The sequence below is a fragment of the Photinus pyralis genome, unplaced genomic scaffold, assembly GCF_008802855.1.
Source record: "Photinus pyralis isolate 1611_PpyrPB1 unplaced genomic scaffold, Ppyr1.3 Ppyr1.4_LG9, whole genome shotgun sequence".
In the NCBI taxonomy this organism is placed as follows: Eukaryota; Metazoa; Arthropoda; class Insecta; order Coleoptera; family Lampyridae; genus Photinus; species Photinus pyralis.
Window position 1 is genome coordinate 20,157,070 of NW_022170878.1, and position 68,906 is coordinate 20,225,975.

The 68,906-nt window shown below is 36.8% G+C and overlaps 10 protein-coding genes and 3 long non-coding RNA genes across 16 annotated transcripts in view; 8 read left to right on the forward strand and 5 right to left on the reverse strand.

The window, feature by feature from the left end:
• The first annotated feature begins 8,652 nt into the window (after nucleotides 1–8,652).
• Nucleotides 8,653–14,574, forward strand: LOC116180891 (60 kDa lysophospholipase-like). The gene is made up of 8 exons (XM_031501070.1): nucleotides 8,653–8,907; nucleotides 12,774–12,891; nucleotides 12,939–13,050; nucleotides 13,416–13,541; nucleotides 13,600–13,810; nucleotides 13,863–13,975; nucleotides 14,032–14,331; nucleotides 14,383–14,574. Exons 1-8 carry the CDS (start codon nucleotides 8,823–8,825, stop codon nucleotides 14,425–14,427), a joined length of 1,110 nt encoding a protein of 369 aa, XP_031356930.1. The 5' UTR covers nucleotides 8,653–8,822; the 3' UTR covers nucleotides 14,428–14,574.
• A 3,535-nt stretch (nucleotides 14,575–18,109) lies between these two features.
• Nucleotides 18,110–29,363, reverse strand: LOC116181388. The gene is made up of 3 exons (XM_031501738.1): nucleotides 29,195–29,363; nucleotides 23,026–23,239; nucleotides 18,110–18,583 (listed from the first exon to the last, which is right to left on the reverse strand). Exons 1-3 carry the CDS (start codon nucleotides 29,270–29,272, stop codon nucleotides 18,231–18,233), a joined length of 645 nt encoding a protein of 214 aa, XP_031357598.1. The 5' UTR covers nucleotides 29,273–29,363; the 3' UTR covers nucleotides 18,110–18,230.
• On the forward strand, nucleotides 18,885–22,410 carry LOC116181387. Its single transcript, XM_031501737.1, has 6 exons — nucleotides 18,885–19,129; nucleotides 19,186–19,609; nucleotides 19,660–19,739; nucleotides 19,791–21,446; nucleotides 21,496–21,713; nucleotides 21,767–22,410. The coding sequence occupies exons 1-6, from the start codon at nucleotides 18,964–18,966 to the stop codon at nucleotides 22,343–22,345; spliced, it is 3,123 nt and encodes a 1,040-aa protein (XP_031357597.1). The 5' UTR covers nucleotides 18,885–18,963; the 3' UTR covers nucleotides 22,346–22,410.
• A 6,262-nt stretch (nucleotides 29,364–35,625) lies between the features above and the next one.
• Nucleotides 35,626–36,683, reverse strand: LOC116181227. Its single transcript, XM_031501526.1, has 4 exons — nucleotides 36,550–36,683; nucleotides 36,159–36,490; nucleotides 35,913–36,108; nucleotides 35,626–35,857 (listed from the first exon to the last, which is right to left on the reverse strand). Exons 1-4 carry the CDS (start codon nucleotides 36,654–36,656, stop codon nucleotides 35,698–35,700), a joined length of 795 nt encoding a protein of 264 aa, XP_031357386.1. The 5' UTR covers nucleotides 36,657–36,683; the 3' UTR covers nucleotides 35,626–35,697.
• A 5,940-nt stretch (nucleotides 36,684–42,623) lies between these two features.
• On the forward strand, nucleotides 42,624–43,993 carry LOC116181196 (zinc finger protein-like 1). The gene is made up of 5 exons (XM_031501488.1): nucleotides 42,624–42,833; nucleotides 42,884–42,995; nucleotides 43,047–43,240; nucleotides 43,290–43,552; nucleotides 43,602–43,993. Exons 1-5 carry the CDS (start codon nucleotides 42,732–42,734, stop codon nucleotides 43,810–43,812), a joined length of 882 nt encoding a protein of 293 aa, XP_031357348.1. The 5' UTR covers nucleotides 42,624–42,731; the 3' UTR covers nucleotides 43,813–43,993.
• A 3,845-nt stretch (nucleotides 43,994–47,838) lies between these two features.
• On the forward strand, nucleotides 47,839–50,222 carry LOC116180059. The gene is made up of 2 exons (XM_031499888.1): nucleotides 47,839–48,307; nucleotides 48,356–50,222. The coding sequence occupies exons 1-2, from the start codon at nucleotides 47,964–47,966 to the stop codon at nucleotides 50,220–50,222; spliced, it is 2,211 nt and encodes a 736-aa protein (XP_031355748.1). The 5' UTR covers nucleotides 47,839–47,963.
• A 563-nt stretch (nucleotides 50,223–50,785) lies between these two features.
• Nucleotides 50,786–51,621, forward strand: LOC116180862 (39S ribosomal protein L11, mitochondrial). Its single transcript, XM_031501027.1, has 3 exons — nucleotides 50,786–51,001; nucleotides 51,048–51,237; nucleotides 51,288–51,621. The coding sequence occupies exons 1-3, from the start codon at nucleotides 50,873–50,875 to the stop codon at nucleotides 51,551–51,553; spliced, it is 585 nt and encodes a 194-aa protein (XP_031356887.1). The 5' UTR covers nucleotides 50,786–50,872; the 3' UTR covers nucleotides 51,554–51,621.
• Nucleotides 51,607–52,694, reverse strand: LOC116180861 (ribosomal RNA processing protein 36 homolog). 3 transcript variants are annotated; one of them, XM_031501025.1, is made up of 5 exons: nucleotides 52,593–52,694; nucleotides 52,387–52,443; nucleotides 51,945–52,340; nucleotides 51,785–51,902; nucleotides 51,607–51,740 (listed from the first exon to the last, which is right to left on the reverse strand). In XM_031501025.1, the coding sequence occupies exons 2-5, from the start codon at nucleotides 52,423–52,425 to the stop codon at nucleotides 51,619–51,621; spliced, it is 675 nt and encodes a 224-aa protein (XP_031356885.1). In that variant the 5' UTR covers nucleotides 52,426–52,443; nucleotides 52,593–52,694; the 3' UTR covers nucleotides 51,607–51,618. The 3 variants fall into 3 exon arrangements, with proteins under 3 accessions (XP_031356885.1, XP_031356886.1, XP_031356884.1); XM_031501026.1 differs by lacking the exon at nucleotides 52,387–52,443 and having other exon boundaries at nucleotides 52,593–52,611; XM_031501024.1 differs by lacking the exon at nucleotides 52,593–52,694 and having other exon boundaries at nucleotides 52,387–52,527.
• A 74-nt stretch (nucleotides 52,695–52,768) lies between these two features.
• On the forward strand, nucleotides 52,769–53,742 carry LOC116180863. The gene is made up of 2 exons (XR_004147173.1): nucleotides 52,769–52,905; nucleotides 53,552–53,742. It is a non-coding gene; the product is annotated as an uncharacterized LOC116180863 (long non-coding RNA).
• Nucleotides 53,743–56,877: 3,135 nt separating this feature from the next.
• Nucleotides 56,878–57,246, reverse strand: LOC116181283. Its single transcript, XR_004147229.1, has 2 exons — nucleotides 57,116–57,246; nucleotides 56,878–57,065 (listed from the first exon to the last, which is right to left on the reverse strand). It is a non-coding gene; the product is annotated as an uncharacterized LOC116181283 (long non-coding RNA).
• LOC116181282 (D-beta-hydroxybutyrate dehydrogenase, mitochondrial) lies at nucleotides 57,065–60,326 on the forward strand. The gene is made up of 3 exons (XM_031501591.1): nucleotides 57,065–57,766; nucleotides 57,814–57,966; nucleotides 59,798–60,326. Exons 1-3 carry the CDS (start codon nucleotides 57,304–57,306, stop codon nucleotides 60,295–60,297), a joined length of 1,116 nt encoding a protein of 371 aa, XP_031357451.1. The 5' UTR covers nucleotides 57,065–57,303; the 3' UTR covers nucleotides 60,298–60,326.
• A 3,302-nt stretch (nucleotides 60,327–63,628) lies between these two features.
• On the reverse strand, nucleotides 63,629–64,083 carry LOC116181367. Its single transcript, XR_004147239.1, has 2 exons — nucleotides 63,979–64,083; nucleotides 63,629–63,933 (listed from the first exon to the last, which is right to left on the reverse strand). It is a non-coding gene; the product is annotated as an uncharacterized LOC116181367 (long non-coding RNA).
• Nucleotides 64,007–68,906, forward strand: part of LOC116181366 (cyclin-dependent kinase-like 1) — an 8,014-nt gene continuing 3,114 nt past the window's right edge. The window contains exon 1 of one of the 2 annotated variants that reach the window (XM_031501711.1): nucleotides 64,007–64,171. In XM_031501711.1, coding sequence (XP_031357571.1) covers nucleotides 64,104–64,171 — 68 coding nt within the window. In that variant the 5' untranslated portion in view covers nucleotides 64,007–64,103. Of the gene's footprint in view, nucleotides 64,172–64,216; nucleotides 64,493–68,906 lie in introns of those variants that run through there. The other variant, XM_031501712.1, reaches the window with a different exon arrangement.

Below are 68,906 nucleotides of genomic sequence, written 5' to 3' on the forward strand. Positions count from 1 at the left end.
TCTTTTCAGGTTATATAAAATTACTTCTGATACATTGAATGTATTGTTACCGGAGCAACATAATTCACATTTATAACAAATATTCGAATATAATTCACTACAATTAAATACTTGGTACGTAGACAGAAGTGACAAAGGCAGTGTTAAATTATTAATTTTTTTGGCAGAATTGGTCAAACTGTCTACTACCGTTGAATATGGCGTAATTCTTTCATCTGAACATCGGTGGGAGATATCATGGTCTTTAGTATATCGCCCTAAGAAAAAACCTAAAAATTCACACGGTGGTTAAACCTGCGATTTTGTTTCAACTGCTACAAACCTCCAACAACTGAGAAAAATGCACAAACAATCACGAAACTAAAGCACAATCTTTTGGAAACAACTTCCTCGCTGGTTTCGATGCAGCCTGCCGTTTGGCCACTTAAAACACGTTGCATTTTAACACGGAACTAGATACTTTAGGTGTCATTAGACATATCAGTGAAAATCAGTTGTAAACATATTGTAGACTTGCTCGTATTGGCAAGTTCCCAAAAGTATAATAAGCTTCTTATCCAACAAAAATATTTCTTCTCAAATCCATTTAGTTTTGCCAAAATCTGTGCACGATCATTTTTCACACAAGTCATATTGATGTGCGAATCTGACAGAATTATTCAATGATGATTTTTTGGCTAGGTATATGTACCTTTAACGACGTAGGAGATAAAAGGTGTGATTTTAATAATAACACAGAGCGTTTTGTCGCCAGAACTGAGTAGGTAAGGCCTGCCAAAATAATTCACAATTCATAAATCAAATTGCCATTTCTAAATTTACAATTGATAATTTCAATTTATTTAAAAAGTACTCGTAGTTGAATTGTGACATAAGCATCCCACGCAAAAACGCTACTTTTTTGTCCAATTCATTTTATTTGAACATAACGTGATATTTCTGATTTGGGTCAAACGGCCTTGAAGACACATTATTTATTATTCTATTGTGTTTGTGTAATTGTAAAAGTGGTAAAATAACAAACATTTAAATTGTACAGCACTTAACAGAATGCAAAATGGCATGCTAATGATTGAGGTAACATCTCATTCTGTAGTGATGTAACGAAGCACCAGTTTTCAGCTGTGAGGTTTACCATCTTTCATGACCACTTGGTACATGACGCGCGGTATCGAGGCGTGATATAAGTTTTGAGCACTTCATTGCGAGAAAGTGTAGTTTCCGGAGTTTACTAGGAGAAGGTAAAAATAATTGCTTTGATTTCTAGCGTCGTGTTGTAGCCGCCGATTTTTTATTTCTGTTATCGAGCCGTTTACTTTTAAAGGTAAGCAAGCCTTTGATATTTTCATTTCGTTAATTATAAAGGAGGTTTATTTTCCTTCGTTTCGTTTGATCGTATAGCTAGTAGGTAGATACCACTAATAATTTGGGTTCCGTCCCGCTTGATAACTTGTTACCGTCTTCGTGTGCAGTAATTCTGTTCTACATTATTCACCAGTAACAGATCGCTCATTCCCTGGAATCGCCGTTTCCTCCGTCTGATTAGCTGAGGCTTCCGAAACCGTTCCGAAATCGTCGACTTTGGTCAGAAGCAGGGTTTCCGAATCTTCTGATGGCGCACGAGTTACTGCTAAATCTTAAGAAACTGCCACAATTTACAGCTGCTCTATGAGCCACAGAAATTTTTAGCTAGGTATCGGATAAGAATATGATCAACTAGTTACCTACTAGAGGTTATAAAGCACTAGAGTACAAAATTGTCATGTAATCGGTGAAAATTTCTTTGATCGACGGGTCATTTTTCACAATACGCCTTTTCCTATGAAAAAAAATGAGGTAGGCACAACAATAAATAAAAAGCGCAGTCGCCTTTCAAACGTTTTAATGTAACGATTCGGTCAAAAATGGTGGATACGTTCCCTTGGCTAATTTATTGTCTCGATATTTTCAATAATTCAAGTCCATTGATACAGAATGGCCAAAAATGGCACGAAATAAAAAAAATATAATTTTGTTAATTCTTAAGCCTTAAGCCCATAATACTCAAACTGTTTGGTTATTCAAAAAATGGAGAAATGCGAAGATGGCGGTTTCTCTGCAGATTTTGAAACAGCATTTGGACCGTTGATACTCGATTATAATTAACCCATTTTTAGAATTATCTCGATTATCTCGTGCAGCTATTGCACCCACTATACAGTTGATTATAGTAGCAAGGAGAAAAAAAAATATGATTACAATGTTTATTAAAAGAATCGTTACCCATGATGAAATAGAAGCGTGTGCTAACTTTAGCAACTGATTCTATTTTGAAATTGTTTGTTGCCACTTTACAATGAAAGTTGAGCAACTTACCATACACAAATGGGCAAATCTTTGTTTATTGTTTTTGTTGACATTTTTCTGTTATTTGTTATAAATATTAAGATCTGCTATTTACTAACATACAATCGCGGAGATTTTATGAGAATTCTTTACCCAATTATTGGCTGTATTTACATTTTTTAGTTGTTCGGGTTCAAGTTCACTTAAAAGAGGTACCCTTTGATGAACGTTTCCTAAACGGAATGTTTGCTCCTTAGTATTTCCACCAAACCATTGTCCCTGTGAATCATTTTGTGTATTATTACGAGTTTATTTCCATCACGAGCTATTTCATTATGGTATGGTTGGGTCTTACTATAAAACAAGTTTAAAACGTGGTCACTCGCGACCCACGAAAGCGCATTTTCACCGCATAGATTCAGAAATAACTCGGAAAAAAAGTGACTAATTCAAAAAATCTTTTGTCGTTCTGATCTCCAAACTGTGGTACACCGTATAAGAAACAATAACCACAATGAAAACGCTTAAACTGGAGGACTAGTAGTGGTACAGACGGACAGATGGACAAACGGACAATGTGCGGATAATATAGCTTTCATTTTCCTTTTGGAAAATGCGCTAAAAAGGGTTTATCCCAAACTACGCATATAGTCCAGTCAAATTACGGTTTGGGCTGGATGTTGTCACTTCACTCAACGACAGCAAGCGTATCCTAAGTAAAAAAATCCGCTGAATCCGAAAATCATAGTCCCCCTGGCCGGAAACGACCGGAACATATTGTTATAAACAAAAAACGCAGAAAAAATGGGAAAATGGCGAGTTTTTTCACAATTGACTTCGAATATCTCGTTAACTATTGCTCGGAGGGAAAAAATGAATAGAAATGAACTTGTTTAGAATAAAATTTTCTATAAGATACATTTGCTCCGGAACGCTCATTTTCAACTGTTATTGTTATTTATGGAAAAAGGTAAAAAACTAATCTCGAAAATTAACACTTTGTTATTACTAAGTAAAATTCATCCGATCTTTTTGAAAATCCTTATTTAGTAACTTCTTTTGATAACAAAACAATATGACAAACGAGATCACCGTAGGTTTCATACTCATTGATTAATTAAATAAACAAGTAGAAAAAGGGATGCTTTGTCTTTCAAACTGGGGGACTACAAGAGCGTTCCCAATTTTTTTTATACATAGTGGAACCGTAAAACAATCTTTTCCAATAATTGTCCCGATCATTTTTGCAAATCAACGGACTGTGGAATTTTTTTAGTTAACTAACAAATCGAATAGCTTCCGAGATTTAACAAGAAAAGTAACTATATAATCGGCCCTTGGCACTCGGATTAATAAAAAGCATTCATTTTGGTGAAATAGAAGCATGAAAAAAGTTCACGCTGTAAAGAATCGATCGGTGCGACCCGATTTGCAAAATCATTTTTGGTTGTTTCGAAAACTGGCTTCAAAGTCAAAAGCTGATTTCTCGTGAACTATTAATCGGATTTGGACGTATTTTTTTTTAATGTACGGCTTTCCGAGAGCTTTACATTCGCATATTATAGAGTTATATTTTTTTTGTTTACATTTCGGGAGTTATTCCATTTGTTAACTAAGAAAATTCTTCGGATTTTGAAAAAAAAAATTGCACAGCCCGTCGATTTGCAGGAATCATCGGGACAATTATTGGAAAAGATTGTTTTAGGGTTATAATATGTATAAAAAAATTGAGAACACTCTTGTACTCCCCCAGTTTGAAAGACAAAGCCTCTCTTTTTCTACTTGTTTATCTAATTAATCAAGGAGTATAAAACCTACGGTGATCTTGGCAGTCAAATGTGAAAAACACGACATTTTCCCATTTTTTCTTCGTTTTTTGTTTATAACAATATGTTCCGGGCGTTTCCGGCCGAAGGGACTATGATTTTCCGATTCAGCGAATTTTTTTACATAGAATACGCTTGGTTTCGTTCAGTGAAATGACAACATCCAGTTTATACTACTTTTAGAGCTAATTTGACTGGACTAATACCTTGATATTGATACTTTGATACCTTACTTATCCTCCATATAACGTATAGGTTCCCATTTTCAGAGTTGTGGATTATGTAGCGATAATCGTCTAGATTACGTCTGTTCGATAGAAGAACAATTGGTAACATGTTGTTATGCTGCTATAGTGCGTTAATTTCGACAATGTGTCATTTCCTTGGAAGGATTACCTTACTTTTAGCACTTTTAGCATCCCCAGCGGCCCCAGCTACCGAAATTTGAAAGTTATAAGTCCGTAAAATTCTCCTTAAAAAAATATCCACAAAATCAATTTTGGATGATCTGGTTTATTTATGGTTATAATACACGTTTAAAACATAAATGCTAAATCTAAGGTCAACCTAACTTCCATCAAATTTCCCCCTAGCTATCCAAATGGAAGTGTTTTTGCAAGTTATGGTTATCTATTAAAATTACAAATTGCAAGTGGTGGTTCGTTATGAAATGAAAGTTTTGGCGATGTAGCACATTTGTCGAAAATCAAATGAGCGCATGCACTGAAGGTGTAAGACTAACTATGTTCTTTGTGAAGATATTGTAGCGAACTTTGTAGAGCGATATCAAGGCTGTATCAAGTCGCCACTAAGTTGATATAAGTATTGATAAGACCGAGAGCGTGTATTCTTTACCTAGAAATTTCGTGCTAATACGATAGAGAAGTTACATACATGTAAAACAAGCTAGTAAAGTTTTAAACGCGCGAAATATGGTTTGATGACCTTCAATTATAAGGGCGTATGACTGTTGAACCTCTACAGCACTGGCATAAACTTTAATAGGACAATTAATTTCTAATTTATCCACGGCTAGCTCAGTTATAAAAATGTGTTTTATACATCTTACTGTGGAAGTTTGGCCCGTTATCTACTCTTAAAATCCCAAATTTAAATTCAAATGATCTTACTGATGTATTGTTTCATCGTTTTTTTTACTCACGTGAACTTAGTTGATTGAATATAGTAATAAAAATAAAGGCAATCAATTTCCATTTTTCTTTACAGGTTCCTACATGCAAAACATTAGTGTGGTTCATAAAATGAGACCACATAATGAATTACTGCTATATTCTCCTGTACCTATATCATATACATACTTCTGAGTTCTGAATGCTAAACAAAATTCAATTTAAATTACATGACGTTTTTAGCCTCCCCCCCCCCCCCCCCCCCGCTACGATCATGATATTAATAAAAAGGGCTAGAAGGCACCTTAATTAAGCGTTTTCAACAAAAAGATTTGCGGAAGAATCCGAAATTTTCCACAATTTTAATTAAAAGTTCTCGCATCTTATCCATATACCGATTCTTTTGTATCGACCGCTGATTGACTTCGAACGTCTTTTTCGTGCCTGTCGGTGACTAGTATAGACCTCCTTATACACCTGAAAGGGGAAGGGACACCTTTCGCATCTTTCATAGACCGCGTCTTTCTTATCTACCGACGATTAATTTCGATTACCTTCTACGTACCAACTGGTGATTAAGTGAAATCAATTTGTAGTAGAAAATCTTCAAAAGTATGTATACTTTGTTAGTATTTCAAGCCCGAAGGCTGCTGCTCATCTGTAAATAATGTACACATGAATTATGCAAAACATCTAGAGTACTACTTGCTCTTATGGTATAATTAGAAATACATGTATAGATACATTATTTTGTTACGTTTATTAAATCGTGGAAGAATAACATAACCTCTTAAGGAATTAAGGTTGGAATGTTACGCACACAGTTACCAACTTAAAACTAATCGTGAAATTTAAGTAACACAACCTCATAGTTCGATGAAATAATGTGAACTTTGAATTAAGGATAGTGGAAAATTTAGGGCTTCTTCTGCAATTTTTTTGTTGAAAACGCTTAATTAAGGTTCCCTCGAGCAACTTTTATTAATTTCATGATCGAATCTGGGGGGCTTAATAACGTCATGTAACCTAAGTCTATTTCATGCAATTTTCACTAGATTCATTTAGGAATATTAAAATTTCTTCGAACAATAATTCTTTATATGCAAATTCCTAAAATAAAAATAGAAGAAGAAGAATAAAATGCCAATGATCCATTGTGTTGATAATAATTTTGCCCGATTTATTAACTACGTTTTGTTGAGGATAAATGCACCGATTAATTGTCTTTAAATTCCCTGCCGCATGGATTTGTATACAAAATGTTATTCATCGCACAAGAAGTTGTCCAAAGACCTCACTCAATATTAAGGAACTTGTTTTTCACCAGCCGTTACTGTTAGCGATCCGAGAAAAAAACTTCTTTTAATTTCAGTTTATTTAATTCCGTTTTTATTTCCTATTCGAAAATGTCCCTTCGCGTATATTTTACCACTCGTAAATAAAATGTGCCCGGAATTTATTGTAATTCGTTTATTCGCACACGTATAAAATGGCACGTAACTAATTTTCTCACAAATCCGAATTTGTGTCATTGTTTCTCCACGACATACCCGACATGTTTATATTAATAAATTTTAAATATGTTTTTACACGAAGTTAAATGCGATTTCTTTACTACTTACTATTCGGATATATTTTACTCGATAAATGTCGGTTCTTGAAATCGCACACATACGCAAGGATAGTTCTCACAACACAGCAAAGAAATGTCAACGGCGAGATTTTTTACACACAGCGCCCCCCAATTTGGTTCGGGCTCACGCTCGTAATTTCACTAAGAATTCAATTTCAGCGGATCTCAAGTAGTACGTGACCGCTCGAGAAAATTGGTGTAAAATCACATTTTTTAAGGCGACCAAAATGGTACGTTTCGACTCGTGAAATCAAACTTAGAATGCCCGCTCTCCCACTTTTCTTGCTATTTAATTCTCTCCCAGTAACAGTTTTGAAATGGGACTTATTTCTTAACGCAAAGACTTCGACTAGCGTACCTTTTTAAACGAACAGTAAATCTGCATTCCTTCACGAACTCAACTTTAAAGAGAACGGAACGGAACTCAACTCTTAGTTTTGACGAGATCGTGGCAACCAATCTTTTTGTTCATGTTCGTTATGAAGCGGTATACGTCTTTTGTTTAACAAAATACAAATTCAAAAACAAATTTTTGAAACGACAAGGCGGCCACCTGTTATAACATTGAAATCAAAGGAGCCATTCGTTATACGAGACCTGGAATTTTGTATCGCCCGTCGTTTTCAACCATTTGGGTCAACCTAGTGGATCAAACAGTGCTTCGAGTTTGAACGACCAAGAGGCACTCCTTCGTTTTTGGCATACACTTAAGGTAACCACTATGAGTAGTCGAGACGTAGGCGTCTTTCAAGTGCGCCGCGTCGTTGAAGTCATTTTCACGAGCAAAGCATTGTAGCAGGCGTTAAGGGCTGGAGTTGCGGCGGGCTGCACGCGACGAAATCCCACCTTTCGATCATTTACTCTAACCCGTTTAAAAAAATCAAAAAATAATTACACTTTTCGAGTTCATTAATATACATCGAGAATCCTCCAGCGTGGTTCATTTTAATTTTAAGATTGTAAATTGTTAGTAAAGGGGATATTTTTTATTATAAATCAAGGAAGCGCTCCTGGAAAAGTTTGGTTTAAAAAGTTTTATGACGACATAAATTTACCAACAAATGATATTATTTGTTTATATGACTTCAATGATCAGCGGACATTTCATTTCTGGTTTTGCAAGTACCCGTTACCGCGATAATCCTTTCGCGGACTCGTGACGTATTGTCCGCGTGCAACCTTCTATTACACCTGTTTTGCGCCGCGGTAACCTATGTACTTTAATGCATTTTTATTCAATTAACACGCCCAATAAAGTCATTGCTCAGTTAAGCGTATAACAAAAGGTTACCGCAGTAATATGAAATGTCTAACCATTTTTTACCCTAAACTTATTGTTAAAGAGTAGATAGATATTGCATCATTGTGTTGTGTATATTATATTTAAAGTCAGTATGGTAAAATTCCTGTGGTCCCAAAAAAAACCAAGTTAATAAATTGTGCAATTAAATGCATAAACACATTACAGGCATCCTCCTAGATACGAAAACTAATTGAAATGTGTTACCAATTTGGGTCCAAATTATTGCCTGACGCATATAAAAATGTCGACGTAAATAAATAAAAAATTTCTATTAATCGAGATGAAATTAATCGTAGAGAATCGGCAGCCAGTTCATTGGTTATTCCGTTCTATAATTTGTTATAATAACCTCTGTACCTACCATATTATGTATGACGATAACAATACACGATTAGATTGGTACCCGACTATCGGCTATATATTTAAACGAGCAATTACTACTATTGCTACTGTAGTACAGCTCTTTAATATAGACGTTAACCACTCGGAAGCGCGTTGACGTATTTGTTGTTTAATAAAATTATCATATGTACGTAAGGTTCGCGGGTATTAAGGTTAAATTCGTTTAGAATCAGTTAGTTACCTACGTGACCAGCGAGATCAAAATGCCAGGTGAATGCAAAGAAATAAAGAAGGTGTTGGTGGTTTATACCGGTGGAACAATTGGTATGCAAAAAAATCATAAAGGTGGTAAGTAGCTTCATTACTTATTTTCTTCATTATTTTTAAGATATGATACCTTTTGATGGTTTCATTTTTTAAAACGCGTTTTGATCAGAAACTATTATATTTTTTGGCAAATGAAACTATGTAAAGTATTTATAGTACAGATATGCATTACGATAAATTAAAATGAAAGTATTTTCTAACCGTAACAATTTCCTGCTGAATAGAGTTGACCTTATTATAATAGTAAGTAGGTACTTTTTGGCATAGGTACTTCCTTGATTAATAAGTAATCAGCTTTGTTTATAATGTGAGTAGTGTTTTTGTTAATAAAGTAATGATGGAAATACCCTAAAAAACTCCATCATTTGATAAATTAGGTAATCACTTTCTCAGAGGATATTCGAGCGGAAATACTGATCTTTCACGGGTTTTCATTGTTTGAAAGATCCATAGGCAGTAAAAATTATAAACTTCTCCAAAAAAGTATCAAAAATAAATCAACAAATGCATGCTAGAAAGTAGAAACTGTAATTGGCGTAGGATACATTTTACAAATTCATTTTGGCATCCCCTTGATTGATCGGTTGGTCTAAAAACCATTTAAGAATTTTTGAAACAAAACTGCCAAATAATATCGTTAGTTATTCGGAATAGCTCCTCAAAATCTTTGGCAAACAATCAATTAGTTCCTACGTTAGAGATAGTATACCCCAGGAGCGTGGCAAGGTAAAATTGCGCCTAGTGCAAAGTTTGTCGGAAGCGCCTTTTTTAATAATAATAATAACAATAATAATGTGGTCTTTGCATATTTTTATTATAAATAATACTGCACTTCTTAAATATATAAATACAGATTTTGCATACTTTTTATTTAAAAAAATGTTTGACTAAATATTTATTTAGAATTTACTTTTCTAGCTTTAACTTTAGCAAATTCACTATACTTATTTTAGAATTATTATATTACTTATTTACGATCAATCCTGCCGCAAGTGCATTTAAAATTGCAAAATAAAAACTGTAAATACTTTTGTATAATTTTTATTTTAAAAAATCTTAAGACTTTTTGGCGCCTAGGGCACTTTCCCGGTTGCCCTACTGAATGCCACGGCCCTGTAGTACCCGCTGTGATGGAAAAGATTTGGATTCCCCAAATTGTGCAGGCTCAATACCAGACACAACTGGATTTATGCTCTAAAAGCTATCTAGTTTGATAACCTCTTTTATTGATTTGGCAATAGTACCTAGTGAGTGACGGTTGTATTGCATATGAAAGAATATAGGTTATATGTATATTCCAAGATGCATGGTTACATTTAAATGGTTTATTCTGAGAGAAACTCTACCTTTCTACCATAAAATCGGTTTCTATGAGAATATATAAAAATATTGTACAAAAAGTTCGTTATAGGAGTACAGGACGAACACACTGTATAATTCACTAAGATATAATAATTATCTACTGTACATAAATAAATAGATAAATTAAATAGAATATCACTTGTGATTGCCCTAAGTCTGTAATTAAACCGGATATTTCCAGAATTCCGACAAGCACCATTTAATTTAAACACGCAATCAATCCGATTGCTTAATGTAAATAATTTTCATTCGCGTCAATGCCAAATACAATTCAATTTCAATATGTTTGCAAAAAATTTTTAAATTAAAGATGGGTGCCCAAGATATGGATAAACACGGCGTTGACTTGATAATTATAATAATCACATTTGTTGAACTCTCTTTCCCTCAATTCATCTCTCTGCAGTTTTAAGACCATGTATATGTATACACCTTGAAGAGTGTCGGGAAAGATTGTTAATTAGGGGACCCCCTTTTCTCGCATTGCTTACGCACAAAATCTGGGCATTACCCACGTAAGAAAGAAAAAAGGTATAAATTGTTGCCTTTAGATATTTTTACGTAGAGAAGTCAACAACATTTTTGGATCACCGTTTCTGAGATTTGACCCAATATTGGTATTTTTTAAATGAACCACCCTATATATCTTAACATCAATTATTTGCATTCCGAATTACATTGGTGTATCACAGCCTAAATTTGTTTGTATAATTATATGTTATATTATACCTATCATATTTTTCAAGATTTTGAAATGGCATGTTTCTACCGTCAGCCATTTTTATTGATTGCTACCGGCTGCCATGAATACAAAAACAAAAACAAGGTCTCCATGAATCCATGGCCTACTATATAAAAACCGTAAAAAATAAGATTATTAATTTTTTGTTCAGGGTATATAAAAAATACCAACTTTGGGTCAAATCTTAGAAACGGTGGTCCAAAATTGTTACGCCACTGGATTCTACAGAAAAATATCTAGAATGGGCAGTTTTTACCTTTTTTTTTATCTTACATAAGATACGATAACATCCGAAAAAGTCAAACTTCTCGATTGCACGCTTATCAAACGTAGCTAGATTGATTCTGTTTGCGGTGTTTCACAAAAAAGTGGTAGGTACAGGGTCGTGAAATCCGCAAGTCTCTATCTTTAAAAACAGCTGATACCCCGCAGTCTTAACCAAAATAGGACACACGGTACATTATAAACAAGCAAACGTGATGCAATAATGGTACACTTGTAAAATTAAGCTTGGAGCACGCTATGTTGCCATCAACAACATAAACTAATGCAAAATGTAAACCAAGTGCGAAATTCTTGACGGAACAGCTTTCTAGCTCAAACCAGATATTTAAAAAAAGTCTTATATCCTTTATATGTACACTGCCAAAATTTTTACGAAATTTTAATTTTTTTCCTTTGACATTTTTTCCCCGTTTTTTTGTGATAAATTTTATAGCATCATTCTTGAAGGTTGTCGCAGAAAAACAAAGTATTTCGAATGTAAAAAAATTTTGGGGTTGTTATTTGAAAAAAAAGTTCAATTAATGGTTAGTACAAGAAAGAATAAAGTGATTACCACATGTAATACACTTTTTTTTTACAAAAAACAAAATACACATTGAGCGGGCACACCAGCCCGTTACTAGAGGGCTTGGAATATAGTTACAGATTTACATTTCAAAATATCTAGATGAAGCTCGTTGCACGATTTTCTGTAAATTATCCTTAATTTTAATTCAAAGATAACACAATATCAAGAACGGTTTGTTATGCACAATTTACCATGATGGGCCTTTGAATTTGAAGATTTTCTAGCTGGAACTTGGAACAAATCAACTTCAAACGAGAAACTGATTTTTTTTAGCAAATTCAATTTTCATTGATTCATAACAACAATACTTTCAGTTCTACAAAAAACCACAGGAATTTGTGTTTATGGTGCAGATGTACCCTTGATCAATTGCCATTCCTTCGCCTTGTGCCCAATTTTCCCACACACATGTGGCATTTGAGTTTCCCTTTTTTCCTGCCCTCAGATTAATGGTGGGTTTATACAATCATTATTTACTTCATTAAGAAATAGCTAATAGAATCAAATGCATGGTTTCGTTGGTTAGTGACGCACAATAAACTTTTGTTTCTATTGGCTATCAATGATCTAACATTGTAACGATTATATATAAACCCACCATTAAAGTGTCCTGGTTTTCTGCACAGCTTACAAAACTTCCGGAAATGTCGCTCCGCTTGGGGCTCTACTCAAAACAGTGTGGTTGACAACCCTTTTACTTGTCTTCCAGTATTATTTATACGTGAGCGGTGCGATTGATCGTAATTACACACATTATATGTCAAAATAAATCATTTTGCAAACAAAATATGTAAATATCAAATAATTGATAGATAAATGATCAAGGAAGTCTTTAAAGAGCTATTTGCAAAATTACCTATTTTATTAAATTGGGTAATTTTTTTTTCATTAAAGAATTTGAACATCTTGATAGTTTTCTTTTTATTACAGTGTATGTGCCATCACCACACCCCTTAACGCGCCAGTTGAGAAACATCCCGGAGTTGCACAATAAAGAATACGCTGAGTTGTACTTTGGCGAACAAAGATCCGACGAGCTCATAATTCCGTAAGACTGAAAATGTACTAAATTTCCTCTCAAAACTTATTTTTCAGGTACATTTACGAGGAGCAAGTTGTAGTGTACACAGTTATCGAATATGACCCGTTGTATGATTCGAGCAACATGTCCGTCAAGGACTGGATCAGAATCGCTACCGATATTGAGGTAGGTATATCTACCCTACTTACATATTGTACACTCTTTGCATACGAGCGAATGTTATTGTTTCATCACGATCATTTTCTAGTTTCCATCTAATCAATGATCGTTTGGTAAAACTGGTAAACTTATCTGCATTTCCTCATCATCTTACAGTGATGACATACAAGTTACTGTGACCTCGATTAGTTTTGGCTTTACATGCAAAGGGTATCAATGTTATCACTATAATCCACTCGGTAACAAATTGCTTACAATGAATACCATGTACAATCAAACCCCAGTTTTTTGAATGATAATAATGATTTGCAATCGAGAAACTTTTGGACCCCTTTTATACTCACTGTAAATAAAAAATGCTCTTTTTTTAGACCTACTATTACAAATACGATGGCTTTGTAATTTTGCACGGTACGGATACATTGGCGTATACAGCCTCTGCGCTATCCTTCATGCTAAATGGCTTGCAAAAGCCAGTCGTACTAACTGGATCTCAGGTAAATATAAGCTTCACTACGTATTAGGTAATACGAAATTCAAAACTCAATTTTTCAGATTCCGATATATGAAAATAGGAGTGATGCGAAGAGTAATTTTCTAGCGTCACTTATAATCGCTGCCTGTTTCAACGTTTCTGAAGTGTGCGTGTATTTTTCGAACAAGCTCTTTCGAGGTAATCGTACGGCGAAGGTGAGCACAAATCTGCTGGACGCATTCGATTCCCCTAACATTCCGCCTTTGGCTAATATTGGAATTGATATCACAAGTGAGTTGTTGCATGTTAGTCCAAATGAGTGTTCAACTTTCGTCTCTTTTAGTGAACCGCAGTTTAACGCTTAAAAGTAATCGTGAAGAGGAATTCGTTGTTAGTAAAAATTTAAATCCTAACGTTGTTGTCTTGTCTGTCTTTCCAACGATTACTGGGGCGATGGTAAGTGTTTGGTGAACTAGAAAACATTGATGATCTGGACTTATTTTTGGTTGTAGATCAAGTCGTTTATTGGAAAAGGTGTGGACGGTGTGGTCTTGCAGAGTTACGGTGCTGGTAACGTTCCCACAAATCGAAAGGACGTGTTGGATGTGTTTAGGGAGGCAATTGAAAGTGGGGTAATCATCGTAAACATAACGCAATGCGCACAAGGGGCGGTTGCGCCGACTTACGAAACGGGGCAAGCCTTAAAGGAAATTGGTTTAATATGCGGGTACGATATGACGGTCGAAGCTGCGCTCACCAAACTTTCGTACGTTTTGGGACAAGATCAGTTACTATTAGAAGAAAAAAAGAAGGTAATTGCCGATAACCAATTATTTTCAAAACGTGTAATTAATTTATTGCAGCTTATAAGTATTAACCTCAGAGGGGAGCTCACAGATGGCCAATGACATAAGATAAATTTTGTTGTTGAAGTTATTTATTGTACTAATTACTTATTTATTTATTATCAGTGCAAGTGTGTTGTTAAATTAACAACGTGCAGGTATTATTGTAAAATGTATTGTTATAATGCAATAAAATGTGATGAACTTTTTCTTGGGAACTAGCTGAAAATGTATTTTTTGGGATTTTTGTGTCAATATTTAATATGCGTTGTTGTTTCGTCCTCAACCAGCTTGTCTCCTTTCTGTCCTATACTATTCATGCTCCAACCCTTTCATTGTTCCTACGTCCGTTTAATAAACGCTCGTCTGACCCTGGCCTTACGGCAAGATCCTGTGCGCTTCTTTAATTATTTTCGGGTGTCCCAATCATATTTTGATGAACTACTAACTAAAGGATAAATGATTCAATAACCTTCGCCAACAGGAAATACCTTCTACAGGTGACCGTGCGTTGAAGATACTAAATACTTCTTTCCAAAAGTGTTTGGAGGGCTGCTAACCCATTCTTGGAAGAGTACTGTAAATTTAAACACTATACCGTACTAGGTTGTAGTTTACTGGCGCCAGCGTGCTTGCATTGTGTCAATGCGGCTTTAATGTTTATACTATGCAATACAATACCCTCGATGCAATATGATATAAGTTATTGTATGGGGACAATCTACTGAATTCTACCGTGAATCTCTCACGCAAAAACGAATTATAAGATTATTTAACTTAAGGAATACGGTACAAAGTACAAAGGTCAACGGTCTTTGGTAACTGCAGCTTAAGACATCGACAAACTCCAACAGTGGTGGCAATGGAAGAAAATAAGGCTCGTCTCAGGTTATTAAATAAGTTTTCGTTTATACTTTATTCATACAGCGCTCCCATTCTCCCAATCTTCTCCAGGTCAAAGATCTAGGTTTACAAATTCGCGATGTTGATAAGAGTCTATTCTATAATTAGATTCGTGATATTTCAGGAAGCGTACCTACTGCAATTTTATCTACACGGCTATTTTTAGCGCATTTTTTAAGAATCAAAAAGTCAACGAAAGGAAACTGTTTCTACGAACTACCACCTTTCTTCCTTTTGCCTTAAGAATGGCTGGTTTTATCCTTCATGGAACTCTACTAAAAGGTCTCAAAGACCCCCCCCCCCCCAATTAATCATCTACCGAGAAGCTAAACATCGATAAATATAGTATGCTTCTACCTTATAACTCCATTACTTACTAAGCTGTTTCGGTTTTAAAAAATACACTTTGTCTGCACAAGAGTTGTGCACAATTCATACTTGTGGTTTTATTCCCCGCGTTACGAATATTGGTTTGTTGATGCAAAATACACTTCAACTTCGTTGCTGCCGTAACGACATAATTTAATTTCTTCCGTCGTCGAAATTCTGTCTACGTAGATATTTTTAGAGAGTAGGAGTCTTTTTTCGTATCTTAAAAACTAATCTGTATTACTTCTGCGATTAAACGATTGCTCTTCTTCATAAATTAACACGCCATTTTTTATCCGATTATTTCACAAATCGAAAATCGAATTACTTTTTCAACTAATTCTGATTTTGCAGTGAATAAAATCGCGCGGGCTACCTTTCCGCTTTCACCATCGCTACTCGTCTTTTTTTGCGCTTGGTTATTTATAATTAGGTAAAACGCAACAAACGAAATTTCTGCGACCGGCGTCCCACTTAAACCAATAGTGGATCAGCAGCTTTTGTTTTTCAATTGCGGTTAAAGCGGAACCACCGAAGCAGTAATGTTCGCTGCTGCTTTGGTAACAATCTACGCGTTCTAGATGCTAAAATTCTAAAATCAATGGTTTTCATATGGTACAGAACGGTGCAGCCCTTCCGGAAAAGATGGTACCTTGAAGCTGGGCAACACAGAAACTAAAAATTGGATCTCCTACTGTTCTACCTGGTACGATTACCTTTTATTGTATGGAAATTAACGAGCAATAAATTTAATATCTTCAACTCAAACTAGCGCCCCGCTTCCGTAGTATCAGTCATTAATAGAGCACTTAATAAAACGATTTCAAGACTAAACACCAAAACTGGTTAACATCTGCTTTCGAATTTATATTAATTGAAATTCCACTTTAACTACGGTTTGTTCCCCGGAAACGTCAGTTTACAATTGTATGCATGGTGTTTCGAAATTCGCGCACACGGACTATGCGATGGTGTTATACGACAAAACTGAATAAAAAGTTCCTCTACTAGTATACCATCCCATAGTCCGTGTGCGCAAATTTGTTTGGAAACCATTTACACCGCTTTATCTCGCAATTAAAATTTCTTAGTGGGCGACCCATACTCTAAGACGATCGATGCGTATCTCCCCCAACTTTGCTTTTCCTCTATTTCCGAGTAGAAAAAACGATACAGACCCAACCCAACGGAACGCTCGTCTGCACCCACAGACCGACAGACCTTCTATAGCTCCCGCAGCCAGAGCCGGATTAAGACTTTTTTCGCCCTGGGCAAATAAAATTCTCTCCCCCCCCCCCCCCCTTCAAGAAATGTATGTTGAATGTATATATGTCCGTCAAGTTAAAGACACATTTTAATTTTTTTTTAACTAACCGAAAATGACATTTTACCAGAAAATAAAATCTTATTTAGGCAAAAGAACAAACAACATTTAGACAAACATAAAACCATAGGTATTAAATTTCCTGAACGTTTTAAAATTTTTTTCTAATCTTTAAAGCAATAAATCTTTCTATTATAGAATTTTCGTCCAAAGAATTAAAAATGTCTGTAGAAATATATATGCTAAGTTAATCGTTTTATCATTTTTCAAACAGTTTCTCAAATAATTTTTAATTCTTTTGGGGTAGAGAACGACCATTCACCTGCCGCATTTGTTGTTAGAAGACAAAGGTATATTCGTAAAGCGATTTAGTTGAGTTTCATCTCCTGAGGAGTCGTCATGCCAACTGTAAAGTTGTATGATTCTTATTTATATTTTTTTTGATAATTAGGAAGAATTGGCCCAACAAATTTCGCCCCCATTCGCTTTTCGCCTCTGGCGATTGCCCATATCGCCTTATGGTTTATCCGGCCCTGCCGGCAGCCCATTTCAACCAACCTGGTACTTCTATTCTTATCTAATGGGTTGCTCAGCACTGCAGAATAACCGATACGCAACCCACGCAATCCTCGCGACTCACTTAGAGTATCGCAAAGCATTTTAAACGCGCTTTGTTGTTACTATATTGTTCACTTTTCGTGTGAAGCGGTACATATTATGCAATTTTATTGGGTTGTAGGTATGATCAACAAAATTTGGATTCAGAGAAGGAAATTTTAGGTCAGTCTAATATTAATTAAGGTGACATTAAAAATGAACTACAATTACAGATGACCGATACGTTTATCTCCCTCTTTCAGGGCCAATTCGAGTCATTTTTTTTGTTGGTCATAGCTTACTTTAAATCAAATACAATTTTTAAAAAATCGACAGCGGTATAGCGGGCTTCCGTTACAGAGTCTGCTAATCAAAGTCATACCTCTACATTTTATCACTTCACTTTATGTACTGTCAGAGGCCATTACACTAAACATAAGCTCATCTCGGGTTTTGTGTGGTTCAAATCAGGATGATTGCTACAAACTAAAATTATCTACATTTTGATAAAGGTATATTAATACTGCTAACAAAATGTATACTTATTTACAATAAAACAATGCTAAATAACATGTAGAAAAAACATAAACTTAATTTCCCAACAATTATCACTACAACAAATAATATATGCAAAGTAAACAAATTAGGTATGTATTATGACTAGTTACACTCGTTACGTCAAATTAATGGTATTCGCGAACTGTCTAACCAAATTAGCAAACGTCTTTTGCTCTAGTTTACACAAGCTGTACTCGTTCGAACAATTCACTCCATCTAAACCACTTCTTATCGCCGACTGCACCGGCGTACCGTCGAATAATTTACTTATCCATTCATTTGTTACTATTCCATCAATGATTTTGTCTTTACTCGACGCTAGGCCGTTGGAAACTTTATTTGACGATTCCCTTACCGTGTAGCACACCATTTTTTGCATACAAGACGTGGTGTCCAAGTCATTTTCCATTAGAGCTTGATCCATTACTGTTAGGAAGCGCCAAATTTCCGAGGGTCCACTTTTGAAACCTGCAAAAATAAAGATTGAGATTATCATTGGACGAATTTTAGTATTTACTGGTACAAGAACTTTTCTGTTTATTTGTTGTTTGTTGTTTCCGCAATTTCGTGATGGACGCGGGTGGGAAGGAAAAGCATTATATTAGTAGAATTTAGTGGGAGACCAACTTCTTGCAGGGTTCTTGGGTTACCTTAGTAGTCCTTTACTAGCGTGCTGTAAATCCATCTCAAAACTTTCTCGTATAATAATCGAAAAGGTCAGTATAAACAAATCATGTTAGAAATTTGTGAATCGGCATTTGTTCTGAACGTTACTTATAAAGTCAAATTTTACTGTCAAATGTAACAAATTAATCTATATTTGGAGCTAAATTGTACGTAAAGGAGAAATGGAGCAGTTGTATTTGTTGGAAGTGTTAATAGAACGGATCTTCTTTACTCCAACCACTATTGACGTTTCGAAACCAAGCGACATAAAAATAGGCGTCCTTTTCGCACATTTAGTTAACGTGGATATCGAATCGGAAGATATTGGAGGGTTGGATATAGTTATTGGTGAGGATAACATGTGTAGTAAAAAATTCACAGATTCCTCATAACCTTTGTTAAAGATCCTGAAAATCGAATTTGGAGTTTGGATCTGGGCAAATCGATTTTGTTTCCCTGCAAATCTAACGATTTACTTCTAACGTTAGTTCAGTCGCCATTAGAGCTTAGTCTGAAACAGAATACTGCACCTTACACAGTTGGAAGAGTGAAAGTGACTTGGCCCCGCAATTTTCTTGAAATGGTCGAGAAATCTGGATTAAATCCAAATGATGTGGAGCCTGCGTCTGTCTGCGCCATGTATGAGTTAATTGACGAAAACGAAACGCACGTTGCTAGCTTAGAAGTACTTATAAGATTATCTTCGTATGGACATAGTCTTCAAACCCAATTTCAAATAGTACCCAACAAAAGCAACGGGGAAGGACTGCCAGCTAATAAATATTTTTTTAGAAACATCAATACTGCTACAACATTTAAAGCAGAAACGTCAGTGTGTGCACCTTTTAAACTAATTATACAAATGCCATCGTTTTTAGGTATGGCGAAGAAAGCAAGCAGGAAATACCACTAGTTGCCCCAATTTGCGGCCCAGCCGATAAAACGTTTTTTAAGCAAGGTAGTAAAATCCATAGGCAAATAAGCGGTTGCAACTTGTTTTAATCGACAGATAGAATAAGACCGGAAGATATGTCAACGGAACAACTGAACAAAATTCTATGCAAGAACAAACACTGCCCGGGGGCTCAAAAATTCGCCGAGTACGGAATTGGTCCGGCAGCAACCGGTTCTGGACTCGGAACACTGCATGGCGATTGCGACGTTCCCATTTCATACGGACTGAGTCATACCTACGGCAATTTGGAAAATTATGGACCTTATGGTGTTTACACTCGTCCACATTCTTTGGACCAACCTTACATACCTAAAACTGAAAAAGAGGAGGAAGTTAAGACATGTAAGTGTGGCAATCCTCTAAGACTACGAGGTGGAGGAGGGCAGGATGATGGTTCTGATATGCCACCAAAACCAATGGCGATGTGTAAGGACCTAATGCAATCATTTGATAAAGTTTTGAGTGCATATAAAAAGGCGTTAGGGCCTTGTGGCCAGAGCATTTGTCCGTTTGCGTTTAATGTCATCGACGAGTCGTGTAAAAAGCTCTGCTTTCCGCCACCAACCGATTCGGATAGCGTAAACGGAACCACTCCACGGGTTTCAACAGAACCCAACGTATTGTCGGCTTGTGGCACCCCCAGCTGTCCTTACTCGAGGCCTCAGTCTGTCGAAGCAGATAAAACCTTTCAGGCACAGCAACTCAAAAGTGCATGCGGAAAACCTACCTGCCCATTTACAAAACAACGGTTAGGAATGACGACTGATGACGACGTAATGGACTTGCAATATATGACCGCTCGTTGCAAACCTCCACCATGCCATAGTGCGCCTGTAACCCCATCGCGTCCTTTAGATCCAATACATTGGGATTGCCCAGAACCCTTACCAAAAGGGCCTTGTAGGAACCCGCAATGCCCTTTCAAACCCAAAGAGCTACGGTACACCGCCAAAGGACCTTGTGGTAGTGAGCAATGTCCTTTTGCAATCCCGCCATTTTGCGGCGATACAAATTGCCCATTCAGTCCGCCACAACCTTGCCCCAACGCCCAACCACCTCCACCACCAACCTGTGGTGATCCAACGTGTCCTTTTGTCTCTCCACCACCTGCTCCCGCTTGTGATCCTGCCCAATGTCCGCCTTCGCCGTGCTTCACGACATGCATAATGCCTTGCTGCACAAATGCAACATGTCCAGCTAATCCACCGACTTGTGGCGATGCTTTCTGCCCGCTTAATCTTCCCGCGCGACCTTGTCCCGGCTCTTCGGCCGGCGGTCGGGCGCCAAGCGCGGGACGCCCTTTTACTCCCAGAAAACCATCACCTTGTTTTATTCCGGAGAACCAGGCGGATTTGTGCGACAATCCACAATGTCCATTTCAATCAAGCGCACCTGACAACAATTCAGTTTGTGCCAATCCCGATTGCTCTTACAACAAGAACAGTCCATCGTTTGATTCCATATGCCCAAATCCCGACTGTCCATATCGCGATGGTAACGCGGCGAAAATGCAAGCTAAAGATAGTGTATGTAGCAACCCCGAGTGTCCGTTCGGAGTTCACTCAGAGTGTGTAAATGGTGACATACCAACTGCATTTCCTTGTGAAATTGAGCTGGGTGGCGCAACGATTCCCGTTGAGCTGGATAATCACCGAAGGTCTTCACGTAAAGCTAGTTTGGGCGCAGGGGATGACGGCACGGCCATTCCACGTAATGACACGGATTTTTTAGATACTTAACGCTAGTGTTCCTTTTACAGAACGGTTTTCTAATAATACGCCCATCCCAAGTTCAGATGTAGCTAAACCTACAAGAAGAATGAGAGGAAAAAGACGAAAAGCAAATTATGTGTATAAATTGGGAGACTTATATCCCGGAGTCAATGTTGGTCATCGCGAGTGTATCATCCCCGGACGAAACGTACCTGCGAAAATGGGTTGGGCGTGGAATATCGACGTTCCGTGTGTGGGATTAAAGGTTGATATGGTGATTGATAGTACCTAAGTAGTGCAACTGTGCTTCTGTTCCAGCCTAGGAGAGGTTGGCGGCCAGGCGCCGTTGCTCGTACTATCGCTGCTAGAATTATAGCTCATCGGAAAGAAAGAGGACTGACACCGTTACCATTAGGAAGTGGCATGGGTAGAGAAGGAAGAAGAAGACCCAAATCACAATACGATTCAGACACCGACGCCTCCGTCGCCCCGAAACCAACTTTACAAATAAAAAAAAGAGACGGAACGTACATGATCACCATGAATCCCCTTAAAGATCCAAAAACGATTGAGGATAATGAAAATCCGTACATGGAATGTTCGCCCTTGCAATTTAAAATTACAAAAAACAAAGAGAAAGACGACTCGCGTTCGTGTTATTGCGAGGATGTAGAATCAACATCGTCATCTGATAGCGAGCTAGATATAGAATTTACACCGCCGGCAGGAATCATAAGACCCGAACGGCTTAAGAGGAAGAAAAACGTGGTCCACACTGATACGCAGTACAATACAGAAGATTTTGATCCGAAACCCAAAGGCGGTGCCGCAAAAGGTGGTGCTGGCGGCAAGAAAGGTGCCAAGGGTAACAAGGGTAAAAAGGGTAAAAAGAAGTGAATATTTAGAAGTTAATACTAATTATAAAGTGACATCAATCGGCTTTTTAAGTAAAGTATATATATATATATATATTACAGAAAAAAAGTTTTTCTTGTACAAATTTTTCACTCAACGCTCGTCGAGACAAAAATTTCTTGTAACTTTTTTATAGACGGGAGTAATCAGGACTTTCACCGTTTCAGAGCAAATTGTATACCTCAAACTCCTGCTACTTTTGTGTCATCATTTTTCCATAAAATGAATAAGAAATTTCAAAAGTGGTATTTGGTAAGTGCCGACCGGTGCCGACAGATGTGACCTCTTTCTTACTCACAATCACTTACTTTTTGTCTCGATATATTATAGACAAAAAACCGCGCACGCGCAGGGGGTTCGAGCCCGTTTCATATTTTAATGGCACAGTTCATTTCAAATGGACAAATTCCCTTTAAGTCACTGCGAGCCAGGCGAGCGGGCCGAGCTCACTTTCGGGTGCTGAGCCAAGCGTTAACGGACGAAACGATTTTACTTCCGAGCAATAAGAAGCAGTCGCTTGAAAAATAGAATTATACTTTATTCCCTTACTCAAATCATTTAGCGCCTACCTTCGCACGTGCATTTTATATTATTCTGAACCGTGATAAATTCGTCAAATCGTAAGTAATAAAAATTGAAATGGTCATTAGAAAGGTACTCACTTCTTCCCATGGGCATGTCAGCTGCTTCTGCCATGTTCATGTATTTATAGCTGAATAGTTTAAGAAGGGCAGGTAAAACGAAACCAGTCATAAGAGCGATCGCTGCTGTTACCACAAGTGCGGCTACATTGACATTAGCTACGGCGCCTTTTGTCGCATGTATGGCTTTCTCCACCGGTATCCTGATAAAGGGAACTGCAAATTGCATTTCAATCTGGAAAAATAAATAATTGAATAACAGAATTTTAAACATATGCATGCATTCGTTACAACTGTCATGTCCGAATCCGTTTAATACGCATCGATTAGAAAAGCATCTTTAATACGTTTGGCCGTGATTTTTAACACAATAACAGTAGAGAAAGATATTGGAATTTTGACAAAAAAAGGATCAAACTCGTCTGTACACACTAAATTTCGTTAAAAGCGCTAGTGCTAATAATTTTTATTGAGACTTATATTATTATGTAACGTTCCTGTTTTAATCCTAAAATTCGAATCGAAGTTGTAACGGGAGCTCTTTATCGTATTTATTTAATTCGATTTTTTCTTATATTTTTTCTATAGCTTGTGACCTGGATACAGTCCTGTTGAATTATTTGCATATAATACCCTGAGGAATTGAGGATACGTTTAGTCGCGAAATAAGATACAATTATAAAAGTAGTGTACAGCTGAATCACATCTTGTTTACTAATAAGAAAACTGCTAACTTTTTACTGAGGTGTAACAGAAATTAGTGATTCGTCGAACAGCGCGGGAAATTTTCAATGCGTTTTGAGTCGTCGTATAGCTCAGGTCAAAATAAAAGTGATTTGTTAGACACGAGTTGGAGCTGAAGTCAAAGACCCGTAAAAATTAGCACCCAAAAATTCGTTAGTCCAAATTGGAATAGTGTTCCATTTCGTGTACAATTTCTCCGCGCGGAAATTAAGTTTCGAGTGGCAGGTACAATATAATCACTTAACAAATAATTTGCCCACCATGAAATGTAACCCTGTTACAAAGTTGAGGCTTTTTACTTCGGTAGCGCCAACAATTTATAGTGCAAATTTGAAACAAATAACGTTAAGAGTGTTAAGAGTGTTATGATCTAATAATAAACAGTTAACTTTTAAGATTCAAAAAACGATTGTGACAGAAATTACTATTCAAAAAGCTCGGGAAGGAGCTATCAAGCAATTATTATTATCTCTTAAATCCAAAAAAATATGTGATAAACATAAACTGTATATGTATATGACAATAAAACATTGTGCAAGAACTATACAATGTAGGTATACGTATTAATTTATTATTAAATTGTGTGTGACATTCGTTTTATTGTCACTTTTATCGTTCATTTACCCAAATAGAAGACTAAACAAACATGTTGGTTTAGTTTCGAAGTAAGTTTTCATCAGTATGTAAGTTTATACTTTTAGAATTTAAATAACCGCCATTACAACCTTTACACGACTTCAACTATATATATTTCAAACATTTAAAGCAAATTCGTTGTAATGCGTTCTTTTTCAGTTTCTATGTTCAAGAGAAATTTGTTAATCAATTGGCAACCACTTGATGAGCGAAATCCTACCTACCCGTCGGTGTGGGAAAAGTATTCTTTAGGTATTGTAGGGTTATTATATTTTACCGTGGTACCCAGCCCCTAGTTATCCCTGCGTTAAGAGTCTTCTGTACCCACTGCACCCAATGTAAATTTCCATAAGAGCGCCCGCCATAAAAACTCTAGTTGTTTTTCAAAAAAAATTTTTTTAAAGAACTATTTTATAAATTTAGACCTTTATCTACAAAATGTTCGGACTATTTCGAGGACTATTTTTTTTAAAAAGTGTATAGCAACTGAATATCGATTGTTTAAAGATTAGCTGTTTTGCGCCGATTATTGGGCTAATCTGTTTCATTTTTTTACTCGCGATCAAGACGATTTATGGAAAAAGTAAACCGACAGTTCCTTCTAAACATTACCCCAAAAAATGAAATCATATTTTTTGTAAATAAAGTCTGTATCTTGGCGGGCGGTAAATCAACAATTTCAGTGTAACAAGTGGCGCCGCTGCTCAGTGTCTGCGGGAACTAACTAAGCACCAAGACAGGAGTTGACAAAGCAAAAATATCATCTTGTCTCTTGCATTGCAACTATAATCATCTATATACTATAATGTAAAAAAGTTACGCTTGGGTAAAGAAGACAGATCCTTTCAGTTTACTCGATTTGTAAGAACGGAAAATTATAGTATTTTACATTATTAGCCAGGTAAGTGAGTTTTTACTGGCGATAGAGCCAGTAAAAACTATTACCTGGCGTATAATGTACAATATTTTATTTGTTACTCATTTGTAAACAATAGTAAACGTAAATAATTAGTTCTTAAATTGATCTTGAAGAAATGTCTAAAATATCATGTGATCCATGTAACAGAGAACTTCGCATTAATTCTGGCCAATGAAATTACTAGATTACTAACTTGTAAAATTTTTACAGGTCTGCTGTCAGTTTTACAAGTCTGCTGTCAGTTTTACAAGTCAGTAGCGTTTAAACATGACGTTTACCCGTTTGCGTTTTGTCTTGTTAATCAACGTTTACAACTGAGTAACAAATAAAAGTTTTTATTTAACAATAAGTAGCATAAGTTGGCACTTCTAATTGAAAATAAGGCATTACCGGAAATACCAGCCCCTACGAGCCTGTGTGAAATCTTATATTAGTCTGGCGAAATGTAGAAATCGTAAATATAAAAAAATTAAAAGAATTCTGCATCGACTGATGGGAATCGAACCCGATGTTTCTAAAATTGTTATTGTAAATATTTAATTTGGTAATTTTACACTCTGTACAATGATTATTTACACTAACGCATAACATTTTTATAGGCATATCAATGATTTTTCACAAGGGTTAGATGTTTCTTTATTTTTAGTTGGTGTAAATGGGCGTTAAGTTCTCCGTTATGTCATTTTTAGTTCTTCTTTTCATTGTTAATTTAAATCCAAAACGAGTATGCAGAATTTGCAGACGAGTGCGGGCATTAAGAGAGAGAGACGCGTGAGAACGTTTACGCAACACGAGGTTGACGTATTTTTACGTTGCGTTTAAGTATTAATATTTAGTGGAAAAAGTGATAAATAGCGTTCCATCAATACACAACAACAATACATCAACATGCAGAAACATCAATCAGATTAGAAGAGTTTTAAATGCGGTGACCTACTTTCCCCTTGATGTAAGAAGAGAGCAGCCATTATATTGTACAGCTTTCGTTGTTAATAACGCGGATGTTTTATGAAGCAGAGGTAAATTATAGAAAAATTCGCTCAAAATGTGTATTAAATTTTTCTTCTCATAAATCTACCCAAATTAAGTTTTAGCTATACCAATATCACATTGTTTATTGACCACATAATACATAACAGTTATTTATATGGGTAAAGAGAAAAAGGTAGGTTTTATATAACGAGTTAATAACGTAAGGAACAACTACAGGTCAACGTGCCAGTAAGTAAAATCATCCAACAGTGCCATCCAAGGTGGAAGTTGATTGACATTGATCAATGGACTGCTTTGTTATGGCCTACCGGGAAAAGTGTATAATAGGGCCCCACCAGAAATCGTGATTAATAACCACATATCATACTAGGTTTGCCCTTGTTAATCTGCAAAACAACATGTTCCATTTCTAAATGCATTTCTGTAGTTTCTTTCAAAAGAGGCAGAAGAAAGTTAGTGAAATTGCTGCGTAAATAACAATTTTAATTTTTCTTAGATAAAATCCAGATGGTCTTGGAAAATATGTAAATTTCGCTTCTGGAGCATCCAGATAAAGACTATGGTCATTTCCCCACCGAAGTCGATCTTTAAGAGTGGAAACTTTAAGAGGGCTTACGACTGTTGTAACAGGTGGTCCCTTTGGGCTTTAAAGAGTTAAATTTACAAATATGCTGGTATAGCCAAGTTTCCACGTGTACCGTTTCATAAGGAAAGAGAACGGAACTAATATGGGAGAAAATAAAGCACGTTAGGATAAGAGTGAGTGTTCAACCACATAGGAGTCGCAACCTCCAGTGTTGCCGGTTATAAAAACCGTCGTGGCGGAATATGGGAGGCGGTGTTTCTGCTATACCTTCACATGCATAAAAAAGAGGGTGAACGGTTGGTTTCATCATTCGAGCTCGGCGAGTATATAGGTAAAAATTGGGTGGGAGAAACGCATACTCAGCCAAACTCTAGACGTACATCTATGCAGTTCGAACGCTGCATTAACGGATTAACTTGCTCTCATTTAAACAAATTGGTACCACGAAAGCGTTGGAGTCCAAGGTTCAAAACGTCTATTGCGGATATATTTGGAGCAGTTGTACGATTAAGAAGCAAGTCTGTGAGTGAAAACTGTGCATGTCTTGCGTTTTTAGATTGACATTAAACGGCAACGCTAAAAAGGTTAACGATAATTAATTCGTGTTTTTGTTGGCTGTCGAAACCTAAAGTTAAATTACACTAATTTTGGACGTTTCCATACTGCGGAAGATTGGTAAATTATTCCAGTGAATAAAGCAAATTTCGACTAATAAATTGTGAGAACCATGAAGCACAGTTTGTTGATAATAAATAAAATAAAAAAAATAAAGTAAATGTAACTAAGTCGCTTTATTTATATTGTTGCGTCAGATAGCGTTGAAAACGCATTATGGCCATTTATAATAATCAAAATGTGTTCTGGTCAATTTATTGAGAGTAAGAACTTAAATATCGTAATGTGGTATTTTTGAGTAAGATACAACGCGATTGTTATGGACGTTTCAAAGAGGCCATAAAGTGTTGTGAACATTTCTCGTTATTTTAGCCTAACGCCCTAACATACACTCATTTGATTCCATTTAAATTAATCCTGAAAGGGTACCGACGTCCGTCAGATTTAACTGACAGATAACTTTAGATAAAAGTAAATTTGACCACATGTTAATAATTGTATTGTTTGTCGATGAATATACAGGGTGGTGACTTGCGTAACGCATCACGAGTAAAATTCATAACATGTGATTATTAGCTCCCCAAATAATTTTAGAGCAAAAATGTATTAAAGTTTTTTGTAGAAAAAGTTTTTTTACGCCAATCAACCGTGTTAGTTTTCAATTTTTTTCATATAAAGACGAAAAATTGGAAAAATAAAACCCGCATCTTTTTCAATAATCTGCGATGCCTTGGAATTTTCTAAAACAAAAGATATTCAGTTATCAATTAGCAGCAGTTCGAAATGGATTTTATGATTGACTAAAACTGTCTTGCAGTTAATGGTGACTTATTCGAACATTTATTGTAAATTGTTATATTAGGAAACCGTTTTTAGTAATTTGGTCTTTCTTTATGATTATGTTGAATTTGCTGTTCTAAATATAATACTTTTTGATAGAATTTGATTTGTTTTATAACAGACATTCCATGACATGACGGATTTTGGCGTAGATTTTGTATTATAAAATTCCATGGCATCACAGATTATTGAAAAAGATTAGGGTTTTAGTTTTCCAATTTTCCGTCTTTATTATGCAAAAAATTGAAAACTAATACGGTTGATTGACGTAAAAAATTTTTTTCTACAAACAACCTTAATACATTTTTGCTCTAAAATAATTTGGGAAGCCAATAACGGCATGTCATGAATTTTACATTGAAATCCCTATGATGCGTGACGCAAGTTACAGTCACCACCCTGTATACCTATGTTCCAACAAATACCGAGAGCTTATCTTTAAATAAAAGAAGTTTAGGACCAGATCAGTTGGATTGGGGGTCCGTTGTGATTTTGGGAACATTTGAAAATTGTCACTCCAGTTTAAAAAGTGATAAGGATAATGAAATCCAGTTGTGAAGTTAATGCTTCCGTACTTCCATCTTTTCTCAAGGGTGGATACGGAGCCCTTCAAGTTGCTTTTCTGGAACCTGTATATTCAGATTTAAACGAAGTTTGCAACATTTTAAAATTGTTATTTTTCCCACTGTACTAAACAGACCAGTGATAATAACTATAGCATTTACTGTTATGATTACTTCAATAATAAGAATTCTATACAGAAGCGTAGGTACTTTCGAGAAGATATCCATGACACACAAGCTAATATCGAATTACATGAAATGCATCATTGGAAAATTTGGAAGTTGTCTACTTACACTAATCTCTCCGTCCGTGTCCGTGTTAAAGTTTAGTAAACGTTCCTGTCTCGTCTGGTAATTATTTCGGGGGCCCATAGATAAATAACGATCCGTAATGTTGTAAGCCGCAAGAACTGTACTGTAACTTAACACTAAAATAATGACACATAATCGCGTCAACAGATCACTCATGTTCAAACTGAAATGTTAGACTGAACTACCTACTCGTTCCTATATTCCGTAACATATCACGCTATAATTGTTTTGCCATCCCCATTTTTATTTTGTCTTATTAACACATCTCGTGGTAGAATAAGAAATCTTGATTGTCTTTATGACAACGATGCGAATCGGTGGGCAATGTGCATCATTTCGCACGAAGAAGCTGTGAAATTGCGTTACCTAACCTAATGCATACGCCTACCACAACAGTTTGACGGTAACAATAGGGAAAGTGATAACACCAAATGATACAATTATATCTAGTTACACTTTTGAATGGCCATTAGATCTTTTAATTTCTTCCTGCTCTTCATCCTTAGTTTTCTACATCAATTATCGCTAATGATAAATCTTTTTACAGGAATCTTATTTGTCGCTACACTTCCTGATACGCCATGTAAACATAACAATTATGGCAAATTGAGGAGAAATTAAAGGCGAAGAGCAAATTCACGCCGCATGCCGGTCTCAGTTTGATATCTGATTTCATCTTCATTGCCTACTCACCAAAGAATTAACCACCGGTTAAACTAATTCTATTTAGTTTGAACTTTTGTATGTTAGGTGAGTACCTACATATATTATTTAAAGTAACTGTATCTAGGATGTAAAATTTATTCGCTCTAACAGACAGGAATTAGTTTTATATTATTCTCTGCAAAAAATTTTGGCGAAACAAAAAGTTTGCAAATTAGGATACCCCTTAATTGGATTTTTTTAAAATACCTCTACATTACCTACTTTATTAATTGATGCTTCAGAAATCAATAAATATACAAGGCTATCATAAAGTAAGGGATATATTTCAGATTATTATGTATTTTTATGTTCGATATGTCGTGTATTTTGCTGGTTTACGATTACCAACCGTTCCTCCAAATTGTATGCAGCGTTATTTAGCATAATAATAGGGTACATGACAGTGGAAAAAGAATAAACAAATTTCTGTTTCATAAGATAGAGTAAGGTGCCAGGGTATCGCAAAATAACTTTATTTGGTAATGTACACCAGAAATTATTATATTTTAGTAAAAATAAAATTAAAAAATAACGACATTTGTCATGTGATATCAAACGCCAATCAGAGCGCGTGACGTCATTATCCTAATTGGCGGTTCAAGCAGCGATCCTCTGTGCGTTTATAGCGTTTGTCTACGTCTTTTAATTTAGTGCTTGTTCAATTTTATAGTGATTATATTATCCTAAAGTTTAGTTTTTTAAACCAGATAAGAATGGAAAGTAGGTATACGAGAGCTGATAGCAGCAAATCTGCCAAAAATTGATGTAATGATGTTGGAAATATTTCTCGCACCCAACAAAGATTTTTCCTCATTAGAATTTAGAAATAGTAAAACTGCCATATAAGTTTTGTAGGTTTTTAAGTTAAGCTTAGATTTTTTACAAGAAATGTAGTTACTTAAGAGAAATGTGTACAAATGCTTTGTTTTTAGGTCATCGAAGCTATCATATGAAGATGATTCAGTAAGATAGATCTCTACGTAAGCGCAACTTTTTTACATTACTAACATTTTATAGATAAAGGTCTAAATTTATAAAGTAGTACATTTTTTTTTGGAAAAACAACTTGAGTTTTTATGGCGGGCGCTCTTATGGAAATTTACATTGGGTGCAGTCGTACAGAAGACTCTTAAGCGTGATTGCAACTTATGCACAGCTATGTCAAAATTTGCCCGGAACATAAGGTTCACGCAAAGCTGCATGCAGTTTCTTTAGTTTTCGACGAAGAAACCGACCCCAACTTGCCATCCCATATGGGGGTTTTTGTGAATACAAAATAAAGCTTACATCAAAGTGGTCCTCACAAAAATAGTGTTATTTTTATTGAATACGCTGGGTCTCGACATGCAAGTTGTAGCCACTTTTTCCGTATGGCTTCTTTTTTGGGTACGGATATAAACAATTTATTTGGTGTCTAATTTAATATACTTCCAGCAGTAGTAGTAGTCTTCATATAATTGCGAAATGCAGCTAACACTTATATATCCCTTCGGATTTCAATTGCTGCTCCAGTAGAACCATGAAAAATTTCCCCGGAAAATAATACCCACAAATTATTCTCTTGGCTCTACCATTAAGCTACTTTTACACATCCTCAGAGTCCAAACCCTATTAAGTGGACTGGAGTGGTCAGTCCCTAACGCTTTCCACAACCCGGAGTACTAGTGTCGATAAAGTCTCCTTTATCACGTGTAACAAGTCATGATCGAGTCCGATTATTCGAAACTCTACTCCTGTATCGGCAAATGGCCGAATCGGAATCGAAAGTTGTTCAAAATGCCGTCTACCGCACTCCTCAGGAGTAAACGTACGTGAAAAATGTGCTACTCATGTTAATATAGTTTTCTATATTACGTTTAATGAGCAATCGTCGAGAATCCTTTTGGATTCCTCTATTCTATGAAGCATTTGAATGATACAGCATCCTTTGAACCGGATTTACTGGAATCAGACTTTATCCATGGAGTCATAGCAATCACCCGCCTGGGATACTTAGCTGCGCCACATGTCTATGTATCAGCGGTAGTTGAGCGTATTTTGATTACAAGACAGCCGTCTCGCGAGTTGTACAGTTGTTGTAAAAAAAATAGGTATAGAAAGTTGTTTAAAGGGATTTTATTCCGTCAAAATGAACGTTAATTCGAGTGGAGCTGAAGCGAAAACAACTCGTAAAATGATAATTGATTAATTGCATGTACATAGGAAAACATCAAAATGCACCTTGTAACTACCCACGCTCCGAATTCTGCTGAATTGCATCTTTACAATGTGTACGATAAACCTGTAATTGGTAAGTTATTTTCGCAACAAAACCAAACTGATATAATATTACCCCCCCCCCCCCAAGAGGACAACGTACTAAAGAAATTTAATGACGTACTTGTACTTACACAATTCCACGTCTTGTACAATTTCCTGGAAAATTTGAGCCTCTAATTTTGACACCCTATAGACTTTCTTGATATCTAATGTCCAACCTGTTCGAACATTTAAAAAGTCCCCAAAATTCCAACGTTTTTTTTAATTTTATTATCCCTCTCTTGTTTTGGGCCCTCAACAGGCATGCGCCCAATTACAGAGTGACCCGCATAATGCTATTTAGAGGTGCCTCTGCAGAAGGTCTTAAGATGGTCTATACTACTAATAATAATAGTTTATTGACCAACAGAACGCATCCATTTACAGGTCAACTTAAATATATATAGAACATACAAAGCATTGTGCATTAATAACAACTACTCCGGTATTTACCTTACGAATTAGGAAAACTGCAGGAAAACCTAATTCGGAGTAGCCGGTAGAATGCTCGGAACTGATGAAAAATTCACCTCAACCCAGGTTCGAACACCCGACCTTCGGATTTATAACCCAATGCTCTTACCACTGAGCCATAAATCCGATCTGCTATCTGTATAATCACATAAGCGCTCTCACTCCATATGACGCTCTAAACAAGTAGTCCAGGTTATATAATATTTATTGACAAAAAAAATTAGTTACCGGGCGAAACCGGGTTTTTCAGGCAGGTGAAATGAATAGAAATTGGGAAAAAATAATTAAACAACTGAATTTTTCCGCGGGTGAAATCACGGGGGTTGAAAGGGGTGGAAAGTGGTGTTTTGCAAATTGTGGCAAAACTATTAATTTTAGCCGAAATGTAAAAGTTATAGATATTAAAAAAATGAGCAACTTTTGTATCTGCACTATTTTCCTAGAAAAACCGGAAAAACTGTCTTTTTTTCGTTTTTTTATTCTTATTTTTGCGAAAAAATGTCGTAGGGGTTTGAAATTTGGAGCAAACATAGCTTGTTTTATGATAAAAAAAGAAGATAATTTTTTGGGCCTGTAAAGTTGAACCGTTTCCAAGATCTTACGATTTCTGAAAAAAACCACCTCTTTTTCGAGGAGATGAAAAATCTATTTTTTTTTCATCGTACAGAGGTGCGCGGGGTAGCAAAATTTTCGGGAAGATTTATATTTTAATAAACAAAAATAAGAAAATATTATTCCTATAGCAAAAATTCGAGAAAATAGCCAAAAACTGGAACAACAGTTAAAAGATATATCTACACGATTTTTCACATGATATATCAACATATTGGATGTTAATAAAGATTTTTTCGAAATCTGTCTTCTTGCTTCTCTTTAATGTTTGCTTAAATATTCTCTTTTGTTATCTTATGTTCAACTGTTTTAGTTAAAACATCTTTATTATTTCTTTTTTCTGCATTTTTACCGCAATAAAAGCAATTCGAAATAAAATCGGATTATCTTGCTTCCTGATTCCTGAACAATTTCTTTTTGTTCACTGACTCTTCTTCCTGCGTGTTTTATAGCTGATGCAATTGCGTTGGGCCTGTTGAAAACTTGTAAAATCTGAAATAAGAACGTTAGTTTTACCGGCCATTGACCAAAGCAAATGATTTGAGATGTAAAACCTGGAATAAACGTCGTCAGGATTTTATTCATAATTCCCATCAGCTGTAAAACAGGCAGGAAGAAGAGTTAGTGAACAAAAACAAATTGTTCAGGAAGCAAAAGAGTTCGATTTTATTTCGAATTGCTTTTATTGCGTCAAAAATGCAGAAAAAAGAAATAATAAAGATGTTTTAATTAAGGCAGTTGGGCACTGGGAAATAAAAGAACATATTTTAGCAACATTAAAGAGGGGAGAGAAGACAGATTTCAAAAACTTATTATTAGCGCGGATCCAATACGTTAATTTATTTGCAAAAAAGCTATTTACCTACTGTCAAAAACGGTATACCTACCTTAAAACTGTTCCCACAGTTTTTGACGCTTTTCTTAAAATTTTTCTATTGGAATAATATTTTTTATTTTTGATTACTCGTTACGAAAATTTTGCTACCACGCGCACCTCTGTACGATGAAAAAAAATAGATTTTTCATCCCCTTGCAAAATAGATGCCTGGTTTTTTTCAGAAATCGTGAGATCTTGGAAACGGTTCAACTTCCTCCAAATTTCAAACCCCTACTACATTTTTTCGCAGAAATAAGAATAAAAAACGAAAAAATCAGTTTTTCCGGTTTTTCTAGGAAAGTTGGAGGTTATGTGAAAATAGTGTAGATACAAAAGTTACTCATTTTTTTAATCTATAACTTTTACATTTAACATTTTCGTCTAAAATTAATAGTTTTGCCACAATTTTCAAAACACCTTTCCACCCCTATCAACCCCCGTGATTTCACCCGCGGAAAAATTCAGCTGTTTTAATTATTTTTTCCCAATTTCTATTCATTTCACCTGCCTGAAAAACCCGGTTTAGCCCGGTAACTAATTTTTTTTGAAAATAAATTATTTTAGAGCTATTTAGCCTGGAGTAAAGCTAAAAAGTCCACGCATTCATAGATCAGTATGTTTCCTCTGTATGTTGCGGTAGCGCAAGCATAAAATGTAATTCCTGTCTATTAAAGCAATGCGTTTTGCAGTTTCCTTGATGAAATTCGTGAATAGATTTTGTTGATTTCTACCATCCAAAAAGGGAGTACCACAAAAATCTAATTCCTGTGCATCAAGTCAATGTGTTTTTGAGTTTCCCGGATGAAGTTGGTGAATAAATGTACATTTTATTTTTGAAAAATGCGCTAAAAATAAACGATAAACATCCAATCCGTCCGTCCGGCCGTCTGTTTGTTTGTTCGCACGATAACTCAAAACACTTTGACATATAAACTTAATTCTGTACATAGATAACACACATTACTTAGGGAAGAAATGGTTTTTGGGTTTCGGTGGTCACAATTCTAATTGACTATTCCGTTATTGGGATGTAAGTTCACAGAAAAAGGAAAAAGAGTCTTCTGCAAAGGCATATAATTCAAAACTGGTGCACAAATTTTTGTTTCGTTCCCCGTTCTACAGAAACCGTTAATTTTAGATAAATGGATGTTACAACAAACTAACTTTAGTTTTCAGTGTAGAATCCATAGGTGGGGGAGGGGGTTCCGTTTAAAAATCATCTTTTCGTGTTTCGAAAACTGTGAAAATTGATACAAATTTTTGATCCCACACATTTTTTCGACAGTTTTTACATACTTATGTCTCATGCTTCATACAGTTGTTTTGATAACTTTTTTTTGTAAAAATACACCGGTTTAATTGCCACTAGAATAACCTAATAAATTTATTACCAAACTTTCTAATAAATTAAATAACTATACAATTTTACACAATTTGACGAGAGCAATTACTATTACTTCTGTTGAATAAGTTAATCAGTTGATGGGAATAGGTACCAACTAAAAAATTAGCACAACAGTTAGGATGGAAGTAAGCTCGATATGACTTGCAGCACGTTTTCCCTACTTATAGGGCACTTCACGTACAATGAAGCGCACTTGTCAAGATCTCCCTGTTTTCCCATATCAATTGCTTGCTTTACAGCGCTCCCATCCAACATGTACGTTACAAGTGAATTACTGAAATAAACTGCGTTAGCGCAGAGAAAAGGCACGTAGTGAAAAAATTACTAACTTAGAAATGTTTAAAAGCAGCTCATCTACGGTGCTTTGTTCTCCATTTTGCACATTTTTTTGGGCTTCGTTAACGTACGAGCAGATGATTCTTTGCATGCACGAACTGCTATCGATATGGTGCTCCTCAAGAGAGTTATCAATCCTCGCCAGTATATCCGAGATGGCCGACGAATTGCTGCTGCTGCTGTCTAGACCTAAAAAAATCAATGTATTTCCGTACAAAACTGGCATGACTGTCATTCACTTCTATATCCCGGCGCTAGCATATGGAAAAACGAAAACAACTTAGGCGCCAATAAAACGGCTCCCAACCCAAGAGCGGCCCCCAAAGCTACACCTCCAATATCAATTTTCATCGGTACCATATTATAGCCAACGCCACCAGGTGGATATCCCTGCACTCCCGATCCAGTATTACCGTAGCCTGATGGCGGTTGTAATCCTAAATTTCCAAACCGTTGATAGCGATTAATCGCGCTGCTTTCTTTCATTTCTTTGGATTCGGATATATTGGAATGCCTTGAACCTCCGGGAAGATTCGATTCGTAATACCGTTGATTATTTGGATGAAAACCTCTGCAAATAGTTTTGATAAGTTACTTAGTGATGATTTTCTGGATGAAAAGCACGCGTACCCACTGGCATCACCACTGTCACTATCACCGGAAACGTATTTCTTAGGGTTCGCGAAAACCCAAGCAACGAATGCCGCTAACGTTAACCCTTTAAGCAAGTTTCTCATCTTGTGGAGTGAAGAATTGAATGGACTGAGATTATTATCGCAACTGCAAGAACTCTATCTGGTAATGCATTTATATAAAATACTTGTCACACTTATTAAACATAAAACAATAAACAATACACACAATCGTCGAGTATGGCAAGAAGTTTCGTCATATTTAATTTTTACTTTCTTAAAATCACATTAGATTTCACTGAGCGTAATGGGATTTAATTGAGGTACGCTGCCGTCGTGGGCTTTAATTCGTCGTTACAAATTAAAAAGAAATAAAGGAGCATTTCTAAAAATCTAACAGCGATAACTTTTCAACACGAAGTTTTGGTTGAGGTACCAAAAACAATTAAAGGAAAGAGGAATTGTTTTTTTAGATACCGATATGATTTTGCCTTTAATTGGGGTTGGGATAATTTGATTAGGAATAAATAGCCATATAGTTTTCAATTAACAATTTGGCTGTATTAATTATAAATAAAATTGCAAATGCAAATATTTGTGGGTTGAATTCAAATAATGTTGTTAAAAAATGGGAAAATTGATTTAGACACGTTAATACCGAATTATGGTATTAGTACCTATACATCAGTAGGTACTTATACGGGAATAAGTATAACAAATCGTAAGGTTTTCAAAATAGATGTTGTAGGAGGAAAGTGGCGAAAAATTTAACGGTGCTGTTATCTTTCGAACTCTAAGACATATTTTGATAAAATAATCTGAAAATTGTAAAAATTTTTTGTATCTATGAAGCTTTATAGTTATCTACTTTTATATGTTTAATTTGACTGAATGGTGCTTATGTAATTCTTCTTTATGCACTTTCCCTTAACAAATAAACATGCGTAAAAAATATAAATACGACCATTGTGCTAAAATTAAGTACTCTTTCGTTTATACCATATTAGTATTTTAAGTGAATATCCATAAATGAAACTATGTTTTTGATGGCAGATTTGGCATATGGTACTCTGAGTTTGAATTTCCTGTTTGTAGAAACGATTATAGGAAGAACCGACCCTGCCCGGTAAATTCGCCACCTAAAATTCGCCTCCGAAATATTTAGATGAGATCTGTGGTTAAATAAATACAGAAGTTTTGCACGAATTGAATGGTAAACAGTTGTAATTAATGATAAAAAGAAGGATAATTTAACATGGCAAAAGACACCATGACCGTGGATAAAGCATTTAGTACCTAACGAATACTTTAAGGTGGCTGATCGCAGGCTTCTTCTTGTACCAATGTTCGTATGGCAAAATTACTGGGTTTGGAGACGGTCCTGTTCGGTTAATCATCCCTACAGATGTCATCACAGCCTCAGCCCAAAATTTCTGTGTGAGCTTGCAACATAGTCCTGCCAGCTCCTACCAACATTGGATTCTCTCGTTCGGCACCGCCATTTTGTTGTGGCGTAGGTATATGGCAGTTCAGTGGCGTAAACCATGCCCTTCTGTGATCTTTTCAACGTCCTTTTTCACAAATTCAGTAGGTATCATTGTCAGTCAAAAGCTCTTTCACTTCCTGTCCAAGAGTCTTTACTTCCTCAAGAAACTACTTTAACCTCGGTTTTAACTTGTCCTTGACTTCCGACTTTTCTTTTAGTATAGAATAAACTAAACTCGGCCTTGAAAACGACAAAGAAGCGACTTCCTTTTGAGGATTTTTCTGGCATAGGCCCACCCACATGGTTGATCCTGATACTCGGGCTAGCTATGACCTCCTTACGTTTGCGAAGCTCAAACGGTGCATCATACAGGTCTGATTTCAAGTTGCCATTGACGTCGATCCCGTTCACTTTAGAAAGGTCAGAACATCGAATTTGTTCTGATGAGCTAATCTCTCATGCCAAACTTGTAAATCATGTTCAGCAACAACGTCAATTTCAGCCGACGTCGGTGTAATCACTCTCATGTTCATGATGAACAGCCCAACCTTGTCCTGTAAATGTAGCAATTTTCACTATTCAAAACCGAACCCACTTCCGGAACAAACCACACGACACATCCTCAAGATAACCCTTTTTACACGAACAATCATTTTAATGTTGACAATGCCCTTGCCAAGCGCCTTCATTGGTTGGTCATTTCCGACTTGAACGTACCTACCTTTCTGGGAAAATCAATTAAGTTTCATGATCATGTGTTGCGCTGCAAAGGAATCTGCAATCCAAACATTGGGGGGAATCCACAGATTTGACGATATCCGATTGGCTAACAAACGCAGACTTTTCCTGACACTTCTCAGACTTGGACTTCTTGGTATTTTTACCATACCGCTTATAATGACCTAACTTACTACATTTGTAACTATTTGGGACAAACTTCTTTGACTTGTCGCCCTCCCTCCTTTCGACAGCGAATTTTTCCGGGGGTGAATTTTCCGAGGAAAATTACTTACATGTTAGAGAATTTTCTTGTTGATGGAAAAATTAAATAACCTGCGTTTAAAGATTTCGAATGTTAACGTATAGCTATGACAGTGAGTAAATAAATAACAGATATTGAAAAATGTTAGATTGCCTTTTGCCATTTTAAATTACAATTCGTTTTATGATCAATTATAACTGTTTACCATTCAATTCGTGCAAGTCTTCTTTAAGTATTTAATCAAAGAGTATATGTTATATACTCTTTGATTTAATATAGATCTCATCAGGTGATGAACCCTGTCTGGGTTATTTGCCATGGAAGTTTCGCGAGTTTTGATAGATAAACTAGAGGGACAGTCCAAGTGGGTTGATTGGTAATTCCAACTCAAAATTCAGTTGAATGTCAATGGCTGTATGGACATAGTGGAAAGTAAGGCCGGTCCTGGTCTGGATTGATCTGGCCTGGCCGGATCGGGTCTGGTGGCCAGATCGATTCCACTTCCAATGTAGGAGTACTTTTTACACTAACCTCCCGATCTTATTTTCGTAATTACAAACTTAGCCGACGACCTGTACCTAGACCTGTACTCTACACAGCAGCGACTGGAGCGCGTCTTTTTCCTTTCTCTCTTCTATATTGCACTGTTTAAAAATCGAAACGCCCCAACGAAAGGCTGGCGACTCGCTTCTCTATCGCAAAACCCACGCTTTTTCCAAACGCGACTGGCTGTCGCCGTTACACCGACTCGCGATTACTCTTTGTACATGAATTAAGCGGTACATATGAAATTTTTACGCGGTCGTACTATAACCCACACAAAATTTTATTTATCCGTTATTAATTAGCTGGTTGGATATCCGGCTGGATGGATGGATGGATAGCTGGATAGCAGCAAATGAGGGCCCGTAAAAGATCGATTGTAGAAAGAGGAGGAGTGTACGTCACCTAACTACTGAGTACATTATGTGAGGTAGGCGACATTTGGGCGTCATCCTCGAAAATGGTACTAGCGTGGTGATTTTTCCTATCTTCTTCTACAGGTTTCGTTCGATTGCTTTAGTGTCGTCGGAAAGATCTTGTAAACGCACACAACTCCTGCGTGGGGGAATTTTGTTTTTTTTTCTATGGGCGAAGTTAACCACCTTTTACAAGGCGCCCGTCTTCGAGGGGTAGTAGACTTCTAACTCCCAAAAGTTCCTTAATGCTCGAATCGCGGTCTCTCTTTCTCGTCTCTCGAGCTATGAGAAGTGCCACAAAGACTGAGTACTATTATGTAGACAATTTTTAGCGAAAGCCACCAAAATGCCAATTGCGGATGAACGGGACGTCTTAAGTGGGTACCGACAGAGGGAATGTGGTAGCCTCCAACAAGATCTTATTGATGGTGGAGTCAAAACTGGCTTCTAGAATGCTGATCTGGTACACACCCTTCGATGTCACACGTGGACCTTGATAATTTTTTAACTCCTTTCCACAAGTATCGGATAGCAATGTGCTCGGGGCGGATAAAATCGCTTCAACATAGAATAACTTGACCAAAGTGTATTAAGTACCTAAATCAGAGTAGCGAGCTACTGGATACAGGATATGCTTTTGTTTAATTTATAATTACTGACTTATTAATAGAGGCATTGAATAAGTAATATTTATTAAATGATAGAGTGCGAACACTAAAGATTCTCCAGGAAGGATGTAAACCAAAAACATGTTTACAGAGCTTAGACCAGAAAATTGAGGCCTTTCAAGTATAAAATGCCATGTAATGGGTATGTTGAAAGTGAAGTAATTATACTTATAATTAATTATGTTTCGCGTGGTATTCATCAGATACCGAGATATAACATTTAATAAAGGAATTTCACTTTTATTTTTCAATGGTAGGTAGGAAGATGAAGAAGTTTATATCTTCCGAAAATTAGTTAAGCAAAGTGTTTTTCCATTGTTCAACGATAAGGAGTTTGCGTGCAAAACATATCAATTTTTAGAAATTATCCAGTAGAGGAGAAAGATTCCCCTTTTCACTTGATGATAGAAATCGAATAGGTATATGGAAATTATATTATTTACATAAAAGTCAGGAAAATGGCGAGGTAATATTGAACTACGAGATCCCTTTGGGGCCGAGTAGGTACTTTGATTTCCGAATCACGTAGTGTCATTTTACCTACTGACGAGTTTTGTATTAAATTTTACCCGAAATCGTGTTTTAATATAAAATTTCAATTTTCATATAGAACTTTTGATTAATGCCAATCTGTCAATGATGACAGGAGTCATAATAGACATTTAGCATTGTGACAGGTGGAGCAGGAAAAGTGACAGGTGCGGCCGGTAAAGTGACAGGCGGCAGGGAAAGTAGACTGGCCTCCGTCAAGGAAACTAACATTTTCCTGACATAGAGTAGGCATGAAAATGAAGGTTTCATGACGATTTTGGGTAAAATAAAATATCAAATAACGGAAACGATTCGATAAAGTTCAGGCTATGGTTTCTCGAATGCATTTAAGTCGTAGACATAGGGCATTAATATCATCAGGTGCTAAGATTCTCTGGGGGGAATCATGGCGAGGTAGCCATGCTTGGATATGAGGGATCCGAGAGTTCTTTAATCGATGCTAGTTGCGTCAATGATATTGCGCTCAGATAAAGCGCGAAATTTGAATGTCCCATCAAGAAAAGCATCCATACATTACCTGAATTACATTTCAAAATAAATACATACTGTCAATTTCAGCTTTGAATATAAAATATAGGATATTCAAAGATTTCAGGTAATACATCGTCTGCTTTATTTATGATACAAACGTTATAGGTTACAATTTAAACAATATAAACAATTCCATATAAGATTCGAATCGTAACTGAAAAATCTCTCACAACGAATATCCTAATGATAAATTGAATTATAATTTACCTTACAGTCTTACGCGCATATAAATACGATAGAAACATTGTTCAGAGAAACGTAAACGTAAGTCAATGTATAGAATGCACGTACCTTTATCTCAACTCAAACAGTAGGTGTAGGTAGGTGTACTGTGACGTCACAGGAAGATGCAGATAAACGGCTTCGGGTTTCACAATTAATACGGAAAGGTAGACGAACGACAAAGGCAGGATTATTTCGAAAAAACCTCAAAAACAAAAACTTTCCATGTAATGGCGGTCCATGAAGTGGAAGTAGGGTAACGTAAATACCTCTTCTAATCTGCTAGATTGACGTTGAAGTGCTGATTCTAAACGTACATTTATTGTTGATCTGTATGGAAAAGCACTTGTGGAACCTTATTAGCACCTTTTCCACCAAATATTAATTAATTTGACTCTACACAAAATATACACGTCAAGTCAAGCTTGTGTGTTGCGTAACTCGCGCCATTCTCTTGAATACGAATCGTGCACTCGTCTCATTTCCCCCCGAAACGGAAACATTAAAAATAAAATCTTCAAACGGAACATTTTTTGGGCACAAGTTTAATTTTTCATGCAAAAATGCGCATTATTTAGTTACGCCCTGTATAGGGTATACACCCCGTATCTGAACAGTTACATTAGAAAAATCCTAGAGGGCACGCGTTCCGTTCCGAAAGTGTCAATTATCAAAACCAAACAAACGTCAAAGCTGTCAAAGTACAATACGTGGCCGCCTTAAAAGGTACAACAAAATTAAGCGAAATTACTGTATTTTTAATATTTGTTATGGTAAAAAATGGGTTTGTGTAAATGTCCTAAAAGACGCGTTACAAATCAGTTCTGTTTCGAACATCACGTTAATGTTTGCGAGCATTGTATGGTTACAAATCACCCTAAAGTAAGTTCTTGGTTAATACCCTCACTTATCTAATAAAACCTTATTTACAGTGCATAGTTCAGTCATATATACAATGGTTAAAAGATAGCGATTATAATCCAATCTGTGAATTATGTACCAAACAGCTAAATGCAGAGGACTGTGTTCGTCTAACTTGCTATCGTAAGGGTACCGCCCAGTAACTTTATGCTTATTGAATGTTGACTGTTATAGACATATTCCATTGGTCTTGCTTAGATAGCTACTCAAGGCAATTACCTCCAACAACAGCACCTGCGGGGTACACATGCCCGTCTTGTAGATGTGCTTTATTTCCACCGCCTAATCTCGTTAGCCCGGTAGCAGATGTGTTAAAAGAGAAATTAGCGGGAGTAAACTGGGCTCGTGCCGGTCTCGGTCTGCCATTGGTAATTTTACTTGTGCAAAATAATTTCATCTTGAAAGTATGATTTATAGTTATCCGAAGACAGAGAGATTAAGCCCAATGCCACATCACAGTTAGTGGTAGCACCTGGTCCGAGCATTTCACCAGCTCCATCACATTCTGTGGTACACGTAGAAGATCAAGGGGCATTCAGTCGAGGTCCTAGCGACACATTTCAAGCACCTGCCAGAAGAATATTTCAGGACAACCGAGAAACGCACGGTGGGGTATTGGACCATGATGACGATAAGTATAAGAGACGACCTGCAGGAGAGTTGGTTCGTAGATGGTGGAAGTAAGTCCATGTTTCGTGTTAACAATTAATATATTGGTTGCATTTACAGAAATGCACTAGGTATTCCTTCGCGAAATCGTAATAGTGGATCGATCTACAAGAGATACTGCATGTTAGCAATAGTATTGGTGTTAGGCGTAGTTGGAATACTGCTGATTTTAAGTCGTTTAGGAAGATACAATACTGAAGACGATCCAAGTTTGGATCCCCTTCACAATCCCCAAATTCGTGTGCAGCAGGTGAACCAACGTTCTATGTAATATTGTGTTAGCATAGAGTATTACTATTATTAGTGAGATAGTTTTGCTTAAATCTGCTTTTGGTTTGTTGTAATTTTATTCTCAAAGTAGGGTTAAGTAAAAAACAAGTTTTATAAAATGTGCATATATTCGTTGATATAAGTAATTAGATAAAAATAAATTTTTAGCAAATTGAATTCCATTTTTTTCTTTTATTTGCATTAGATACATACATAAAAGCAATGTAGGGTGCGTCTAGTACTGTAAATGATAGAAGCAAAGGTAAAATTTGCATATCTTTTATGAAATGTGGTGTTGTGTAGACGTGTAGTAGCATGAATGAATTACTACCTAACAGAATAGGTATAAAATCATAATGCAATTAAAAAAAAACTGTGTCTTCTATTTTTATGTGTATTAGTAATTCCAAAAATTTTGTTCAATTTTGTTTTGGGAAATATAAAGAAATTCAATATGTACCAGATGGTTCAAATTTGTGTCTCACCATTGGGGTCTCGTGTTTCGTTCGGTTTCGAGAGAGATATAGGTGAAGACTGAAGTGTCAGAATTTTGAGAAGAGAAATTGTATATGTACAGTCATTGACAAAAGTAATGATCGCCGCATAGATAAGCTCTGCAGCATAGGCAACCAACATGCCTCCCACCTTCCACACGCCGGCGCGGTCGTCGCCTCTATATCAAAGCATGATAGTTTATTGGTATGTCCTACCTATGTACATATACTGCAATGGTCCTACGTCCTACCTATCAACCACCGCGCGGCGCGCACTGCTCGAAGCGTTTTTGAGGCGGCACAGAAGGTCAATATATTTGATATTTCCACGTCTGTCGCTTCATGCGCTCGCATCACTTTATGTTCGGTGCTTGCACGTAGGACGCTCTGGTCGCGTTGGCCGTCTACTCCGCGACGACCGCGTGTAGCCTACCGATAGAACTAGCCGTGACACTTATCCCCGCTATTGCGTTGACGTCACAACTGACGGCGTCCGTCATATCGACTTTTAATGTAATTAATTCCAAGTAAGTTTTATGTTAACTTATTTTTTAATGTTGTATACTTAAATTAACTGTATTCGAACAGAATAAATAAGAAAATGCCAAATACGTGCTGCGTCCCTGGTTGCAAAAGCAATTATAGTTCACGAGACAAGGTTACCGTTTTCGTTTTCCGAAAAATGAAGACAATCAAGAAAAGTGGTTAAGATGTATTCACCGGGACAATTTCGAAATTACTAGGGTTTGTATAAAGCATTTCTCCGACATTTTCATTATTCGGGTAGACAATCACAAGATGACTAGACAAGACGGTACAGTATTAACAGTTCCACGAAACCAGATTAAACTTGGCGGAGACGCGTATCCCATCATTTTTGAAAATCAGCCATCATATATGAAAAGGATGTAAATGATGAGTAACGGGAAAATATAGACCTTAGCAACTACAATGACCGATAACCCGTAGTCTCTAGGTGGTCCAGGGGCCGAGATCTCGATGGAACAGACAGATAGGCAGACGACGGAAAATCGAGCACATAAGCGTTACTTTGTTGTGTTACATTGACGTATTCCGTTGACAGCATGGGTCATCTCTAATTTGAATAATAAATAAGTATAGGGGATTATTAGGGAAGCCAGGGATTGTCAATCTGTAGTCGAATCGGTTGATGATAACAATAATTACGCTAATCCCGATTTGATTCAGTCAATGGCTCTTGAACATAATTGTGATGTAAACTGTGATTCTCTAGCTCAACCTTCGTCTCACAGTCCCGCATAAAGACCAATTTGGAAATCAGATCAAGAAAGGTAACACGGTACACACGCATGGATTTCACTGTTGATTATTAACGATCCTCAGAGCCTTTTATAGTTTTATATTGTCGTCCGTCCGTCCGTGTGCGCTATAACTCTTTTTAAAAGTAGCCAGGAATTTGTTGCATTTTTGGCAACCACATGTATATATATATATATATATATATATATATATATATAATATATATATATATAATATATATATATATTATATATATATAATATATATATATATATACTGTACTATGCGATCAAAAATGAGTTGCTGTCGAGTTCCCTTTGAAATTTTTGTTTACTTGGAAAATCGTATTTCACTTGAACTTCCAAAGGTGACTCGACAGCAACTCATTTTTGATCGCCCGTTACTTTGATCAAAGCACGTCAAAATCATTATTCATGCACCTAGACCGTTGGAAAAAAGGCTAAGAACATTGGCCCGTATGAATAAAAGTAAGCAAATGCTTATACTTACTTGCAAAATTCAAAGTAAATACTCGTAACTGCCCCTTCATACTGGTCTGTTTATCATGGTTTAGCAGCGCTGCACTGCGTCCTGTCCTTCTGCTTAGAAGCGCTGCTAAGTCGCCCAGTGCGAAGGAGCACTTACGAGTATTTACATTGAACTTTGCAAGTATAAAAAAAAGGAAGGAAAAAAGACCAACGTGTTTCATTCCTCCGGCACCCCTGACTACAGGGATACCGGAGGCGGGCTGCTCAGGGCTTCCTGGCCCCCTTCAGCCAGAGAAGGGGGATTGTAAGGATGGGTAAAGTTAGGGATGGGAACGGAAGGAACGGAGTTAGGTTGCTGAGGGGGAGAGTACTGCTCCAGCATTTGCCTCGTAGATTTCAACATAATGCTAGCATTATGCCAATATGCCAAGCTACGTATGTCTGAGGAAAACCCCCTGACAAAACCCCAGACAGAGCAGTCGGCAGCGGGATTCGAACCCACAACCTCCCGAATAGCATCGGTGAGCGCGACCACTGCGCCACGTGCCTCGGTTGCAAGTATAAGCATTTGCTTACTTTTATTCATACGGGCCATTGCCACGGCCCACGGTAGAAACGATAGCGCGTGGGGATATGCCGAGAGCCAAGCCGAACGTGACGGCTATGGAGTGGGGACGCGTACTGAACGCTTTCCGACCTACGAAATTGGCATTACACTATCATCGAATTTCCAATTTTTTACCGTCGATAATCCACTAATTGCCAACATAATTTACAAGGAGTGAGGTAAAACGTATACAATTTTCCTTTACTTTGAATTTTTTGATATGACGCTTAGAAGCGTAGATATACGTGTCTGAAAATTGCTCTTTTTGACTCTTTTTGGGAATTAATTACAGAAAAATGAATTAAAATTTTTGAATTCTGCAAAGTAATAGACAAATATTCAACTTTATTCTTTGAAACAAAAAAAACCGCACCGCTCTATCTGCTTTACCAAGATAGAAAAAGCGGAAAAACTATTGCATGAAATAAGCCCGGTTTCGCTAGGTAAAGCCTCGCCTTATAAAAGGCAGATGTGTGTATATTAGAATGTTTCAATTTTATTTGTTTTCAGTGAGTATTTGTTGTTTATGTACGTATTTAATAAACGTTTTTGCATAATTACACGTGTCTATATAATTAGGAAACAACATATAACAATCCTGCGGCTCAAAATAAGTAATTATACTAAATGTTTTCGCGTTAAATGAGTACGCTCGCGAATCAAATTGCATTTAAACACATAGTATCGCGTTGCAGTGGCCAATCTCCAGTTGTGACGTCACTATAAAAGCAATGTCACGACTCACGGCTAGATCTATCGGTAGGCTACGGACCGCGCCGGCCGCTCACGTACGACAGCAGAGTTTTCTCAAAAGTTTAAGGACTGAGTAAATACACCGACAGTCATGTTTCGCCCAGACCTGCTATTTTATCTTTAAAAGTACCCTCTCTGGACACAGAGCAAGCACTTATAGTAAATAGTTCCAGTGAGTGTGAGCGATACCATACTTTTTGGTGATGTTTTAAAAACTGTTCATTCAAATTTATTGAAACGCTACCTATCTAGAACGCTATCCTTCCATCATCACGTCGTTGAATTGTAGATGACCATTTAAAACTGCTTTTTGTGTGAAGTATTAGACGGAAAGATTCTAAAATAGCATTACAGTAAGGTGAAGTGGCCTCTTTTTTTTAAATAAAAACGTCATTGTGCTTTGACGCAAAAATGACACGAACAATTACATTTTAGAAGTAATGGTAAATAACGTTTTTAAAATTCTTTATGTTCAAATGTGAGCTTAAAATAGCATAAACCTCTAATGTGCACCCGATAAAGAAATTCAATGGACGAAAAATCTAATTCTAACCGTAAGCAAACTGGAAAGTGTATGAGCGAATCAAATTTGGAGGACTTGGAACAGAATGTGCAGCAAACGAAGGATCGTAACACTTATTCTGCACAATATACTTGCCCCACAACATCAAATTTAGAGCAAATTCGTCGTTCCAGATGTGTTAATCCAGGAAATCCGTGTCCGTGCTTTCACAGTCCACCACCCTGCCCACAGTTTACTCCACCTGAAAATGATCTGTGGGATTTGCAGTTTTGCCGTTGGTGGGGCTGGAATTGGGTCAAAAAACGAAATGAGATGATCGATAATAGACCTTGCCCTGGGCGCACAAAAAAGTATTGCGGCTCAAATAGTTTTGATTTGCATTAAGCACTTTTTTGTAGCGAAACAGTCAATTGGGGCCGTGGGCGAAATTACAATAGAAGAAAGCCGCCTAAGCAAGATGATTTCTTCTCATGGTGTAATAGACTCTTCAGAGGTCGTCGTCGTGGAGATTGCTTGCTTGAAGAGAAGCAGAAGGTGCAACTTCAAGAAATGTATGATACACCCTCGACTGCCGAGTCTTGTCTTCGTCCACACCACAGAGGAGGTTACTATAAACCGTGCCGACGTTGTTCTGAACACACACAAAGGTCAATGTCTACAATTGTTGTTGGAAACAAAAGAAGCAAGTGTCGGGTGTACTTGTGCGAAAGTAGTTCAAGCGACGAGGGTTTCCCTTGTGTCTGCCAGCATCGCGTGAAAAAGAAATGTGTACCAAGTACAAGCGAAAGCTTAGAATACCTATCACTGCGACTGAAGTGTCTTAACTCAGACTGCGAGAATAATGTGCCACAAACTGGCCATAGACGCAGCTGTGCTAAACACTGCCAACTTGCTCCTGCTATGAAAAAATACACCAAGAAATCATGTAAACATCGGTGCCATAACCAGAACGTTTGCTTAGTCCCACGTTTTGCGCGCCAGTCATGTGAATCTAAATGTGATAACTATGTATGTAAATGCCCCCATCGAAGTACCAATCGAGTAAAGGATTATATTATTCAATTTCCTTTCCTACGCCATAAAAAGCTGAAATGTAATTGCGCCTGCGAATGTAAACAAAATAACAATCCAAAACCAACGGCAGACAAATCCAGTAGCTGCCCAAAGATCAAAACAACCAAGTTCAATGATATACTCGAGGACAATGAGCCATGGCAAATTCCTACCCAAAATTTTAAAGGTGTGGCGAACGACTTTTTCAATACCGTTTCTTCTAGCATCGCCAAAGGTGTTTATTCTAGTCCGGTTAGCGGCAAAGTGTATAATCTGAAGCCCAAATTATTCTCGCCGCCGGTAACTCCTCGCCGTACTCGTTTTCCAAGTCTCAAGGATGTTACTGAGAAGATCGCCGGATACACAGAGAGTCTGCCCGCTGCCGACAATGAGCATAAATTATTGATGGCCGCCGTATGTGAAGCAATGGCATCTAATCAACCGTCAGATGATGAAAGCTATAAGTCATCTGAAAACATGGCACCATTTTTTCCACGCAATTACGAAAATGCGGATTGCATAGACCCAAATGAATACAATCGCAACATAGAACACCCCAACCGTAAACTATACGTCAACACTGGTTCTCGTATTCCTTTATTAAAGAAACGTTTGATAAAAAATAATGAAGAGAATCAAGACAGTAACACTACCATGGTAGAAACGAAAGATTACACCGGTAATGATGTAGGATCATATGCAATGAATCTGGATAATACGGACCAACCCGTTCATCAAAACAGAATTAACGATTACTTTGGGTTGAGTTACGACATTAGCACGTTAACATTACAAAAACCGAAAAACTGGAGTTATTTAGATTTTTTACTTAAGACTAGATCAAAATTAGTCAATGAAAACACTCCGAATACGTCTAATGCTGGTTGCGACACGTTATTGTCGAAGCCGGAAGAGAATGTTCAAATTGAAGAAGAAGGTGCATTTTCACAAATTCCGACGGTTGTCAATGGAAACGAAGGCACAGAAGTCCATTTTAGGCAGGATTTACTTGACGAATTGAGTTTGGAAGATCGGCGCGGTGTAGTTAACCAACACAACTTTAGCAATGATGGTTACGCAACCCTATTACATGTTCCTTTGCGCCCTTCAAATTATGGTAACGTTTTGGAACCAATTTTAGAAGAAAATTGTCTGTTACTTAGCGACCCTCTTTTTAGTTCATCTGAAAATGTTCGATTAAACACCTTGTAACAACTATACCTACGTTTTTTTTTCTCTGAAGCGTTGGGCTATATAGCCGGGAGGTCGGGTGTTCGACGCTGGGCCGAGGTAAGAATTTTTCATCTGTGGCAGAGATGGGAATTTCCTTAGAGCAGTTTCAAGTATTCTGCCGGCTTCTCTGAATTAGGTTTTCCTGCAGTTTTCCTAATTCGTAAGGTAAATACCGGAGTAGTACAGAATAACTTAAGACCTCTTCTGCAGGGGCACTTCTAACCAGCATTAGGTATGCGGGTCACTGTAATTGGGCGAAAGCGTGTTGAGGGCCCAGAACAAGAGAGGGACAGTAAATGTTGACATACGTCAGTTATTTCAACTCAAAAAAGTAAGACTTGTCTCGTCAGTGGTCTCGTGTAGCATCGTTCAAAATTTCATGGTAATCTATCGAACGGTTCAAAAATTATAGGGGCGAGGTGAATGTTCTCACAGTGCCCTACACTGTATAATTACGCATTTACATACAAAGGGTTTCAAATCATAGAAATCTTTGTAGTTCTTAAAACTTTTAGTAGATGCACTGCATAGTAGTTCTTACGAAAGCAGAATAGTTCAACACTCGTTTAATTTTAGGTTATGTTCATAAAGTAATTTTAATAACAGAATTAGACTAAAATAAAGGCAATATGTCTAAAACTGCTCGATTAAAAACAGCAAAGAAAGTCGTTGAAAAAGTTCAACATGGAATACTGAAAACCAATATTCCAGCAGGATTGGCTGCAGCCGGACCTCCACTCGGTCCAATGCTCGGACAAGTACAGAAACATCCCATATTCTCCGAATTTAACTTGTTAATTGTAGAGAGGCATCAACATAGCCGCTTTTTGTAAAGACTTTAATGAAAGGACTAGCGATATTAAGGAAGGTATACCATTACCAACACGTGTATACGTCCACCCAGATCGTAGTTATGAGCTAGTGATTCACAAGCCCCCAGCTACATACTTTCTAAAACAAGCGGCAGGTATACAGCGAGGCGCTATGAAAGTTGGTTCGTTACTTTTCGTCTCATATGTTGGGTTATTATAGTTTCTTTATCAGGTCACGAAGTGTCAGGGAAGGTATCTTTAAAACACATCTACGAAATTGCAAAGATTAAGATACAAGATCCTCCTTTACAAATACGTACTCTTGAATATGTGTGTTTAATGTTATGCGGTATAGCTCGATCTTTGGGACTGCAGGTTGTAAAGGATTTGGATGCGAAAGAATATGGAGAGTTTTTAAAAGAGCGAGCAGTAATTGTAGAGCAACAGAAAAAAGAATTACAAGAAAAGAAAGAAGCAAAACTGTTGCGAACAGGTTGATAGATTGTTCACAGATTGTGTGTATTTGTAGTTTTTGTTATAGAATAAATACGTTTAAATTAAGACTATTTATTTTTTCTTTCTTTTTGTGCCAATTTTTTGTAACGTTTCTCCATGTGTTTTTGTAACTTATTTGTACTTTTTAAATCCTCATATTTACTAATTAGGTTTTCCAATCGTTTTTCAGCTGAAAACAAATATTACTTAAGATATTAATAAAAAAAGCCTCACATTTCTTTTTAAAGACTGGTTTTTGTCCTTTTCTTAAGGTTTGTCTTATTACTTTACGCTCTCCCTCTTGAGTTTCTCTTTGCTTGTCACGTTTGTCATACTCACGATTTTGATTATCCTAAAACATGACTTAGCAAGTGCACCAGTATGCAACACCTACCATTCTTTGTATCAGTAGCTTAATTTTATGTTTCTTATCGGGATCCTTTTCTTTTTTAAGCTCTTTTGCTAGTTGTTCGCGTTCTTTCATCCGAATGTCTTTGACAAATTTGTAATTTGTCCTAAAGATCTTTTCATCGTAATTTCCACACAGTGGATCAAATCTTGGATCCCTGGAGTTGGGTTTTTTGGTGTTTTCCATTTGTAGGCGACTAACAGGTATCTTCGAACTTCTCTCACGCGGGCGATTTTTATTTTCTCTTTTGAATGAACGTGGGGCTTTCGATTTTTCATTTGGCGGTAATACAATATTATTGTACTCCTTTGCGCCAATCTCTTCTTTGAGTTTGATAAGCTCTTCAAAACTCATGGTGGATAATTTCTCTCGAACGGATTGCTAAAAGTATTGAATTTGTATAAATTGCAATAGTTAGATAATTTACTCTTTCAGTATCATTTTCTTCTAAGTTTAAATCTTCCATTTCTTATGAAAACTAAAACTGTAAATAAACCAAAAGTACACGTTAATTTTTTTAGGTTAAGAAAGGGATTACGTCGCCAGAAGTTCCAAAAATGTTCTGGGTATTAGTACTAGCTAGGTGATAAATATATTGGATAAATATTGTGATTACTCATTAGTTACTCTTACTTTTTTTTAAACTTTAATCTAAAAATATCCGTTCAGTTTCAATTTTGAAGATATTTCAACTTGTGGATGACACTGTATATTCCCGTGGTTGGTACAGCAACTACATTCTGATGTTATTGTATCAATCAGTTTGATTTTGAAAATAGGCCCAAATATAATGGTATTATCCAAATTACGTAATTATTTCAGCGACAAAGTACCGTTGGTTGCTGGTGTAATTCTAATTGTTGCAATTCATTGGACTTGGTATAGAATACAACATGTTCCTTATTTGGTGTCAGAGTCGGAAAGGAAAAACATGCCTGTTGTGCTTGTGAGTAGTCGGAAACCCAGATGGATTTTCAGTGTGTATAAATTGTAATTTAACAATTTTTATTTTCAGTAGTACTTAGTAGTACAAAGTATTTAGTTAAAGGTATAATAATGGCCCGTATGGATAAAAGTAAGCAAATGCTTATACTTGCAAAATTCAAAGTAAATACTCGTAACTGCTCCTTCATACTGGTCTGTTTAGCATGGTTTAGCAGCGCTGCACTGCCTCCTGTCCTTCTGCTTAGAAGCGCTGCTAAGTCGCTCAGTGCGAAGGAGCACTTACGAGTATTTACTTTGAATTTTGCAAGTATAAGCATTTGCTTACTTTTATTCATACGGGCCAATGTGTCTCGTGAACCACACTTCTACATTCATTTTCACTTTGATATTATGGCATAGGTCTTTGTCGTCATACAATTTAGTTTGAACCAAATGAAGAAAAGAAAACTGTATTAAATGGATGTTTTGATGTCAATGTCATTAACGACCACATAACCCATGTGTCCCTCATGTAATCATCGAGTGTTGACTATTGCCATTGTTTAGGCTCTAGCATTGTTTAAAGTATTTCCTTTTTGTAGTAAGTTGTAATAAGTAACAATGAATAATATTAAAAATCATTTGTTAACAGAGATATTCATTTTCAGGCTCTCAGGTATATGAAGAACAAGACAGTTGAAACTTTTTCAAGTTCTGCTCCTACGGAGACTCCACCAAATGAAAAGAAAAGTGTCTAAAGTGAATGGTGAATGCATTAGTCCGTTATGTAATATATTGTATAGGTTTATGAATTAAAAATTGTTACTTTAATATATTAAATCAAGTATTATAAATATTACCTACTTCCTTAATTAAGTGTTGTAATTTGATTTGTACCTACCACTTGATGTATTGTGAAACCCCTTCTGTTGTTAAATATTGGTATAATCTGGCCTAACACACCTATTATTTGTAATACCGACACTCTGCGCACACCCGTGCGTAATGCGCACCAATATAAACAACGAGCGACAAAGTCACTTCCGGTTGTCGAATATTGACCAAAATTTAATCAATTAGTCCTTTGACCATTGACTGCCAAAAACGAAACCGTTAGTGAGTTATAACGTCTGCAGACGAACGAACAGAAAGTCCAAAATCATAAAATCGCTTGTTAATAATTAGAATAGATCATGTAGGTTTGAAACTGAATTATCTATAATACAAATGTCGAAACTGTACACAGACGTCGTTTTGGCTTATTTTCATTTCCAAATCCACGGAGGTATTAGTAATACGTAATTCGATTGTAATTTGCGTATTACAGGTGAGTATAAAAATTGCGCACGGGCTGCGGAAATTTTACGAACCTTATGACGTAAGAGGTGATCCAAAATGACTACGGACAGTTTGAATTTCCCGCAAAACTAAATATTTATAAAGTTGGTGACAATACCAAATGTCATTTATTTGAAAGCAGTGGTGGATCGATTTAATGGATCACTAAACAATAATCACAATTAATTATGTAATTAGGTTGTAAGGTTGCTTGAGGGCTAATCATGGTGTAAGAATATTGTTATACCGCGGGGCTAATTATACGATCACTGTAAAGTTCTTTTCACTAGCCCACGTGCTCTGACTATCAACCTCGATTACAGATAATCTGTGCTTCGTGGATATTTTTGGGCTTATACGCTCTTTAGTCAACAATTTTATAATGCTTCTCTGATCAAGTTTTACATCGCCTACTTTTAAACGTACAAACCTCTATCGGAATTAGAAAAATCTGTCGCTGAAGCGTTTGACAGTTAAAAATTATTGCGTTTTGTCATAGTTTTCGTGACTAAGTAGATTACATAAAGATGCTCCCTCGTACATAGTAGGTATATATATGTATGAGAAAATATATGGTCAGCAACGGCAGTCTTTTAGCTCCGTCCTCAGTCGTTACTCGGTTCTAATAATTGCTCCAACTTGATGTTTATACATGTCTTGTCGGCGCAGATAAATTGTATCATTCTTCCTTCGCCATTACTGCTACTTCTGGGGTGCCTCAGGGGTCGAATCTGGGTCCCCTACTGTTTTTATTATTCATAAACGACTTACCGAAACGACTGGTTACCTACTAATAATTTACTCTTTGCTGACGATTTCAAAATCTACGCATCTATTTCATCAACGACCGATTGTGCGCTTGTTCAACGGCAACTTGATGTTCTTAGTGACTGGTGTGTTATGAACGGCTTATCTCTAAATATTAATAAGTGCAAAGTGGTTACTTTCAGTCGCAAATTTAAACCGTATATATTTGATTACAGTGTTAATTCTACTATACTTACTAGAGCAGATATCATTAAAGATTTGGGTGTTTACTTTGACAGCGAGTTCACGTTTAACCATCATATCAACAATATTTGTAAATCTGCTACTTCAACGCTAGGTTTTATTCTACGGAGCTGTAAATCGTTTTCAAATATTGAAGCACTAAAATGCCTGTACTTTTCGTTAGTTCGCACAAAGTTGGAATATTGTGCTGTCATTTGGAGCCCGTTGCATCGTAACCAAAAAGATAAGCTAGAGTTACTTCAGCGTAAATTTTTAAAGTTTCTAGTATATAGACTGGACCGTAACTATCCTCCAAGAGGATTTCATCAGAGTTTATTATGCCCCAGATTCGACTTTTAATCACTAGAGGTTCGACGAAATCAATCTACTGTAACTTTTTTATATATACTTCTACACAATTTAGTTGACTGTCCCGATTTTCTAGCCTAGCTTGTTTATTTTTTCATGTTCCATCTTACACTTCCAGAAACTCCACAACATTTTACACTCCCGCTGCTCGCACAGATCTTTTGCGCAACTCTCCTTTGTTTAATATGGTTAGGCTTTTTAATAATTATCTTTTCTCGGCGACATCCAATTTCATAGACTCGTTGATATTATAAATACAGCGACGTCGAAAGTATGGGTCAGAGGGGGCGAGTCGCTTCCTCAGTTATTACACAAGGGGGGCCGCGCCCCCTCTAAGAATGAGTAGATAAATCACTCAAAAGCGTCTTCTACTGCATGTGCAGGCAGAAATTACAAAAAGTGTAGAAGTAGAGGATATACAGGGTGTTTACGGTCTTCCCTGTATCGTTTTAAGTGGCGGAAGTGCAGCTCAAAAGGAGTCGACAAACCCCAAAACACTTTAGTAAAAAATAATTTAAGTGGACAATGTTGATTAAGTAGTAGATTGCTAGATTTGTACACAGATTAATCGTTTAATGTAAAAAATAAAACAAATGTTATCTCGCTTATTAAATAAATTTTACTAAGGTGTTTTGGGGTTTTTCGACTCCTTTTGAGCTGCACTGCCGCCCCTTAAAATGATACAGAGAAGACCGTAAACACCCCGTATTGAAAAGATTTGCCAGCAAAACTGCGGAAAAGCGGAACATTTTTGGATATATTTAATTTTGTATACTTGCTTTTCTTTACAATGCTCAATATAGTGCAATAAATAGGAAATTTTTTTTGTAACTTTTGTATGTTCTAGTTCTTCATTATTTTTTAAATAAAATATTAATGATGTATGGCTATGGTTTTCTCAATCGAGTCAAGCGTCTCTGAGATGCTCATTTGCATATAACTAGACATCCTCCGACACTTTTTTAATTTTTTTTCAAAACTTTTCTTTCAGAAATACATTATTTGATTGATTAAATAAACATGTTTCAGGGTCACTTAAAAAAGCCACTGCTTTGCATTAACTCGTACACAATTTTGCATGGGAGGGACCTTTCAGACTCCATGGTCGCTGATTTTTGCTCCCCCAACCGTTATTCACTTCCGACGTCGCTGTATAAATATAATGAACAATCTTTAGTTTCTTTTTCCCTTCTTCATGTGCTAATTTAAAGTATGTTTTCTAAAACGAATTGTTATTATTTTTAGTTATTTTTATTTTAGAAATTTATTTAATTTAATTTACTTTGTGTGCACTTACCAGGCAATTAACGCGTATATGTCCTGTAATTGGGATGTATTTCTGTAGGACATTAAATGGTTATTATTAGGTATTATTATCATAAGCTATTTGTGTGTAAACGGGGCTTAAGGAAATTTTAGCATCCAAAATACAGCTCTCCGTATACTAATGTGGATATGACGTAATTTCAGATTTAAAATTGTAACCTTAAATGTAAATTTGATATAACACCATATGTCAATGTCACATATATTACAATCTCCTCATCCATATAAAATTCGTAGTTTAAATTTTAAAACTTGCATGGGTAAATTTACATGCACCCCCGCTATGTAGGCACAACTGAAACGCATTACGCACTAGCAGCTTCTCGAAAAAGGTTATCGGTTTGTGGATATTTTGTGTTACATACAAATTAATTATGTAAAAGAAGCTCACGCAAGAATGGGGTCTTCGTTTTCTTTATCAACGGTGGCATTAACTACCTTCGAAGTGGTAAATGAAATCTTTATTGCCGTCGGTAGCGGTGTATCCGGCATCGTTATTTTGGTTAACCACGGATTAAAAACTAACGCAACGTTAAGAACGTTACTGGTAACAACAATAACTGTCGGTTGTCTACTGTTCACCTTTCAAACGAAAGAAATGCTGAAACCGTCCCGCAAGAAGGTTATATTGATAACGGGTTGTGATTCTGGCTTGGGGTTTTCGTTCGCGCAGCACGCCTGCGATATGGGATTTACCGTTTTGGCGGGATGTTTAAGTTTGGAATCGAAAGGCGCGCAAACTTTACGAACGTTATTTGGCGAGAAAATTACGCACGTCGAGCTGGATATCACCAGGCCAACAAGTGTTGAGGTCGCACTCGATTTTGTGGCCAAAGTGTTAAAAAGCAACCCCGATTATCGTAAGTAGGTTTTCAGTTTGTAAGATGTACTGTAATGTAAATTTTAGAATTCTGGGCCTTGGTTAATAATGTTGGCGTTATGGTGTTCGGTGAATTTGAATGGCTAACCGACAAACTTATTGAGAAGCAGCTCGATGTTAATTTATACGGTACACTTCGTCTAACGAAAGCCTTTCTACCGCTACTGAGATCTCACAAAGGTAAGTAAGCAGGTACTTGCTAGACTGGAACAGAAAATAAATGACACAATAATTTTGCGCGCGGATACATCAAATCATCATAAACCAAATAGTAAGAAATGGTAAACTTTGGTATCCACAAGATAGGGTAGTCGCGAAAGAGTTAGCGTAACTTAGGGGAGGATGGGACAGCTCTGTTTCATTCTCTTACAAAAAATGTGAAAATTGCCGTAGTGGAAGACTGGAAGAGTATTATCATAGTATAATTTGTGTTGTATTATGGTATTATATATGGTGTGCTAGCCAAATCAATTTTTTTGTTTTACGCTACATTGAAGTGATACCTTTGGTGATACATGCCCTACACATTGGACTATCTATCATCATATAATTGAACCCAATCATACTTTTACATTTCTTAACAGTTTGTATATAATAGATCTTCTTTGATCGGCAACAAAAGCCGATCGGTATGAAATGAAATCAGTACAGACACGCGTCAAGTTACCATAAATCTTGGATCGCTAAGCGACTGACTGAAACAAAACACTGTTTCCTTGTCGGTTTCTTAGAACAAATCGAAGATCCATTATACAAACTGTACACAAGCTCATAAAAGCAAAGGACTGTAACGTATATTTAATTACGTGTTTTTTATTTAAAATTAATTGATAATGAATTTATAATAGTCCTTAAACATCTGATCGACAATAATTATTATTTATGACTCACTTGTACCGTTGCTCACTTGTACCGTTGAGTGAAATATTTCACTCAACGCTTGTCCTGAATTTTATAACAGGTAGATTGTAGATGTATCACATTCATACACACACGACAGGGAAATCGCTAGTGATCAATTCGGGGGTGATGTTAAAACAGGATTCAAATTGCTTATTTACCAAACAGAAAGTTTCTTCTCCAGAATTCCCGAATACCTGCAAAGACGCTGCACGATTGAAGATCAGATGTTCATAATCACAAATGCCATCTGAATTCTGATATTTAAATTCGGAGTAGCAGAATGTTTGAAGTACTTTCCAATTCTTCAATAAAATACAGGGTGTTACATGACCGCATGTAAAAATCGGGTGATAGAGAGGGGATCCAGATAAGCACTTTTCCAAATAAACCGAGGGTCCAACGTGTTTCGTTTGTAAGTCACCCCCAAAGAAGTGGTGAAATTTGGATTTCTTCTTTAATTTTTTTCTTAGCAACCATAAGAGTTACAAAGATGGGTCTTTGAATAGGTTTTCGGGTATGCCCTATCCGATTTTGAAACTTTTTTTTCCAAAATTCGTACGACGGAAGGGCGCACCCCTACTTGGGGGTGCGAAAAAAAATTCTGATTTCGACGAAATTTGGTATCTGGTATGTAGTTAATTGGAAATGTCGAAAATAACGAAAACTTTTCGACGACCGGAAGTGGAAGGGCAGCGGCCTCGTTCGTCGTTTAATGATGTACTCTCTTCAACGGATGGTGCCAAGGAGAAACCTTCCTTCCTTGACATAATGTTTTCACCATCAACACTACACAGCTCTTGGTGAAGTTCAGTAGCTTTTTTATTTTTCGCAATTGGCAGTGGGAGCAATAGAAATCTCCAATTTAAATATTCTTCTACATGTCAATTGTTCAATCATCTAGCCTTTTGTTACAAGTTCACACGCGCCTTTCAACACCTTTGCACCCACCGAACCGTTTGGTTTATGATGATTTTTCACCTATAAATATCTGTAAAATTTGATGGATATGTAGTTGGGATTTAAAGATCGTTGAAATAATATTGTTTTTCAAATAGTGTCATTATCTGCCAGTCTATTTTGAAAATAATCTACAATTGACATTTTTTAGCCCGATTAATAAATATATCGAGTCACTGTGCCTTGGCATCACTGCCTGGCCTGTCAGTATACGGCGCTACAAAAGCAGCTTTGAAAGGGTGGAATGATGCCTTACGCATTGAGTTGCGGAAATATGGAGTCAGAGTCGTGTTGTTTATACCCGGATCGTTCATAACGCAAAGCAACATCATGGGCACTCAAGTCGAGAACTGCCTGGAAATGTATAACGCCTTTAACAAGGAACAACTGGAGTTTTATGGGGATTATTTTAATCGCTATAATAATTATTTAAACGCGATTGGCGGCACTAGAAGTATTAGGAAGATTATTGATTCAAGTCTGTATGAAAAGTTTGAGAAGGCACTTTTGGAATGGCCACCATCACCGATTTATATCAACGAATCTTTCCGTTACGGTGTATACCATACGTTATTTAAGTGTACCCCCATTAATGTTAGAGACTTTTTAATAACAAAGTTTATGCAGATGCCCTCCTACAGCGTCATTTAACGACAATCAATATACCTGAAACAAGAAAATGTGTACTTCATTTAAATGACTTATGCCATTTGATTATTAAATAAGAGTTAACAAATGTGCGCGAACAGTGTTATTATCGTTTTCATATTTATAGTACAGATAACTTCTACATATGCTGTTGAATCAATTTTTAATGCAGATCCGGACATAGAACACATGGAGCATTTAGTGTGTTTTCAATGTGAAGGGGACAGTCGCCAGAGTCAATCGACTTGTGATTCTTCATACTTGAAGCTCGCTTCACCTGAGCAAAAGCACAGTTTACTCTTTCAGTGCCCTGCGTCACGGTTAGCTTTTTGTGTAAAAATTGTGTACAAATACCATGGATATGCTATAACCCACCGTGGATGTGCAGATGTGCTTGATGACAAGGGTAACGAGTTAAGAGAAGGTTGCATGGTTGGAAAATCATCTGAACATTATCAAGCTACAACGGTTATTTGCATATGTGAAGGGCATAGATGCAACAATTCAAATCGGTCTTCTATGAATAATTATTTATTTGTATTTGTTATAACAGTTTCATATGCATTTTTTCTCGTATTTTAAATAAAGAAAACTATTCTGGTGATAAACGTAGTGGAATTCTCCTTGTATGGAAAGATCTGGGATTTTGCGATGTAATCGCAGTCGCGTGATTGCCTGGATGTAGCTAAAGCTGGATGGTAAATTAAAGTAATATTTATACCTACTGTACCTAAATATGTGCGATTGTGTTTGAATTGTGCATTTGCAGAGGATAGTTCTGGGTAGGGCTAAGGATGCGATCCACATTAGTCACTTAGGTTAGAACATTTCGTTAAGAGTACCAAGGAGTATATGTAGCTACATATTAATGTTGATAGACGGATGCACCAAACGTGTACTGGCGAAACCGACCAAGACGTTACGATTAACCATTGCATAACGAAGTCAGTCAGTAAAGTTGTAAAGTTGAAAGAAATGTTTGGAGATTTTGAATAGGTACCCACGGCGAATAGCCAGTGATCAAGGTCTGGCGTTTACGAGTAGCTGTTCAAGAAGTTTACGGCGGAGAAAGACTTTATAGGAACGTGCAGAACCAGGTGGAAAGGCAAAATAGAACCATAGTTGAGGTGTGTACAACAAGATGTCCAGGCGGAAAACACGTGGGACGAACATCTCGCGAAATAATTTTGGTCATAAATAACACTATTCACTCGGCAAATCCTCCGGCCGAGTTGAGTCGCAGAGATCGATAGGATCTTGAGTTAGTCTGCTAGATAAGACATTAACAGTTTCGGGAAGACCGAATGTTGCACGGGGGATCAAAAACGGCGGGAATAACCGGTCAAGTGCGGCGGACAGGCGAAAAAAGAGCTGGGTCACAGTGGTTGGTATAAAGCGTTGTGACAATTCTCTTGGCGTTCTTCCTTTAATAAATAAGTTAATTACTGGCGTAATTCATTTTTAGTACCAATGTCGTAATACTGATTGATCAACTGTTGAACAGGAAAATCGATACAAATTCTTAGGTCTCGTATAATGAATATCGAATGGCATCTTTGATTGGCAGTTCAAGTTACGGAAACTAGGAAACCCGCAAATTTACTTACCGCTTCACACGTGAGCAAAAAATAAGTCCATTCTTATTTAGTTGTTAGGGTTACAGAATTTAATTTCGTTTAAATCTTCCGCTATTGTTCGTATTTATTGTAATAGTTTCTAATTCGCATATTATCCTTTGTACTTGAGGGCCACCAAAACATTAATTCGCAGGGTTAAGATTTATGCAGTTGTTCGGTAACGTATTCGCACGAAATTTCTCTGACAAGAATACACGTTCGATTATGATTATTAAAGTGTCACTCCAAAATATATAACCACCCTGTTCTAATTTTCAGGCGTTTGATCCAACTCTCTTCTGCCAACGGCAATTCTCTAACACAAAATAATTGCACCTCACGGTACTTTATACTTTACAGGTGGGGGGGTTAAAAATTAATTTTATATCTCATTGCATTCTAATTAAAGGTCTCAACGAAAGGAACCGTTTTCTACCAACTACTGTCCTTCTTTCTGTTCTCTTATCAAAGTACGGGATGGGGGGTGAGGGGGGGGAGTGGAACTAGTTTTATCTTTCATGGTACTCTAATGAAAGGTCTCAACGAAAGGAAGTTTCTACCAACCATAGTCTTCCTCCTCGACCTCTTGTCGTGATTGGGTATATTCCCTTATATCTCAAGAACGGATTGTCGGAAGAGGGTACTCACAAAGGGCGATTAAGACATCTGCAAGAAATTTATCCATTGGTGATGTCAAAACAAAAGCTATTTCGGTCAAAAAATGCGCCTTATCTGCACAAGAGTTGTGCACAATCTATACTTGTTTAAATTGACACCCATCCCTTGACGCAATCCTTTCCACCAATCAGCCCAAAATTACCTCTCGTGACTAACTTTTGTGAATTGACGTTGCCAGTATCCAAGAATGGCAAGTTGCATCTGACCTATTCGAGAATCTGCACACAATTTACATTAACTGCTCCCATAGTGAAGTCGATTAAATAATTATGTACTTTGTATGTAGGTACTCTACTGGCAGATCTTAAAGATACGTGGCTACATATATTTCTTATTGGCCGAACAGCTATGTATATCCTTCGCCGCAATCATGTATTATTTTACACTCATAAGTAAAACGGAAGCGGGCGACAACCATTTGGTCCGAGATTTTGCGTACAATATGTGGGGGGGGGGGGCGAACACAGGTTCTACCCATCATGTATTCTAATGAAAGGTCTCACCCAAATGAATTGGTTTCTACATGCTATAACTTTCCTACACGACTTCCTTTTCGAGATCAGTACCTAAATTGATTTTATGTTTCATGGGATGAAGCGAATATCTTGCAAATGAAGTATCGGAAGAGGGTACCCACAAAGGGTCGAACGTCTGGACGAGACATTCACATATATTGATGATGTCAACAATTTCAGTGAAAATATCTGCAGAACAGAGTGTCGGAGGAGGGTACTCTCAAGATGTGGAAAGATAGGCGAGACACTTCTACTGGCTATGTGAAAACTTCATATTGTGAAGGGAAAATGCAATATTGCCGAGAATTTCTCAAAGGACTTGATTCGTCTTGCATGATATAGGATATAGGGTAGACTTTGAATGTATGCCAGGCGGCTTTTAAATATTTATGTGTAAAGATCACCCTCCCCATAATCTCCCAATAAGGTAGGTAAACATCGATTAGTACAGGATATGTTACTACCTTATAACCCAACTGAATCCCAACAATAATTTACTAAGCTACTTCGGTTTGGAAATCTGCACAAGAGTTAGCACAATTTATAAATTGTTTGTCATCTTTGTATGGAATAACAGCTGTCACAGTTGCAAAAAAACACGTATCACTATAATTTGGTAAAACCAGTTTCTCCTTCAAAAAGTCAAGTTTGAAAAATCGAATTTGCAGATTTGGATGGTAAAATATTTTCTTCGTTTCTCTACGTAAGCAAAAAAGGTAATCTGTAGCAAAAGGATACCTATGGTTCCGGAAAAAAATCGACTGCATTACTTCATGTGCTACTCAGGAGGATCATTCGACCCTAATTCTGGATGACGTTTTGAACTAGCCCTAAAAATAATAAATGTAGATTGATGCGGCGCCACATAGGCTTACGTAATGAGATATTTGCATGATACCGGAGACCACTTTACAAAATGGCGATTGGTTGCCATGGGTTACAATGTATATAAACACGCAACTAACCTGTGCAGTTTAACTTTACATAGTGAAAAAGGCGGATGGAGAAATGGTTTAGCGGAAGTAAACTGTGGTTATTCGGAAACCATCTCCACCTTTTGCCAAGAAGGTACGTTATCTGTGGCTTTATAGTCTACAATAAGCATATCAACTCATAAAGCGATATATTGCATTTAAATGAGTTTTTTTATTGGTTTTCGTGACCAAAACATTTACGGAAGATAATATCAGACCTATTAAATATTTACATGATTAATGTGTATCAGTCAGCTGGTGGCGGAAGACGTGCGGTACAGTTACCTATGGCGTAAGCAATCGAAAATGTTCATTAACGCACACAGGTATAGGTAATACCTACTGATCAATAGCTGTTAATGTGCCACCGAATAAACATGCTACAATTTCTATTTAAATCGTCCAGTTCTAAAGGGTAAGATAATTTCTATTTTCGCACGAGTTGTGAAATTTGCGCTTTGCTCGTTCATAAGTACCTACCCTATATACACACATACACCGCTCCAAAATTTTAAATATTCATCTAGTTACCTACCTTAACCTTTACAGAACGCAAGGTCATCTGAATCGATTCCACCTACCCTAAAATATTAAACTTCCTAATATTTGTTCAATGGCACATTAAATTGTCACGAGGAATTTTATTTATATCCATCATCAGAGTCTATATTACCTGCGCCAACATCCATAGTTTGGTATAAACTTAAAGTTATCGACATTTTGTCGTTACATAATTAATATTCATTTACTCAATTATACCAAGGTATCAATAATACGTAAACCTACTGTATATCACTACGCTAATAATTATTTATTTAATTCGCGTGTTTGCGGTTGAACGTGACCACATCTTCCAGATTGCATGTTCTGCGAAAGTAAAAATATCATCAATTAATACGGGTCTTAGGGACAGATCAATTTTTTTATGCGCTATTGTATAACAGTTACCAAATTCAGTTTGTCTTCTACGTACGCACGTTATATGCGTCATAGTCTAGGGGACCGCGGAAAATCAACAGGTTGTAGCGCAAATTATTTGAAAATTATTTTAATTGTCAAAGAGCTGCACGAAAGGTTTCATTCGATTAATTCCACAAGTGGTCATATAAGTCATAACAGCAGTAGCGAAGTTCTTCAACAACACTTCATGCAATAATTAGCTTAGTTTTTGCTCAAGAAGTTTACTGTTCAAAAGTGCTTTCCTTAATAAAAAATTGTGACATTAGTTAATATACTCGTATTATCATTTCCTAACGTTTAGTAAATACTGTGAACGCCATCTTTACAGCTTCTTTAAGATCGTCCGCCTCAACAGACCAAAACACCATGCGGGAAAGTACCTCTGCAGAAATATTGTCAAATGAAGTTAGACCGCTACTAAAAATACCTTTGACCACGAACAAAATTAAATGTAAATTCCCAATTAATGAAATAAAATACCTAACTAAAATCCTTTGTAATAGTTATAAGAAAATTAGACTTCCCCATAGGTTCAAGCAAAATCCTTTGTTTGGATCTCATTATTATTAAGAAATTCAATACAAATCTGTTTCATGCAAATGATTTTTATAGGTCGATTCCTTTAGGAGTATTGAAATTACTTTATACAAAATATACGAATTCCTAAAAATAATCGACCACACTTTAGACAATAAAATAACTTACAGCTCTATGCTTACAGTCAATAACTTACACGTCAATACGTGATGTACGTTTCTCTTCTGGTAACAATTGATCTTATCTCTCCTTGGGAAAAAACAGGATCAATTAGAAATATGGAATCAGATCGCTTCGAGATCACACAGCTGGACTTCCTGCACCGCCCTGGTAAGGTTAATTACGCGTTGAATGGAGAACTTCAAGAGAACAAAAAATGTTCGTACGAATTGCGAATGTGAGCAAACCGACCTCACACTCTCGAAAATAACACTTCAGGTTTTGTTTATGCACAGGAATAGAAAGCCCACCTTTGTAACAGGTGGCCACTTTAGGCGTTGAAGATTTCTTTAATTAAATCTACAAGTTTGCCGGTATAGGAAGTTTTATACATGTACCGTCTCATAAAGAAAGAGAACACAACTTATCTTCGCGAAAATAAAGCACGTTAAGGTAAGAAACGAGTGTTCAAGCGGATAAGAGTCGAAACGCTAGAGGGGTATTTTTCACTATATCTACCCCTGAAAAAAAATGCAAAAGTCCGATTCTCAGGGGTGGAGGGGGGGGGGGTCGGTTTTTTAGATCGGTGAATAGACTATGAACAATTTGGTGGAAGAGCGGTATTCTTCACCAAGCGATCTTTGTAACCCATAGTGCTACATTTTTTTCATGGCGTAAAGTTTGTATTAATTTAAAAGCCAACACGAGTTCGTATCATCGAAGGACACGAAAGAAGCATTAGCCGGGGTATCGTACGTTATAAGTGCGAAAGTTGAAAGTAATTACTGAATTACTAGAGAAATTGTGCCGCCATTTGGCGTTGGGGTCCAAGGTGCAAAACATTTCGTTGCACTATATTTATAGCGGTAAGTTACGTTAAAAAAAACTTATCCATAAAATAAAAATGACTACATGTATGTATGTCTCTTATGTCGGCCTAATTTATTTATTTATTTATTTTTATCACTGTACGTTTTAGAAGGAGAGAACCTTGCATTAAAAGGGCAGACGGAAATGGATAAAAAGGAAGTTATAAGAGTGAAGGGAAACGCGTCATCATTGGCAACGTTGTAATAAAAGAAAACTGGCCAGCGGAAAAGAAGCAATATGATGGCGACGTACGTCGCGTGCTATGCTATTTCCCGCCACCGTTATATACCCTCCTCTTATTTTTTACTCGTAGGGTGAACATATACTTTTAACCAGTCGTTACTGTTAGAAATCCGAAAAAAATTCTTTATCTCAATGTTTTTTAATGTCAATAATAGCGTTTTTGTTCGAAAATCAGTTTGGAATGCCTGCTCTCCCACTTCCTTCGCTATTTGAATCTCGTCCTATAGAAAATCCGAAAACGGCACCTATTTTCTGAACGACCTCGACTAGCGTGTCCTAAAAACCAATAGAAAACCTACATTTCTGCTTCATCAGACGGCTGAAAATGGAATAAACGCAATGCTCAGGTCCAAAGAGAATTAGGTGAGTTTTATCGCTAGATGTACTTATGTCCATGTTCCGTATGCAGAGGTATACAGTGCATTTCAGACAATAGGGTCACCTCAATATTTCTCTTATTTGGAGAGATACGAAAAATTAGTTAAATATAATTTTATGTGTGACATTACGATCTATCTGATCGCATATTGAAACTTCCGGTATCACACCCGGTTTAACCCGAAATGCCTATTTTTTTTTAATATTTGAAAAGAGCATTCAATTTCTCTACGAGAACATGAAATATGCAGCTGGTTGGTATAGGTGAAAAAAATAGTAGGGGGGCTAGCTCGAAATCCACTGAACGAGAAAGATCAAAAGTATAACCGATGGAGTTCCATTTTGCCCTATTATCTGAGTATGCTAAAATCGACCGTCTGCAGCCTCAGATCATATTAATTAAGGCGCTGCGGGTACTTCTTGCGGTACCAATTCTAAATAGTTGTTTTTCGGGAAAATAAGTTATACACCTAATGAAAACGTTGATAATAGCTCTTAAAAAAATATTTAAAACAATCGCGAACATTTGATAACCCCGTAAAAAAACAATTCTTAGTCTGTTTTTCACGAAATTTCTACGGATATAACTAGGTTACGGTTTCACTACTAAACTTACCTGCGTTATTGGCGGTAAAACAAACCATTAAACAAAATGAAAACATAAAAAACTCACTCCTCTTCTCCTAGAGCAAATAAATAAATTCAGAAACTCCTTAGTAACGATTTAACGAAGCGCCAAACTTAAAACCTTTCTAGATACCAGGTGTTCGGCAAAGCTGCCGATTCCACAAATATACGGTGTGGTAATAACTTCGGATATGAACTTCAAGGCGAAAGGGTGCCTCGTTACGACGCGTTAAAAGTGAATCTCGCAAGATGATTGACGAATTTGAACCGTAATATAGTTTCCCCACAATTTATTAGTTGAAATTTGATATATTTAGTGGGATAGTTACCAATGTACAACCTACCGCAGTATGGAAATGTCCATATCACCCTATTAACTTCGGGTTCAGACAGGTAACAAAGCATGTATTAATTGTTATTAAACTTTTTACCGGTTGTTGTTTTATTTATAATGTTATTAGCACCTAGTATAAACAAATTAGGTCTATTAATAAACTGGTTTTTTAATATAACGAGTCACTCCAAATTGCAACGAAATGTTTGAACCTTGAACTCCAACTCTTTCGTGGTCACAATTTACTTAGATGCAAACACTTTAATCCGAACGTGCAATGACCCGCAAAGATTCACGAACCTAAATCCGCCGTCCATGATTAGTTTTCGCACACGATGAAGTTTTCTTGTTGCCGAATGTACCGACGACCATAAATTCGTCAAAAATGGTGGCACAATCTTCTGTTGCGCATTCTCATATAGGTACTGTGGTGATTTAACCGGCATTATGGCTCAATGGTAGAGCGTTGAATTACAAATCCGGAGGTAGGGTGTTCGAACCTGGGTTGAGGTGAATTCTTCATCTGTGGCAGAGATGGAAATTACCTTAGACCAGTTTCGAGCATTCTACCGGCTATTCCGAATTAGGTTTTCCTGCAGTTTTCCTAATTCGTAAGGTAAATACCGGAGTAGTATAGAACAACTTAAGACCTTCTGCAGAGGCACCTCTAAAAAGCATTATGCGGGTCACTCTGTAATTGGGCGCAAGCCTGTTGAGGGCC

Coding starts and splice junctions, on each gene's coding strand:
- LOC116180891 (XM_031501070.1), top strand. CDS start 8,823: ATGCCAGGTGAATGCAAAGAAATAAAGAAGGTGTTGGTGGTTTATACC. Junction 13,542..13,599: donor TCGTACTAACTGGATCTCAG/GTAAATATAAGC, acceptor TCAATTTTTCAG/ATTCCGATATATGAAAATAG. Junction 13,976..14,031: donor CAACGATTACTGGGGCGATG/GTAAGTGTTTGG, acceptor TTTTGGTTGTAG/ATCAAGTCGTTTATTGGAAA.
- LOC116181387 (XM_031501737.1), top strand. CDS start 18,964: ATGGAGCAGTTGTATTTGTTGGAAGTGTTAATAGAACGGATCTTCTTT. Junction 19,130..19,185: donor AGGGTTGGATATAGTTATTG/GTGAGGATAACA, acceptor CCTTTGTTAAAG/ATCCTGAAAATCGAATTTGG. Junction 19,740..19,790: donor TAAAACGTTTTTTAAGCAAG/GTAGTAAAATCC, acceptor TTTAATCGACAG/ATAGAATAAGACCGGAAGAT.
- LOC116181388 (XM_031501738.1), bottom strand. CDS start 29,272: ATGGGCCCCCGAAATAATTACCAGACGAGACAGGAACGTTTACTAAAC. Junction 23,240..29,194: donor ACACGGACGGAGAGATTAGT/GTAAGTAGACAA, acceptor TTATTTTTCCAG/ATTGAAATGCAATTTGCAGT. Junction 18,584..23,025: donor TGACATGCCCATGGGAAGAA/GTGAGTACCTTT, acceptor TTATTTTTGCAG/GTTTCAAAAGTGGACCCTCG.
- LOC116181227 (XM_031501526.1), bottom strand. CDS start 36,656: ATGAGAAACTTGCTTAAAGGGTTAACGTTAGCGGCATTCGTTGCTTGG. Junction 36,491..36,549: donor GACAGTGGTGATGCCAGTGG/GTACGCGTGCTT, acceptor AACTATTTGCAG/AGGTTTTCATCCAAATAATC. Junction 35,858..35,912: donor CTGCTTTTAAACATTTCTAA/GTTAGTAATTTT, acceptor AGTTTATTTCAG/TAATTCACTTGTAACGTACA.
- LOC116181196 (XM_031501488.1), top strand. CDS start 42,732: ATGGGTTTGTGTAAATGTCCTAAAAGACGCGTTACAAATCAGTTCTGT. Junction 42,996..43,046: donor TGTTCGTCTAACTTGCTATC/GTAAGGGTACCG, acceptor TGACTGTTATAG/ACATATTCCATTGGTCTTGC. Junction 43,241..43,289: donor CCGGTCTCGGTCTGCCATTG/GTAATTTTACTT, acceptor TATGATTTATAG/TTATCCGAAGACAGAGAGAT.
- LOC116180059 (XM_031499888.1), top strand. CDS start 47,964: ATGGACGAAAAATCTAATTCTAACCGTAAGCAAACTGGAAAGTGTATG. Junction 48,308..48,355: donor TGCCCTGGGCGCACAAAAAA/GTATTGCGGCTC, acceptor ACTTTTTTGTAG/CGAAACAGTCAATTGGGGCC.
- LOC116180862 (XM_031501027.1), top strand. CDS start 50,873: ATGTCTAAAACTGCTCGATTAAAAACAGCAAAGAAAGTCGTTGAAAAA. Junction 51,002..51,047: donor TCGGTCCAATGCTCGGACAA/GTACAGAAACAT, acceptor TGTTAATTGTAG/AGAGGCATCAACATAGCCGC. Junction 51,238..51,287: donor GCGAGGCGCTATGAAAGTTG/GTTCGTTACTTT, acceptor TTTCTTTATCAG/GTCACGAAGTGTCAGGGAAG.
- LOC116180861 (XM_031501025.1), bottom strand. CDS start 52,425: ATGGAAGATTTAAACTTAGAAGAAAATGATACTGAAAGA. Junction 51,903..51,944: donor AGCTACTGATACAAAGAATG/GTAGGTGTTGCA, acceptor GTCATGTTTTAG/GATAATCAAAATCGTGAGTA. Junction 51,741..51,784: donor ACCAGTCTTTAAAAAGAAAT/GTGAGGCTTTTT, acceptor ATTTGTTTTCAG/CTGAAAAACGATTGGAAAAC.
- LOC116181282 (XM_031501591.1), top strand. CDS start 57,304: ATGGGGTCTTCGTTTTCTTTATCAACGGTGGCATTAACTACCTTCGAA. Junction 57,767..57,813: donor AAAAAGCAACCCCGATTATC/GTAAGTAGGTTT, acceptor TGTAAATTTTAG/AATTCTGGGCCTTGGTTAAT. Junction 57,967..59,797: donor GCTACTGAGATCTCACAAAG/GTAAGTAAGCAG, acceptor GACATTTTTTAG/CCCGATTAATAAATATATCG.